General features: G+C 47.7%; 2 long non-coding RNA genes across 2 annotated transcripts; one reads left to right on the forward strand and one right to left on the reverse strand.

Annotated features, from left to right (window-relative positions):
* The first annotated feature begins 30,239 nt into the window (after positions 1-30,239).
* LOC135918721 (uncharacterized) lies at positions 30,240-39,286 on the forward strand. Its single transcript, XR_010569739.1, has 2 exons — positions 30,240-30,784; positions 38,525-39,286. It is a non-coding gene; the product is annotated as an uncharacterized lncRNA (long non-coding RNA).
* A 16,400-nt stretch (positions 39,287-55,686) lies between these two features.
* Positions 55,687-59,912, reverse strand: LOC135918714 (uncharacterized). Its single transcript, XR_010569737.2, has 3 exons — positions 59,591-59,912; positions 58,613-58,751; positions 55,687-57,619 (listed from the first exon to the last, which is right to left on the reverse strand). It is a non-coding gene; the product is annotated as an uncharacterized lncRNA (long non-coding RNA).
* Positions 59,913-72,089: the final 12,177 nt, after the last annotated feature.

Raw genomic sequence — 72,089 nt, forward strand, 5'->3', positions numbered from 1 at the left:
GAAGGGCCGATCCAGTTACATATTTGGGTTGGCTCGATACTCGTCGAAGTGCGAATCTACAGTTATGTTTCTCTCAGTACCGAGGAACTTCTCCTTCACTTCTCTGATAATGTCTTCCTCTTCCCCCGGGTAGTTGTGTATGAGTCGCTGCATTTTCTGTTTTGTGGCGTTCTTGTTCTCCTTCTTTGATAGGAGAGTCTGGAGCACCGCCCAAGTGCGCTTGCTGCTTAAGGTACCTTGAAGCTTGTTGCATGTTTCACGCCAGTTCTTTCTTTCAAGTTGTTCAGAGTACTCTTGCGTTTCCTTGATCAGCTTAGAGATTCGAATTTTGAGTTTCCGGGTGCACTTGTTACGCTGCCAGCGTTTGGCGAGATCCCTCCGCGCCTCCCACAGGTGGAGTAAGTGCGGGTCGACCACGGGGGTGATTTGCGACAGCTGGATTGTCCTCGTATGCTTCTCGGCTCTTTCCACGACTCCTCTGATCCATATTGTTATGTCGTCTATCGTCGCAATAATGGCACTCTCATCTTTGCGAAAGGCCTGCCAGTCCGTGATCTTGGATTTTCCTATCTTCATCGTTGCTTTGTGGTGCGGAATGATCGTTTGCACTATAAAATGGTCGCTACCAAGATTCTCGTCCATGCAGCTCCACTCATACTGTTTGAGTCCGTGTACGAATGTGAGGTCGGGGCTGGTTTTTCTAGATACACTGTTGCCGATGCGCGTGGGTGTCTGTGGGTCGTTGAGTAGCGTGAGGAGGTGTTGTTGGGCTACGTTGTGCACGTCTTCTCCTTTTTTCTTTGAGGCCGCATAGCCCCAGGCCACATGGGGAGCATTAAAATCTCCAACGACTATCAGCCCGTTACCCTTGCTCAGCTTCTTCACCTCTCTCATAAGCTTGTCTAGATCCTTTAGGTGGTCCTTTGGTGGGCTGTACACGTTTAACACAAAGAGGTATTTGCTGCTGTTTTTTCTCGGGTACGATTTCGACGAGGGTGTGTTCGATGCGGTGTTGGATGTCGTGTCGTTGAGCGTTGATGGCTTTCTTGGTCAGGATTGCTGTCCTCGTTTTACCGTCAGTGACGTGAGTGAGGTAACCACTGACCTTGAAGTCTTCTGCTTCGGTTTCTTGTAAGGCTATAATGTCTGGGTCAAACTGCTTGCAGAATTGTACAAGGTTGCTTCTCTTACTTCGAATAGAATGACAGTCCCATTGCCAAATTTTGAGCCGTGGGTGTTGCTTGTAGTCATCTTCCTCTTTAGATTGCCTCGCCATCTTGTTCGCTTAGGGTCTGCATTATCTTGGCTTCTCGCGCAGGGTACTTAGGTTTCTTGCGAGCATTATCTCTTTCTTCTAGCATGTGAATGCGTTCACTGAAACTTTCTCCGGATTGTGTCATTTTGGTCTCTAGAGCCTGAATCTGGTTCTCTATTTCGTTCTTGAGAGATTGGAAGCCAGCCTGTATCATCTGTGTTACCGTGTTTTGCATAACCTGCGTTACTGTGGACAGTGTGGTTTCCATCATGATGGTCACGTTGGCGTTGATGCGGTCTTCAAGTGTCTTGAGGTCGTTCTGGGTTATCACCGCTTGGTTCGACAGTGTTGATGGCTCTGGTCTGTTGACTTGTTGACTTGTTGTTGATGACTCTGTTGGTGATGGTGGTGGGGGTGGGGATGAAGGCCGCGGTAGGGGTGTTTGCGATTGCTGGGTCTGTTCTCTCCGTAGTTGTTCTATTTCTCGCATCAGGTACTCGAGCTGTTTTTCTGTGCTGGCTTCCTTCTCTTGTGTCTTCTCCTTTTGCTGTTCTAGCTCTCGCTTCAATTCATCGTTCTGTTTTCGGAGAATCATTATCGTGTCTTCGTACCTCGAGTGTCTTGTGGTTTGAACGCCATTATTTTCTTTCGACGTATGAATGTTCCCTCTGACGACGTTGGCCCAGCTTACCTTGCGCTGTGTGTTGTCGCGTTCCACGCCCGTTGCCGTTGTCCGGGGAACGCTCTGTTGTCTTTCCCTTGATCGCGATCCCGACTTGGATCTGGATCTTTTTGTCTGCTCGGCCTCATTCGGTGACTGTGGCGATGGTGACATGGTCATCACGTGCTCGTTGTCGTTGTTAGGTACCACGCTGGCCTGGTACCAGAAGCGTCTCTGTCTCGATCTTGACCGCTCCCTGACTCGCAACGGTGGCGGGGCTGGTTTCAGCTTCCTTCGACAGTCTCTACGCGCCGTTTCATGGGGCATTCCGCAGAGCTTACATTTCGGTTCGCATTGGTGGTTATTTGGATCAGCGTTGTTTTCTCCGCAGTTGTCACATAGTTCATCGTTTGGATTAGGGCAGACGTCTTGTCTGTGTCCTATCTCCCCGCAAGATCTGCAGTACTGCACTGACTTTCGGTAGGGTCTGCAGCGGGTAAGCGTACATCCAACTTTAACGTAGAACGGAACGTGCGGGCCCTCGAAGGTGATCACTGCCGACGTCGATCTTCCCAGCATTCTAGCGTATAGGATTTTGCACTTGTTGGTTGTTGCTAGTAGATCTACTAGCTGCTCGTCGGTGGTGCCATCCTCTATTCCGTGAACAACGCCACGTACAGTGCCCGGAATTGGCTTGAGGTAACGTGTGACTTCGTATGTTGCGTGTCCTATTTCGATGCTTGTTATTTCTGCTAGTTTAAGTGCGCAGTCCTCTTCTTCGGTATTTGCCAGAATTAAGTTTTGTTGCCACTGTGTCTGTATGATCACCTTGGCGTAGAGCTCCTAGGGTGTGACTCCGCATGCTTGGGCTAATCCTCTTGCTATCACTCCGTCTTTCCAGTTTGACACTTTCACACCGGCTTTAGGTCTGTAAACAATCTTGTAATGGTTTTCTGGTAGCGGTGGGGTCGTTGGCAAGCGAGGCCGTGGCTTGCTTGCGTTGTTGTGGCCCCATGGCTTTTGAGGGACTTGCCGTTTTCCATCATTCGTGTTCTGTCCCGTGCTGAGTTCGCATGAGAACTCCTTCTGCGTCTTCGAAGTTGCGATGGATTCTTTCTTCTTCTGTTGTCGCGCTAGTAGCATCACCCATGGTCCTGTCTGGCGTAGTGTTTTTCCGCTGTTGCTGTCGAACGTCGGCTCCGTGTCGTTCATCTCTGCTTCATTATTTGTTATTCCTGTTATGGAGTTCGTTTGGTCAACTTCCATAATGCTAGGTTGCCGCTGCGTTTGAAGAGGGAAAAAACATTTAAAAAAGCCGTTCTCGGGCGGCCCGGCGTGCACGTGGATCTCGAGGCACGAGGCGCGAGGAGCGGAGCCTCAGGCAGCAGGGCTCGGCGATCGCGAGTAGGCTTAGCTGGGCACGGCCGTCACCTTGCAAGTTTCAGGATTAGTACTTGCGTGAAGAAGAAACTCTCGTCGGTGTGCGTAGTCTCTCTGAATGGCGCTTCTTGAGCTGACTCGAGTCCCTTGTTGATATGAACTTTCCCCTCGCTCCTCATCCCTTCCCATTCAAAGCAAACCGTATTTTCTAGGTAAATCTCTCTCAAAAGCGTTAGATAATCCTCACCTAAGCCTTCCCCTTCCATATTAACCCACATAATGTTGCGGTCAGCGTTGTCATAGGCTCCTGTAATTTCTAAAAAGGCCACATATAACGGTCTGCTTTCTACTTTTTATGTTTCAATACACTGAGTAAGAACAAATGAGTTGTCATCTAAACGCCTACCTATTCTGAAGCCATTCTGAAGTTCTCCCAAAATGCCATTATTCTCTGCCCATTCTTGAAGCTTTAATTTGATTGCCTGCATTGCTAGCCTGGATATTAGCGACGTAATGGTCGACGGTTTATACGAGTAAATTCTACCTTTCTCCCCCTTATCTTTATAAATTAAATTCATTCTACTTTTTCGCCAACTGTCTGGTATTCGTCTATCTTTTAATGTTTTTCCCATTGCTTTCTTTAAAGCGTCCTTACCTTTTGGTCCTAGTTCATTAATCAGTCGACCCGCCGTGGTTGCTCAGTGGCAATGTTGTTGGGCTGCTGAGCACGAGGTCGCGGGGTCGAATCCCGGCCACGGCGGCCGCATTTCGATGGGAAAGGAATGCGAAAACACCCGTGTACTTAGATTTAAGGACACGTGATAGAACCCTAGGTGTCGAAATTTCCGGTGTCCTCCACTACAGCGTGCTCATAATCAGAAACTAGTTTTTGCACGTAAAACTCCGTAATTCATTTTAATTAATCAGCCTAACGGGAACCTCGTCTAGCCCTGTGGCTGTGCGCTTAGGAATTTTCTCTTCGGCTTTCTTCCAGTTGAAATTTGTGAGCTGCTTTTCCACCTAGGTTTCTTTCATGCTCTTTTTTCCTTCAGATACAAGCTCGGCATTGCCTTGGAAATATACGGCTCCCATTTTCCGGATGTAATTTATTGCCGCTTCTCCTTCCAGTCTGTTTTCATCTTCGTCTTGGATATGTAGTTGAATTGTTGTTGACTTCCTGCCTAACAATTTTATGTGCGTAATAATTTTACAAGCACGTCCGCTTGTAGCACCGTCTATTGGCGGTCGGAATAACCAGACACGAGTGATAGGCAAGCGGCTGTGGACTGCCGCCCACGCCAGGTGGATGCGCAACAGGCGGGGCCTGCAATGCTGCTATCAGACCGCACTCGGTGCGCTAGTACATTGGAAACGCCGAAGGATGAACATATCCCTCCTATAGGCACTCCCAGCGTATTTTAATGCGTATGCATTCTTTGGCGAGTACCGCAGCGAGATCTGTCCGCCACGTGACGAAAAGTGTAATCCTTGTATCTGGCCAAAAATGCGCAATGTGCGACGTAACATTTAATCATTATAATAGTGTAAATGTAGATGCTTGGTAGCTTTATAAGCGATGAGGAACAATTGAAAACAAATTTATTAGAGAGAATAACAATAGAGATACATAGGGTCCACAGCAAATGCATGGGGGAAGCCTGTAGTAGGGGTGGGCCAACTTGAAATTTGTGTGTAGGCCAACTTAAATTTGGAAGTAGGCCAATTTAAATTTAGGAATGCGCCTTGGGCCGACTTTAACTTTGAGGGTGGGCCAACTTAAATTTGGTAGTGGGCTAAGTTGAAATTTGGGTGTAGGCCACGATCATTTTTGGGTGGACCAGCTAAAAATTTGGGGGTAGTACTACGTAAAATTTTGGGGGTGGGCCAACTTGGAATTTGGAGAAATTGAGAGGTATGCCAACCTGAAGTTCGAGCATGGGCCAACTCAAATTGGGTAGTGGGTCAAGTTGAAATTTGTGGGTGGGCGAACCTAAATGTAGGGTTAGGCTTTGCACCTTTTGACCACTCAAGTAGACTTTTAAGTGTGCTTTTTTTTCAGTCCGGAGCCCTGGCTCTCCACTCCCCCCATAGCAGAAATAAACCTCGCCTAACTAGGAGTGGTTTAGGAGAGAAGTGCACTCAAGGTAAATAAACGTAATTATTTTCTTACTTATTATTCAGGTTTAGTTATTTCTATAATGACGACGTTTGTTTATCACTTAATTAACCTTAGTTAAGGTTATGACGCAGACGCTTAAATTTGTATTAATTAAGATTACTTAATGACGGCGAACTAGTATCAAGGTACCTTTAATTCTTGATTACGCTCCGTTGACTGAACCTTAGTAACTTTTGAGTAGTCTAATATTTTAACATAAATTGATTTTAATTAGTCTCAGCACTCCTAGTTATCCTCAATTATTCGCCGTTACACCTAACTAACTTTATCGTAACTAATCCTATTAGTCGTTATTAACCTTGCTTATACCTGCCAATACGCACTATGTATAGTCAAGATCATAAATATCATTAGTGATGAGTAGTCTTAAGGCATTCTCATATACACCTCCGAAGGACCTCGTGTATACCTATGCATGCAGTGCATCGTGTCACGCGTTGTAGACAGAAAAACGGACAGACGAACGGACAAAGTTCCGAGGGAAGAAGCCCTAGAATGCTTACACATTGATATAGGCACGCCAGGAGTACCTAATAACTACCGGGCGTATGTTGGCGCTTCCACGTTTCTAGTGCGCTTGCGTATCCACCGCGGTTTTCTAGCAGCAACAGGCGTTGCACTGCAGGCCCCGCTCCTTGCCCAACAGTCATACGAGGAGTGGGGAGGGGAATTCCACCTTATTGTACCAGGCGCTTGCCTGTCGGGCATGCCTGGTTATTCTGACTGCTAACAGGTGACGCCACAAGCAGGCGTGCTTCTCCATGCTGCCACTTGCTGGCGCTTTAAGCAGCCTCCGCATGAGATTTGCTTTCTGACATTTTGAGGATTTGGATCCTGTGCGTATCGGTTCTTGCTAAAAGGCGCGTGCTCTGCATTGATATGGTGGTATAGTATTGTAGCATTTGCATCAGTAGTAGCATTATTATAGTATTTGCAAAAAGCCGTGCAGTAAATGGCGAGAGCCGGGAAAGCAGGCAGTGCGCGGGGGGTCCCTCAAGGCAGATGAGGATACGGATGAGAATGGAGAGGCCATCGAACCAATGGCTCACAATGTGGTGTCGATACTAGGCTGCAGAAAATGGAGGCTGTCCAGGAAGAGCTTGTCAAACAGATGCAAGAGCTCAAAAATGAGATAAACAGGAAGCGTGATGCACGGAAGGTAGATGAAAAGAGACTCGAAGCAGCCGAGGAAAAGCTGAACAGAGCCGCCATTGTGAAAGAGAATGTGCGTTACAATGGAACGCAGACCTCCGACGCGACAGGCGAGAAAGGGTCCCCAAGGCACGTGGAATTCATGCAGCCTGATGAAGGGTCAGCTGGAAATAGCGGCAACTGCCTCGATGCCTCTGCGCGGAAAAACCAGGAATCCAGGGTACTATGCCCCTTGTCGAGTTCGAACCACGCGGAAAAGGACAAAGGGAAGCAGGGAGAGGTAGGAGAGAGTGGAAGGGTGATTATCGCTGGCGACTCAAACATGGCTAGTTGCTCAAAATCAATTGCGGAGAGGGTGAAATGCGATAAAAGAGTGGCGGTAGGGACATTTCCAGGGCGGACACTGGGTTCTGTCATGGAACGAGCAAAAGCAAAGCTCACGGAAAATGTCCACGTGCGCAACCTTGTCATTGTAGCAGGTGGGCTAAACGACGTCCTGGACAGGAAAGGGACAGGACTAGCCCAGCACTTCGCGAAGGGGGTGGACGACCAGCGCGAGCTATCCCCTCAGGTGGAGATCGTGGTATGCGAGGTGATGGAGGTGACTGTACCTGACAGTCACGCACAAAGAGCCGTAATGGCTGCCAATGAGGCAATATGGAAAATGAGCCGAGAGAAAGGCATCGAGGTTGTCGAAGTAAACAGGGAAGTGATAAGTTGTGGTGGTTTTAAACGAGACGGGATCTACTTCAATTACAGGCTGGCACAAGAAGTGGGCTGGCGAATTGGTGGTCGCGCTGTTGCTTTTCTAGAGTAGATAGTAATAAAGAAGGTCCGGGCCCTAGGGGAACCTCACAAGAGCATCACCGTCGATAGCAAGGAAAGGAGGAAAGCAAGAAAGAGAGCTCGCCATGCAATAGGCTACATAAACATGCAGGGCGGCAGAAGTAAGGAAAAGTGGGCAGAGATTGAGGAGCCGTTAAATAGAGAACAAATGGGGTGTATGCGGTTACAGAAACGCACCTTAGAGACTCAGAAGAGCCGCCAGTTATTGAGAATTATGTTTGGGAAGGGTGCAACAGAACTAAGTCGGAGAGAAAGGGAGGGATAGTCGATATGCTCAACCACCAGGGAGCCAAATGGAAAAGAGTAAATTCACAATGTCAAAAGCATCTTTGGTTATCAGGTACAATGAGTGGGAAAGAAACTTGGCTGGGCGTTACGTATTTGTGGACCGGAAATAATTGTACAGCGAAGAATAAAGAGTTAGTGGAATGCGCATAAGCACTGATACTTAGGGTTTCGGGAATGGTGCTGAAATTGTGCTATTAGGTGAAATGAATGCCCACATACAGGATTTAGATGGCTATACCAACAATAACGGGAAGTCAATGCTGGAACTTTGTGTGCAACACAACCTTGTTATCTTGAATACAAGGCCTAAGTGGGAAGGGCAGATCACGTGGGAAGTGGGAAACCAGCAATCGACCATTGATTACTGTCTGATGACAGAAAGAATTCATGATAAGTTGAGAAAAATTGATGAGGAAGGGTATACCAGCATAGGGAGTGACCAAAACGCATCATTTTAAAAATAGGATATGCAGTTGGGAAAGAGAGCAAGGAGCACAAAATGGCCAGTCCAAATTTGAAGGCTGAAAAAATAGCAATTATAGTCACTAGAGTCGAGGAAGAAATTCGCGAATGGCCAAGTAAAGAGTGGGACTATGGTGAGCTTTTAAGTGTAATAACGACAGAAATACGGAAAGAGAAACAACATGTTCATTGGAAAAGAACAAAGAAACGGAAAAGCTGGTGGAACAGGGAGATACGAGAAGCGATCGCAGAACAACAGAAAGCATCTCGAGAGCGCAGGCTGGCAAAGAAGGCGCAGTTGCCGCAGGATGAAGTAACCAGTAAATTGGAAATATACCGGGAGAAAAAGTCTATAGTTCAAATACTGGTGCAAGCAAAATTAAAAGGTGAAAGTGAAAGTGAACGTTGGTTGTCAGAAATACGTGTGAAAAAGAAGGCCGCACCTAGAATATTTTGGAAGCACATAAAATTATTATGCAGGAAGTCAACAACCAATACAACAACATATCCTAGACGACGATGAAAACGGACTGGAAGGAGAAGCGGCAATAAATTACATCCAAAACATAACAGCCGAATCTTTCCAAGGCAATGACGAGGTTGTATTTGAAGAAAAATAGAGCATGAAAGAGACCCAAGTGGAAAAGGAGCTCCTGTTGACAAATTTCAACTGGAAGGAAGGGTAAGAGAAAATTCCTAAGCTCACAGCCACAGGGCTAGACGAGGTTCCCGTTAGGCTGATTCATGAACTAGGACCAAAAAGTAAGGAAGCTCTGGTGAAAGCAGTGGAACAAACTTTAAAAGATAGACGAATACGAGACAGTTGGCGACAAAGTAGAATGAATTTAATTTATAAAGGCAAGGGGGAGAAAGATAGAATTCACTCGTATAGACCGTTGACCATTCCGTCGGTATTATAGAGGCTAGCAATGCAGGCAATGAAATTAAAGCTTCTAGCTTGAGCAGAGAATAATGGCATTTTGGGAGAATTTCAGAATGGCTTCAGAATAGGTAGGCGTTTAGATGATAGCTTATTTATTCTTACTCAGTGTATCGAAATATCAAAAGCAGAAAACAGACCGTTATATGTGGCCTTTTCAGACATTACAGGCGCTTATCACAACGTAGACCGCAACATTTTGTGGGATATTCTGAAAGGGGAAAGCTTATAGGTGACGATTGTCTACGGCTTTTGAGAGAGATTTACCTAGAAAATACCATTTGCGTTGAATGGGAAGGGATTAGAATCGAGGAGAAACTTCATATCAACAAGGGACTGAGACAGGGGTCCCCTTTATCCCCACTGCTGTTTATGATGTACATGGTGAGGATGGAGAGGGCGCTAGAAGGAAGTAATATCGGGTTTAATCTCTCATACAAACAGGCAGGTACAGTAATAGAGCAGCAATTCCCAGGTTTATTTTATGCGGACGACATTGTGTTGCCAGCTAATAAGCAAAGTGATTTGCAACATCTGGCTAATATCTGTGGACAGGAAGGCAACGATTTAGGTTTTAAATTTACTGTTAGAAAATCAGGTGCTATGGTAATCTATGAAAACAGCGAACAGACAATGGAGATACAGGGCCAGGAAATACCTCGGGTAACAGAATATAGATACCTTGGTATATGAATAAGCGAGGGAAATATATGTATGAAAACACAGGAAAAAAACCATAACTGTAAAAAGGAAGAGAAATGCAGCCATTATGAAGCACAGAGCGCTATGTTGATACAATAGGTACGAGGTCCTCCGAGGTACGTCGGAAGGTGTAATGGTTCCATGACTTACTTTTGGAAATGCGGTTGTTTGCTTTAAATCAGGGGTACAATCAGGACTCGAAGGGAACCAAAGGTCAGTGGATCGCCTCGCATTGGGCGCTCACGGGAAGACTACAAATGAAGCTGTGCAGGGTGATATGGGCTGGACTAGTTTTGAAGTGAGGGAAGCTCGCAGTAAAATTGAGTATGAAGAACGGCTGAGGAATATGGAAGAAAGTAAATGGGCTGGGAGAGTGTTCAGGTATCTGTACAGGGAAAATATTGATTCACCGTGGAGGAAAAGAACTAGAAAGCTTACCAGGAAGTATGCGGCCTGTTGGGTGTGCAACACAGCAACAAAGAAGGTCAAGCGGAAACTGAGAGAGGCTGAAATAATCTCATGGGTGGCGGCAATGAAAAAGAAACCTGCCATGGGTAACTGCTTAAGAGGAAAAAACGAAATCAGGAAAGAAACAATTGATGATAACTCAAAGGGAAGCTCATTGCTTTTCGAAGCGAGATCGGGATGCCTTAGAACACGCACCTATAAAGCGAGATATAAGAAGGATCAAGAAGCATGTGCTTGCTGCGGTAAAGCTAGGGAAACTATGGAGCATGTTTTATTAGAATGTAAAGACGTCTGCCCGGTGGTCGATTTAGGCACTACAGGCTTCCTTGAAGCCCTTGCGTTCAGCGGGAGCAGTGGAAAAGTAAAACTATCCGCAATAGGCATTAGTAAGAGGCGATTGGAGGATTGGTGGACGAAAAGTAGGGCAACGACAAAAAACGGAGACGTACAAAAGCACAGTTAGGAATAGGGGATAAGAAAATTTGGATGTGGGAGTTCATAATGCTTATTTTTCTATTTTTGATTGTTTAACTTAGGTAGGACATTAGGCAGTATAATAGCAAGAGCTTGGTGGCGCAACCCACCGCCCCGTTCCAAAGGGGACGCTTATAACATCTATCCATCCATCCAGCATATAGGGAGCCTCCATGTACCGCGTTTTTAGGCAGGTGACATCTCTGACGAAATCGCCGTACGCCACAGCCAAATCTGGCGGAAGAACTGCCGTGAGGTAAAAGCGTCCGCAAAATTTTGCGGGCAGCCACTTTGATTCTCTGCGAAGGTTCAGGAGCGCTTAAACCGCTCCTGCATTCTTTTGCCACGCAGAGCTCCAGCTAATTTGCCCACTCGGAAGCGATCTGAGCTCGTACTGCTGTTACCGGAGTCCGATTTTCAGGGCGTGGCTCCAATTTAACTTCAAAACCGCAACGATGTAAGGTGCACACTAAACATTTTAACACCGGCGACTGAACCATCGGCCGCTGAAGGGTGGTGAATGCATTGATGCATACATCTGGGTAACGTGTACAAGTCTGCGCATTGAGCAATGTGTTTATGCATTGCATTTTAAATGCGAAAGCATTTTATGTCCTTTCAGGTAGAAAAGCTGGCGTTCTTCGCAACAACAATGCATATGGGACCCTGCTCATGCCAATCTTGTCATTTCCCTTGAAAGCATTCAGAAAGCATTGAGAACCGCCCCGCCCATTTTATTCTCCCAAAATATTCACGTCTTTCTAGCGTCACGTCCATGAAAACAACAACAGGTCTACCTGACCTTTGGTTGCGTCGCACGTACTTTCGTCTCTGTCTTTTTCATAGAATATGCTACTTTAACCCTTCTCGTAAAGAAAATCTTTTCACGGCACGAAGTTCTCGTCTCGCATCGACCATTAACACAAAATTGATGTGCCATTCTACCTTTTTGCCAAGAACAGCTGCTGAATGGAACCGCCTTCCCGCCTCCACAGTCTCAATTTGTGACACCACTAATTCAAGATCGCCGTTCAAATTGTATTACAGTTTGATTTTCTATTCTTGCCTTGCACTGCAAATATTCTATATTTTCACGACTTCTTTCTGTGCCTCCTAGGCCTTGAAAGTATATGCATAATAAATAAATAAAGTGTGTCGTCATCACCGTCTTGTATGACGTCAGTAGCGATACAGAAGGTAGTAAATACAAAAACGTCAATCAGGAGCAATTATGGGTAATTAATGGGAAATAATTTGAATTTGAGGAAGATTACCAAACGGGTTCTCGGGTTACCCGTATACACTTGTACAGAGCGCTTAATGCAGCTTGGCATTCATAACACTCTTGAAGAGATTGCAGAGGCCCAGGAGCGCGCACAGCTAACTCGCCTCACAACAACGAAGGCAGGGAGATCCATATTGCTGGAACTCGGATATCACCCCGATAGAGTAGCAGAGGAGTTCTCTGACGTTCCTCCGTCGATTCGTGAGAACATTACGGTCGCGCCAATACCTAGGAACATGCACCCCGATCATAATCGCGGTAGAAGGAGGGCAAGGGCGGCCAACCTTCTTAGGAAAATACACAGTGATCAGCGACAGGTCAGCTTTGGAGATGCCGCTTCTTGTAAGGGACGTCGGGCGTTCACCATCGTCACTGTTGATGGTCGGCAAGGAATCACCAATGCTGCCTCGGTTAGGACGAGGGACTCCAAAATAGCTGAACAAATGGCTATTGCACTAGCCCTGCTGGATAGCTCACGGGATGCCATCTATAGTGATTCAAGATCTGCAGTCAGAGCATTTGAAAAAGACGCCGTTTCCAAACAGGCCCTCAGACTTATTGGGGGCAAGGCAATCGCACGTCACTTCAATTATTGGTTTCCGGCACATCAGGGTCAGATAAAGGGTGCTCCTCCAAACCTCAACGAGTCGGCTCACGGGGCTGCGCGTGAACTTGCCCACCGCGCTACCCTCGATTATCGGAAGCCGACTCCCCAGAGAACAGGGACACGCCCTCCACCTACAACGAGATTACTAAACACTACTATCTCAGCCTTAGAACCTACTTTGTTCCTCATCCGCGCCTCAATAGAGCTCAAGCATTAACGCTCCGTCTACTACAAACGAATACCTATCCGAATCCATCGCTCTTAAATAAAATCTAGCCGGACACTTACACCAACGCTACCTGCCACGATTGTGAAGATATAGCGACGTTAGACCATATGCTCTGGCGGTGTGCTCGGTCACGCTCTATCATCGCTAACAGCTCGGCCAGATGGGAGGCGGTTCTCCGCAGTCCTCTTCTGGCTGACCAACTCTAGTCTGTCCAGCAGGCCCACGATGCGGCCGAGAGGCTCGGCCTTCCGGTTCCCACGTGGGAGCGGCCCGCTTCGTGAAGACTCACGATCTGCAGGACTTTAATTATTAAAGCTTTACCATACCATACCATGCCTCTACCATAAGACGCGTATCTCCATTCTTATGCCTGTACAATATGGCGCATTCATCTAACTCTGGCGTGCAGTTACAATCTTGGCAATGTAGCGAAAGATTAGAAGGCAATCCGCCGGTTAATGACCTTTTATGTTCCATTAGCCTCTGATTGATACAACGTCCCGTTTGCCCTACGTAAAACTGGCCACATATATAGGGAATTTTATAATCTACACCCATACGACAGTCAGTGAAACTTGTTCTTATTGTGCTTCACTGCACAAATATCTGTTCTTTTTTTTGCCTTGTATCATCATCAGCCTGGTTACGCCCACTGCAGGGCAAAGGCCTCTCCCATATTTCTCCAACAACCCCGGTCATGTACTAATTGTGGCCATGCCGTCCCTGCAAACTTCTTAATCTCATCCGCCCACCTAACTTTCTGCCGTCCCCTGCTACGCTTCCCTTCCCTTGGAATCCAGTCCGTAACCCTTAATGACCACCGGTTATCTTCCCTCCTCATTACATGTCCTGCCCATGCCCATTTCTTTTTCTTGATTTCAACTAAGATGTCATTAACTCGCGTTTGTTCCCTCACCCAATCTGCTCTTTTCTTATCCCTTAACGTTACACCTATCATTCTTCTTTCCATAGCTCGTTGCGTCGTCCTCAATTTGAGTAGAACCCTTTTCGTAAGCCTCCAGGTTTCTGCCCCGTAGGTGAGTACTGGTAAGACACAGCTATTATACACTTTTCTCTTGAGGGATAATGGCATCCTGCTGTTCATGATCTGAGAATGCCTGCCAAACGCACCCCAGCCCATTCTTATTCTTCTGATTATTTCTGTCTCATGATCCGGATCCGCAGTCACTACCTGCCCTAAGTAGATGTATTCCCTTACGACTTCCAGTGCCTCGCTGCCTATTGTAAACTGCTGTTCTCTTCCGAGACTGTTAAACATTACTTTAGTTTTCTGCAGATTAATTTTTAGACCCACTCTTCTACTTTGCCTCTCCAGGTCAGTGAGCATGCATTGCAGTTGGTCCCCTGAGTTACTAAGCAAGGCAATATCATCAGCGAATCGCAAGTTACTAAGGTATTCTCCATTAACTTTTATCCCCATTTCTTCCCAATCCAGGTCTCTGAATACCTCCTGTAAAGACGCTGTGAATAGCATTGGAGAGATCGTATCTCGCTGCCTGACGCCTTTCTTTATTGGGATTTTGTTGCTTTCTTTATGGAGGACTACGGTGGCTGTGGAGCCGCTATAGATATTTTTCAGTATTTTTACATATGGCTCGTCTACACCCTGATTCCGTAATGCCTCCATGACTGCTGAGGTTTCGACAGAATCAAATGCTTTCTCGTAATCAATGAAAGCTATATATAAGGGTTGGTTATATTCCGCACATTTTTCTATCACCTGATTGATATGCCTTGTATACCTGCTCCTTTTTCCTCCGTACGGCAGTGCACATCTTACCAAGCTTATTGGGAGCAGTGAAAGCAACATTAACATCCTATCTACTTGCAACTTTTTTAAGCCTGTGCGACACTGAAGGAATGTGCGGAATAGCCACTGCTCTTTTTTTGCTATTACTACTTTCTGTAATCTCCTCCGTCCCCCTCGAAACCGACTTCTTTAGGCGTTTAGCCACAGTGGCCACTGCTACATTAGGATAACCTGCTTCTAATAGGCGCCGGACCTGCGCATTAAAGGAGTACTGACACAAAAAAAATCCATGTGGTTTTTTCTGCTTTAATAAGTAGTTAATGACCCAGTAATCACGGCACGAGACCTCATTTACTTCAGAGCGCGACAGGTAATTATCTGCAATCTTTTTTGTAGCGACAGTCCCAGTTTCGGTTTCAGAGAGCAACGAAACGGTTCACCGGGTGTGTAAACAAAGTGGTCACGTGTTCGCAAAAAGCCATGACGTATGCTCTGCCGCGCAGCCAGCGTGCGGCGCGCCGGCACGCGAGCTTCGTGTTGCTAGTCGTCTGCTACGCCTGCACGTGGTTTGCCATGTCCTCGATATCATCGTCGTCGTCGTCCTCGTTTTCGTCGTCCAGCGGCGACGATTTCCTGCATGTGGGAGTCGCCGCCGTATTAGACGTGGCCAATCACTTTCAATTTGACCCACTGGAGAGCAGCGACTCGGATTTGCGGCCGGCGACGGCGAGCACTGCAGGAGACACACGGTACGATTCGGCGTCCGATCCGACGTGCGGCGCCGCATGCTCCGGCATCCGGCATGCGATGAAGCGGGAGACACACGGTCCGATTTGGTGTCCGATCCGGGAACGGCAGCCGGAATCGATGTGTTTTGCCGTGCCGAAGCGCCGGATCGGACGTCCGGCGTGCGACAAACCGGGCAGATTTTCATCGTCCGACGCGTCCGACAACCGCACCGTCGTCTGGCCGCAGCCAATGACAGCGCGGCTGGCATGTGACGTTCCCTCCACGGAGGCGGCGCTGGCTGGCCGGTTTCTCGCAGTGTTTTTTTTTTTTCCTTGCCTGCTGCAGTTTGTTTCCGACACGAAATAGTTACCAGTTCAGTAAAATTATCTCGACGTGTGCCTGTTATTCAAAGCAACGCCTAGCACACTAGGACTAAGCTACTGGCGAGATCAGGAGACACGACGCGAGGGCATTTCGCGGGCAGACAGCACACACCGACCGTCTGAGCGAGGCTGCTCGCTTTGCTTGCACGTTTGCCCTTCGCAACGACTGCGTCGAGTAAACCAATTGTATTTAATTACGGGCGATCTAAGTGTACAGTGTTAATTGTTTTGGCAAACATAAGCGCTCTTCGACGAGCTCGGGTTGGATCGTAAGCGCCGTCGGCCGCGGCGTCTGCCTAGCTAGGCCTACCGGCCCTATCGCTGGCTGTTAGCGGAGTCGTCAGTGGACGACGCGCCGTCGTGAAGTGTTCTGTCACTCGCAGGGGCATAACGTTATTGGCAGTGTTCACGTAAAGCGACGAAGTGTTGTGGAGAGTTGTTTATATCGCGTTTCTCGACGTGGCTCTGAAGTCAAGCTGGAGGGCTGGATCTGGGCGGAGCTTACGCGCCGCTCCATCTTTCGGATGCACGCACCGTGTGTCCCGAATAAGCCGCATGGTAGCCAACGAAAATTCGTGACGTAGCCACATGACGTAGCGTTTTCTTGGCTGTTTACACACCCGGGTGATGTCAATGTCGCGAGGTGCTCTGTTTTACGATTGGCTGCGCGCACGTACTTTAAAATTGATTTTAAATATGTTCTAAGCGATATTCGCCGCTGATATTTTACACACGATGTGTGTGTGACCCACTAAATCGATCTCGCAAGTTATCTCGACTTCAAATTTTTGTGTCAGTACTCCTTTAAAACTGGCGCTCATTTTGTGCATGCAGGATCTGGTGAGAGAAGACTTAAGGCATGGCATGGCAATTCCGCTTTTTACTACTTTGGAATGCTTGGATTTAAAGTTTAGCAACGGCTTCGAAGGTCTTGGGGAATACTGCCAACAAACGTGATTTTGTTCGAAGAACAAGGAAATGTCAAGAAACTGAATTACGCGTCGCTGAGGAAATTCCTTGGTAAAGTTTAATCCTCCTCCATAAAGCTTAAATTCCTCACTTACTGAGGTAGCAGCGGAATCGAATTCTTCCCTATTGCAGAAAAACAGGTAATCATCAACGTAACGAAATATCTTGATAACGCTATCACCTAAGCCTTTCTCTACGCAGCTTTCTTTACGCCAGAGTTAGATTAATGCGCCATATTGTACAGGCATAAGAATGAAGATACGCGTCTTATGGTAGAGGCATGGCATATCCATAATGGTGGAAGTGCGTGCGTGAGTCACCCTTCTATTACTTTAAATAAGGAAGAGATTAAGTGCCTTAACAGTTATCTCTCACGTAGACCGGCACATGCACCCGAATGACACGTGGGGATACCAATCCTGAGCTTGCGCAGATGAGTTTTGTGTCTTCTTTCTTTTTTCGCCTCAGTGCTCCCTTCAGTTGATAGTCGGCGTTCGTGTTGTCCACTTCTCTACTCTTGTGTCCTGTCTACACGCCTCACCTCCCTTTTGCGTAACAGTGGCCACCAGCACAGACTTTTTCCTACTTGTTGTTTCGCTTATAATTAATTATACCACTCACAATACTCCTTGGTCACTTTGCTGCGTATTTCAACATGTAGGCTTCTTAGTAGGAATGGCGGCCGCAAGCGAGCATCTTTCGTCCTAGGAGTATTGCGCTGACAAGAACGGACAAGACTGCAAGTACTCAGGTGGTGTTGAACTCAGTCGATGTGCTAGCTATGCATATAAAGAAAGGGTAAAAGAAAATGTTCAATGAAGAAAACGGCGTGAACGGCACACTTTGCGCCGCTAGACCTAGCCCGACGCGTTTTTTGGGCTGCAGAGACGGACGTAGACAAGAAGCACGATATCGATGCCACCGCAATAGTGACCCCGTCATTTGGTCCATCTCCGGTCAATAATTAAATTTTTTTAAGCGGGCACCTACCTAACTAATGGGTGATTCTCTTCCAAAACGATTTTAATCGTAATAGAGCTTATATGGATGGTCTCACTAGTCACAAACGCTGATGAGCATTGAAGAGGCAGCTCTTGTGCTTATTGAGGCTGAGTTGGGTATTCCACTCGGAGCACATGACAACCATCTGTTCGTTACAGTTGGTGTGGTGTGCGTAACAGTCGGTCCTGGAAGCCAGCAACAGAGAGCCACATTACATTATTCACCGGTAAGGGCTCCCCAGTACCGCGGGTAGACACTATCAGGGTCCTAGGAATGTTTATCGAGTCGAACGGGGCCAATGGAGCCGCCCTCAAATGCATTTGTTCCAAGACCGAAAGCGCCCTCGGCCTGATCCGAAGAATCGCCAACAGGTACCCGCGGAATCAAGGAAGACAATCTGATCCGGATTATCCACGCCTTCGTGCTATGCCATCTCGCTTATTCAGGGGCTATGCACAACTGGCTCGTATCGGAGCGCAACAAGATCAATGCCCTAATCAGAAGAGTCTTCAAGCTAGCCCTCGGCCTTCCCATCCGAACGCACACAAAAGACCTCCTCAATTTGGGAATTCACAACACGTTCGAAGAAATCGTTGAAGCCCAAGAATTTTCCCAGTTTGTCAGACTCTCCGGTATCCCAGCGGGCCGAGCCATACTTGGCAAGCTGGGGCGTAACCCCATGGTCATCAGTCTCGACGCTGTGAAGCTGCCCAGCGACGTAAGGTTCAAGATTTACATACACCGGATGCCACGAAATATGCATCCCACCTACAACGAAGGATGAAGACGAGCCAGGGGTAAAGCTCTGCTCGCCAGTGCCCGCTTGAACAAGGACCGAACATGCTTCGTAGACGCTGCTTCGTACGTTCAAGAAGAGGACTTCTCCTCAGTGGTCATCGACTGTGATTCTAAAATCCTTAGCTGAGCTACCGTCCGCACTTCTAGGGTGCGATCTTGTACGCGTTCCAAAATAGAACGGAGGCGGTTCGTTCCACCGAGCCAAATACGATTCGTCAATTTGAACCGTGCCGAATGCCATGACGTCAATTGTGACATGATATCTGCTGTCAATCATTCCGTGTCGTCTGCTATCGGACGAACGGAACGGAACATACCGCCTATTTCGTGACGTAAAGAACGAACCGCCTCCGTTCTATTTTGGAACGCGTACAAGATCGCACCCCTAATTCCAGCGTTGCAGAGCAAGTTGCTATTGCTCTTGCATTGACGGACAGTATACATGACACGATTTATTCGGATTCCAAGGCCGCTATCAGGGCCTTTCAGATGGGAATGGTGGTTCCCCAGGTCCTACGTATCATCCAAATTGCCAAAGACATGAAACATCACTCTTTGGCCTGGTTCCCTGCGCACCTTGGAACCATTGAGGGTGCCTCGATAAACCCAACGAGGAGGCGCACTCGGCTGCACGAGGTTTGACTGACCGTGCGCTGGGCAACGCGTCCTCTCCTGGGCGACCCGAGCCTCTCTGCTCGTACCTCGAAATCTGCAAATACAATTATCTGTCAAGAAGAGTCCTACCTTCGCCGCACTCCTCGCTGTGCAGAGCCCAGGCAGTCACTCTCAGACTTCTGCAAACAAGCACATACCCGAGACCAGCGGCGCTGGACACAATGTACCCCGAACGGTTCCCAAGCCCGGACTGCCCTCTGTGTGGTGATTATGCGGACTTCGAGCATGTCCTGTGGGGCTGCGCCTCTTCCGGTCCCCCTTTCACTCAAGAGGAAATGATGAAGCTAATTAGGGCCCAGGATCAGACCTCTCAAATCCTGGCAGTCCAGAGGGCTCGCGACAGGGCCATCAGGTTCCACCTGATGGTCCCCGAGTGGGCCTAGCCAGGTGGCGTGGAGTCTGCTTACGTCTACAGTGGACAAAATAAAGTTGTTTCACTCACTCGCTCACAGTTGGTGTGCACCTCTGCCGCGTGCCTTTGCGCGCGTGCCCTGCGCCCCGCGTGCTCATGCTGCCGAAGCTGGCGCTGTAGGGGTTGAAGGACGGACTTCGGGATGAAAACCCAAACTTGGGAGTATTTATTCTACATTATATACAGAGAGGTGAGCGTCAATTAACATTCGTACTGTCATTACGGGCCGGCAGCAACTCGGACGCTGCGGCCCGCGGCAAGAAGTTCGAGAGAGGTGAATCAGGGAATCAGGGAATGTCCCAGAATCTCTGGAAGGCTTCTTATAAGCCCTTCGAGCACTGTAAGTCACGTCATGTTTGACCAATGGGAGAGTCCGCTCCGATGACGCCACTTTCAGCCAATGGTAGGCGCCCGTGTCGCGGTGTCACACCTGGCGGCTCTCTGCGGTCTTGCCTCGCAGTGGTGCAATGCGTTTCTTCAAGGAGGAGAAGGAGGAGGGCGCTCATGCTCCATTGTACGAGGCCCCCTTCTAATCCCGGCGGCGCACGACCTAGGGGCGCAAACTTGTTTGCACCTGTCTGGTGCTCCTCTGGAATGTGCTTTCCTGCTTCTGCATTCCTCAGTTAGCTGTGCTGCGTTTCGAAGTGGTTTGGGGAACTCGAAGTAGTCGCAGGAAACAGCTCCATATCTAACAGCGCTCGCTTCATGAGACGCCTCCTCGACGTCCCTGAAAATGTTCTCGAGGCCGATGTTTCCACGAGGGAGCCGTCTGTGGCGACTACACAAAGACCATGACTCGCTCGTAATTTCTGTGCGTTAATGCGTAGTGGAAAATCATTCGGTATGCTACGGATGTGCGACATTGGGTGAATTAGTGAATGGGTCAAGCTGGTTTCTCTTAAGCATTTTTAGGTGAAGCCTATAACAAAAATAAATTTATTCTATACAGTTTAAACTCGATTTAACGAAGTGATGACCACGCTGGAATTATTTTGTTACCTAAGGAAATTAGTAAAATTGAGAGATAAATTTTTCTGCCCTTCGAAATATAAAACTATAAGGTAGCGACACGCAAAAGTTAACGTTGCCGCTGATCCCGCCATCCATTACATCAACCACGATATAACGAAAGCAACCACCGCCAGCCCTACCGAGGCGGTGCTTAGTCCGCAGTTCAGTGCATGGGCGCGGCTCGCAGCTTCGTCAAAATAAAGCTTGGGCCGCGAATAGGGCACCTAGATGTTTTAACGCGTTAGCTTCAGAGCGAATGTTCGAAGAAAAATCCGCATGTATCAAAATTAGAAAGGATTCACCCCTTTCTTTACTAATACATAAAAACTTCGTTAAGTCGAGTTCAGTGAAGTTACTTCGGTTAATTTCGATTGATCACAATATTGAACTCTATGGGTGCCTTCCGAGGAATGGTAATCGCTTCGTTAGACTGGAAACTTCATAAAATCTCGTTTAGTTCGGTCGAGTTTTAACTGTATACTAATGTACCACACGACGACACTACAACTACTCGTTTCCAGTTCTGGCAGACGACGTTTCCTCTTCGCATTGGTCATTAAGTTAGTGAAAGGAAAGAAATCGATAAAACCATGAACACATGGAGCACGCTAATCAGTATTTTATAGGCAAGTGATTCACTATATCAAGAACCGTTTTTACTTGTGGATGAGAGCCCTGCCATGCTTGCAAGTCTCCACCCGCCGTGGTTGCTCAGTGGCTATGGTGTTGGGCTGCTGAGCACGAGGTCGCGGGATCGAATCCCGGCCACGGTGGCCGCATTTCGATGGGGGCGAAAAGCGACAACACCCGTGTACTTAGATTTAGGTGCACGTTAAAGAACCCCAGGTGGTCGAAATTTCCGGAGTCCTCCTCTACGGCGTGCCTCATAATCAGAAAGTGGTTTTGGCACGTTAAGCCCCATAATTTAATTTAATTTTGCTTGCAAGTCTCCAGGTGGTGGCTCAGGGATTCTAATGCCACCTTTGCCGAGCAGCCTGTCTCTCTGCTAGGACAGCGGACAGTGAGGCGTGCGATCATGTTGGTCACGATGGGAACCACAGGTACCACGGGCATGTCTCGGCGACACAAGGGACCGCGGCCGGATCCGGGAATCGTGCCAAGTGCCAGCCAGCCATCGATGCAGATGGAGCAAAAGACGTGGCGGCAGGGGCATCCCACGCACCAGCTCCTGCTTAGGCCTGGGCTCGAATTTCTCCGTGGTGTCGACGGCCGCCTCGCTCGGCATATCGGCACACTGGGTCGTGCTCTGGCTAGAACACGGCGCGGCCGACGGTTGAGGAGCTATATTGCCGAACCAGTCTCGTTCAGGTGAACCCGTTGCCCAGGTGCTGCGACATGAATGGGAGCTGCTAAAAGCCGAGTTGTGGAAAGATCCCCGTCTCCAATGCTGCAATGCAGAGAGCAGCTTCCGCGGCTCTTCGTCTCCGACGTCTTGTGGTGAGGACGTGGTCCGGCGTTTGAGAGGCGCGCCCGGTCTTCGGTCGGCTTGGCCAGTGGCGGGTCCTGGAGTGCACCGCCCGCTGGACGCGCCTGGTCCAACCGAGCATTCCATGAGAGAGCTCAGAAACGTCCCGACCTGAAGCAGCTCTTCGTCGTCTAACCTCGCAGCTCGCCGCACGAGGCACGAGAGATGCGCGCTGGGGCGCGCCATGTATAAAATGTGGCCGATGAAGACGACGCTGTCTGCAGAAGAGTGCTTTCGAAATATACCCGCATGGTGCCCAATTAAGTGCCCCATCCCCAGGAGTACATAGGGTCCCATTAAGAGCCAGGGGAACACGAGAAGAATGCAGAGCTGCAGAAGGGTGACCTCGCGAATCCTGTGGTGATAACCACCAACGGATTATTGTTGGCACATGACGGTTAAAAATATCTGCATTGAATACAAGAAGCGGGGAATGTCGACTGCTATCACAACTGTTTGTTTTGCTCACGAGGTGAAACTGAGAAACCCGCCTGGCTATCGACACCGACCGTCTGGGAGCCGTGGGCAGCACTTTTTTTCTTCCGAAATATGTACACCTACATAACCTTCGAGTCTAGCGCACCTGTTTTATTTCACTTATCAACGTTCTACGGTGGAGCGAATGAATCCTTTATTGATTACGCATTATTCAAGCTTCGAAAGGCATATGCCCTTTTGTCCTATCGTTTGTTAACTTGTGTAAAACCAAAGAAATCAACCGGCAGCCGCCGCGTACTCTATTAGATCTAAAGTTTACATTTTATAAAAAACGTACTTTGCCACGCGTTTAAGAGAAAGAATAAACTTTTATACTGAGCCCTTAGCAACGGTTGGTGCGCGCTGGCACCAGATGGGGTGGAACCTTCTTCTCAGGTCCCATATGCGTCCAGCAGTACCTGGCCCCTAGCCGCCAGCGCGAGCTGGGTCGGTAGATCGGGGCTGGACAACAAGGTCTCCCATCGCTCGGGGGGTTGGGGCTGTGGAGGGTGGGGGGTAGGGTTGGTGGGGAGTTCTTAAGCTTAGTGCACTCTGCAAGGATGTGTGCTAGAGGGCCTTTTGATCGTCTGCAAAACAGGCATGAAGTGTCATGCTCTGTTGGGAACATCTTGTGCAAGAGAACGGGATGCGCTAGCGACCCCGCTTGCGAACGTCGCACGATGGCTTGCTGCGCTCGGCTGAGTTGCGGATGCGGACGGGGAAGCCTACATCTGCCGCCCACGCGTTTAACTGCGACATCTGTAAGTTACATGCTCATAATTACCGATATACACCGCAGTATAACTTTCTACGGCACGTTTCTAAGGCAACACCGCATTCATCAGAGGCGCTTTTGTCCCGCTTTGAAGCATCGAACTCATGGCTGAGTGGTAGCGTCTCCGTCTCACACTCCGGAGACCCTGGTTCGATTCGCAGTCAGCCCATCTTAGAAGTTATTTTTATTTATGACTTTATGAACGCCGCCGACGCCGACTTTTCTGCGACACGAGCTCCTTAACACTGTCGCATTAAAACGATGCCTATTCCCTACATTTCGGCTGGTGTCCGGCGCTGAGGAAGGCTGGACCTTGGCCGAACCATAGGAAAATAAAGTGAAGTTTTTCTCGTACGTGCATCCTCAACCTACAAGCGCTTATGTATACATAATATACACACACACTAACTCTTATGCAGCTAGAGGACCGTTTTTTCCTTATGTCGAATTGAGAGCGGGCTCCCTTAACGTGGTAATCAAAACCAAATGAGCAGCATAATAATCCGTGACGTGTTCCAAGGATTTTTCTTCTGTGGTTTCGTTCAGCCTTTGACAGCGGCAGACGCTGTGCTTCTAGCACAGACACCTACACACTTGCCGGCTTGCCCACTTCGAAAAATATTTGGAGTGCTTAAAGGTTATGTAAACATGGCTGAAAACTGAAAAGGGGAGAACGTCACCTGGTGCACGTGTGCCTTGTGCCTAAAGGCTCAGGCGGCAACCTTCCGCTACCTTGTGAGCAGTATAGGGATGCACTTCCATCTTCAGCAACACGTCAGTCAGAGGCAAGGCCAGGACGCAGCAGGAAAAAGAGTTGACAGAAGCCTATCGCGTTCCTAAATGTGGGCCAGAAAAGTGTGTAAGCGCGACATTCGTGGTTCTAACAAAGATAGAGCGCCAATATCTTGAGTAGTGTTGCCGTGTATTGCTAATGTGATTGCCATTACGCTGTGCCTTGCGCATGTTCAGTGCTTCTTGGGAGAAGTTGTTTTGAAGAATGAAGATCAGTTATTTGTCCAGGCACGTTCTACTAGCCCCGTCTATGTGTACCTCTCGATTTTCTCCTTTTTCAAGTTTACTGACATTTTGCGGCTATAACCTTGTACCAAGTAGCCCATCAATACTTCTTGGGCGAGTTGGTTCATCTAGAAATATATGGGTAGCAGCGCAAACAGACGACCACAAGAAGGGAGACACGTACGCACAAGCGCTGACTAACAACTGGTATGACTGGCAAGAAAAACACACCTTATATACGCCAGAGCGAAGCCAGGGAAAGGAAGGGTAAACACATGTCCAGGGTGATAGCGTGCCAACAACAGTCAGCGCTTGTGTGTACGTGTCTTCCTTCTTGTGGTCGTCTGCTTGCGCTGCTACCCATATGTTTCAACTAGCCCAACAACCCAATTTCACAGTTAACTAATCACCCAAGTCTACCAAGCAACCGTACGTTAATTGTATAGCACGGACAAGCGCTGTTGACCTTGTTGTTGTCCAAAGTATAGTGACAGTGGAATCACTCCACACCTCTCGACTTTTATTCGGACTCTTGTTCTTAGAGTTAAACTAGAATTACACTGCCTGCCACCAGCGATATAAAAAAAGGTCCTTAAAAATTATTACTCCGTATTTAAATATCTAATCCAGCTTAAGCTTAAGGAGGAGATATGGGTAGTTCCAACGCCGCAAGAACGTTGTGTGTCTCAGATGCGCCCGGTGCTATGATTTTTTTTTTGCAAGTTTAGACATTTTTCACAATCTTATAGGAAAACTTGGTCTGTGGCAGCTTGTCGACGTGAGTATATATGTGCCATGTTTTAAGGACTGAGCATCGACTGTGGTGGCGTACGCTATAATGAACCGCAATCTTCAATTCAATTGCGAGAACCGCACGCTAACACCGGTGCCGTTTTACGTACATCTTATCGTTTTGAATGTCGTACATTGCGGGCAATGTACGACCACCCTGAGTTGTTGTTTTTTTTTTTGACGCCACCAGACTCGATGGCGACCTGCCTATTTCCTACAAGAAACTGACTTGGTTTTCCCGTCTCTAAAGACCTTTTTTTTTCGGAGGGAAGACATCTTACTATTCTTGTTTTCGTGTGATATTACATTTTACTGTAACCGGTGAGATTTGCCAGGATTTTTTCTACTTGTTTTAGTTTTTCTTCTTCTCGTGCATGGCTGTTTGTTTCGTACTGGAACATTCTACACATTGGCGTTTATTTATTTATTTATTTATTATACAGTCCCACATTCGCTCAGAGAGCATTACAGTGGGGGGGGAAGTAATACATATGGTAAACAGATGTAATTATGGTTACATAACAAAACAAAAAAAAACACGGTGACGAATAATGCAGTGCAGGCAGCATAACTATCCCAAAACAAAAAGGAGAAGAAAGAATAAATGGACTATATGTACATACACACACACATACATGGGCATACAATAACATCTGAACACATCTACACTCAGAAATACATATAGTAGGCAATCAACCGCGAAAAATAAAAAGAAAAAAAAGAGAGGAAAAAAAAACCATCGAAACACGCGAAATGATCACATGTCAAGCAGTTCATTGAAAAAGGCTGAATTTGATGTTTTAGAAACTGTATCCTGAGGCAGGGCACTCCATTCATTGATGGTTTTGGGAAAAAAAGAATACTTTAACAAGTTCGTTTTTGACTTCATTGGCCTTCACGGTGATGGGATGTGTAATGCGGGTTAAGCATGTATTTTGATTTATTAATGCCAGTATTGTTGTAAAAGATCTTATGAAAAAATTTGAGACGCAAGCAGCGCCGGCGTTCGGCTAACGTCGTAAGCGCTAGGCGTATTTTCATTTGTGTGACGCTACTCAATCTGCTATAGTTCCCAGTGATAAAGCGTGCTGCTCGGTTTTGCACGCGCTCTAAGATGTACTTAAGGTTGTCCTGATAAGGGTCCCATATCGTGCACGCGTATTCAAGAATAGGCCTTACGTATGTCGTGTATAATAACTTTTTGGTTGCCAGAGGACAGCGATGAAAATTTTGAGCCAAGAACATTAGTGTGTTATTCGCTTTCGCGGCAATCTCTGCAATGTGTTCCTGCCAAGTAAGATCGCTTGAAAAGTGTACGCCGAGGTACTTGGTCCCTGTTACGTTCGAAATGGTCGAATTATTTAGCCTGTAAGAATGGGAAACGTCATTTTTTTTACCTAGAAAAGCACACGTAGTTGCATTTTGATTCATTTAGTGCCATGCACCAAGTGGTACACCAGTTCGAAATTTTATTAAGGTCCTCTTGAAGGATTTTGCTGTCATTTGGATATTTTATCGAGCGGTAAACAACGCAGTCATCTGCGTATAATCGTAGGTTCGACTGGATATTCTTAGCTATATCGTTAATAAAAATAAGAAATAATAATGGCCCCAGAACAGACCCCTGCGGTACTCCGGACGTGACTGGAACCGCTGATGAGCAACATCCATTTACCACTGTTACCTGTCTGCGATTTACGAAGTAGTTAATTAACCAGTTCATTAGGTCAGCAGGAATTTTTAAATGCTGAAGCTTGTGAATTATACAATCATGCCGTACCCGATCGAATGCTTTCTTGAAATCTAAAAACAAACAGTCAACGCTAGTACCTTGATCTAAAGCAGTTGTTATGTCAAAAGAAAATTCCGTTAACTGTGTGTCACAAGAAAATCCGGCGCGAAAGCCATGTTGTTCTGTGTAAAAAAAATTTTGCGAATTCAAGTGCCTTATTAGGTTGCTGTATACGATGTGTTCTATAATTTTCGAAGCGCCGCATAGGAGAGAAATTGGGCGATATTGTTCTAAATTATTTTTCGGTCCTTTCTTATGGACAGGAACCACATGAGCAAACTTCCATTCGTCCGGCACGATTCCTTCGGATAATGCCGTCATATACATTGTATGAAGAAGATTGCAAAGAGAACTAGCACATTCTTTCAGCATGCGATTGGGTATGCCATCAGGACCTGTCGCTTTATTTGTGTATAGGCTGGTAAGGATTTGAAAAATACCATGAATTTATAAAGTGATATCGGGCATTTCCTGAAGAACTGAGGTGCAAGACGGTAAAGGGATATTGCTCACCGCTGAATTAGCGGAAAAGGCGGACCTGAAATAATCGTTGAAAGCAGTGGCTTTCAATTCATCATTTCTTATCGTGCCATTGTCAGACGTGATACATTGTATACCAATTTTCTCTTTCCTGGTTTTTTGGCAAGCTTCCATATAATGTTGTTATTGTTTCGAATCTTTGCGTCTAAAGTACTGAAGAAATGATGCTTCGCTTCACTAATTTTCGATTTACAAATTTGCTGGACAGAAAATAATTTTTCAGAAGTAACTGGCATTTTGCTTGTTTTGAGGTTCTGAAAAAGACGGCGTGTTCTTCTAAGGAGTTGACGGATTTCGGGGGTGATCCATGATTTATCTTTCCGACGTTTGGGAGTTAGAAATTTTGATGGTATGTGCTCCGAAATTAGTGCAACTATTTTATCTTTCAGTACGCTCCAAGCAATGTTAACATCTTTTTCTGAGCAAACCTGTGAAAAAGCTGGAAGAAAATTAGTTAATTCACTGTTCATTGCCTGGTAGTTTCCCTGATCATAAAAGTATATAAGTTTTGGAGTAAGCCGAGCTCTATTTTGGTGTGGATAAGAAACGCTGGTTAAAACGACAGCGTGGTCGCTGATACCGGGAACGCAGATAGGTGGAGACACCAGATCAGTTTCATTTGTGAAGAGGAGATCGAGGGTGTTGGATGACAGAGCAGTAACTCTGGTTGGGGACTCGACGCACTGAGTCAAGTTGAAGCTACTTGTGAGGTCAAGCAATGCAGAATGCAACGATGAGTTTGATAAATTTGTCGGCAGACCACCGCCCCAGGACATGTCTGGTAGGTTGAAGTCACCCCCCAGTAGAACAACGTCACAGGAAACTGACGCCAGTGCTTCAGACAGGCTAGATATAGCTCTACTGTCATTTCCAGGTGGCCTGTAGAACGAAGCTATTGTAATTGTCCTACCAGTTTGTGAAGCAACTTTACACAGGACAAGCTCACAGTCTATGTTGCAAAGATCGATCGGCCAGCTTTGCAAGTTATCTGAAACAAGTATAAATACGCCCCCTCCGTGTCTGTTCCTGTCCGAGCGATAAACTGTGTAGCCTGTTGGGAACACTTCAGCATTTAAAACTGTGTCATCCAGCCAAGATTCAGTGCCAATGACAATGTCCGAACAATGCAGTGAAATTACGAGCGCGAACTCGGCAGTTTTATTTTTTATGCTGCGACAGTTAATAATTATAAGCTGCAAAGTTTGTTTGTCATGCGCAGAACGGTGAACTTCGTGGGTTTGCTATGTATTGCACTGTACTACCTCTTTTGCCTCGTTATCGAAGATGTAGGTGCTGTTTCAAATATTCAAACGGTTAAACCGAAGCTTAAAGGGGTGACTTTGCTTTTTGGCGAATGAAATTAGATGCCTTCTTTCTAAGCGAACCTGCGCGGAGTAGTCCTCACTCATAGCGTAGGTTGTTTCTTTAAGCTTCCGACCTTGAAGCAAGACCTTCTGTTCAGTTTTGTAGGACGAAAAAGCAACTAAAGTTGGTCGTGGCTTTTGCGTGCTGTATCGCCCTATCCTGTGAGCGCGTTCAATATCACTGTGACTGATGCTCACGCCAAGCAGATCCTTACACAAACAGATGACATTTTTTATGCGAAGCATATTACGAGGGCTCAACCCAGCTCCTCAGGCGCGGCGGTGACCATGAAATCACGTGACACCGTGACGTCACGACAGAGGAGAAGTGGCTTTGGCTCAACTCTTGCAAGACGGGCTGGGTGGGAATCGAACCAGGGTCTCCGGAGTGTGGGACGGAGACGCTACCACTGAGCCACGAGTACAACGCTTCAAAGCGGTACAAAAGCGCCTCTAGTGAATGCGGTGTTGCCTTAGAAACGCGCTGTTTCTAAGGCGTGCGTCTCTTGCTCAGGCGCACATTTCGTTGCCGCGCCGAACGCTGCTTTGCTCGACGCTCACCGCGTCCAATGCGGGGCGCGTAGTCGCTGCCCTGTAGCCCATTGTCTTACACCCCTTGGCGGGTCGACGGGAACGCTGTCGCGTTCCACTCTTGAAGGCGAAGAAGTAATGCATGAGTTGTTTCTTCGTCTAGCCGAACCAAATATAGCCAAGCAACAGCAGTTCACCAGGCTAAACAGTGGTTCAACAACTAAAATAAAGGCTAGTATGCTTCGCATCCTGGGCTTAACCTTACCTAAGCCACAGCCATTTTTTTCTGCCTCTTCCCAAGTTTCTCTTTCGGTATCCGTAATGCCATAGAAAACAAGGTTGCATCGCCTAGATCGGTTTTCTAAGTCGTCGTTTTTTCCTGACAAAGCTTGAACTTGTTTTGTCAGAGATTCTACAGTCGACTGAAGGTTTGTGACAGCTTTCTGTGTGCCTCTGAAGGACTCAATCTCTTCTTCTACTTTGGATAGCTTCGTTGCCAAACAATCTAGTTTCTCCGTGAATTCGCATTGATTTGACTGGATAACTGAGACCTCCTTCAAAAGTTTTTGCTGGTTTTCTTGAATTACAGGAATGACATCAACAGCTTTCATGAGCTTTGCAACCTGAGCCTCTGTCAGAGGTCCAGGATTCAGCTCAACGTCTCCGGACAAAAGTACAAGCAGGTGCATCACAAAGCTCGTAATACAAAACCACGTGAAAGGCACACTTCCAATAAAGCGATAAACAAGGAACAAGGGCCACGGTGTCGACAGAAAACGGCGCTTCTTTGGGTTTAGGAGTAGCATAATATGCGACACCAACCAGCACAAAGACGGCACGTAAGCGCATGGTAGTGCTCTCGTCGACACCGGGCCCCGTTGTGATGACGTGAGGCTGCCGCTTTAGCACTTGACTGTCTGTTGGCGACGCCCACTGTCCGCTGACGTTTTCTGTGACGGTTGACATGGTCGAAAGATCCAGCGATGTACCCGCCATTTCCACCGGGAATCGGTAGGCGTGACCAGGTGGCGGTGATAGCGCCGACATCAGTAGCCCAGCTGCCGCGATCTGCACAAAGACGGCACGTAAGCGCATGGTAGTGCTCTCGTCGACACCGAGCCCACCAGTTTTACTTTTGTGAGCATGGCCCACCTTTCTTTTATTTCTCTCGTTTCGTTTCGTTTTCCTACACTTAGGCGCATACCCCCTTCGAGGGATCGACCAAGATCCGGATGGCGTTTTTTATTTATTTATACAATACTGCGGACAGGAAGTCCCAGCACGGTGACCAAGAAACGAAGACGATATACACAGAAGAACAAGATGAAAGAAGTGAGTAACACATTTTTCACACAAATTGTTTGGTCGTAAGGTAGACGATAAAAAAAATTTAACTTGATTACAATACAACTATAGTAATACACGAAATAACAAGATTTACACAAATTATATACAGCTCACGGGCGTTGGGGGTATGCTTCAGTTAGTTTATTCCAGTCATCTATTGTTTGTGGAAAAAAAGAGTACCGAAAAGTGTCAGTCCTTGCGAAATAAGTGTTAGAGAATGAGGGTAGTGGTGCCGAGTGGGTCTGCTTGTCAAGGGGGATACGTATTTTGCGGTGCCTAAGGCAATCTTATGATTCATTAAGTTTGAAAGAAACTCTAGCCGACTTTCCCTTCTTCGAATTTGTAGTAGTTCAATGCCGTTATCGATTAGTAATGCAGTGGGGGAGTCAGTAGCCTTAAACTTACTGTAAATAAATCGTACTGCTTTTCTTTGAATTCTTTCTAGGTTCTTAATGTTAATTTTTGTGTGAGGGTCCCAAACTATGGAGGCATACTCAAGTTTTGGCCTAATTAAGGAAAAGTGAGAGAGTAGTTTAACACTAGATGGAGCAGACTTGAGTTTGTGGCGCAGAAGGCATAGTTTCCGGAAAGCGGCAGGAAATTGGAGTTACTCCTATGGGAAATGGGAAATTGCAGTTACTCCTAAATCTAGTAAAAATTCGAATAAAGAAATGAATGAAAATAACCTACGCAGAGCTTGAAATCTCCACGAAACAAGTATAATTTTCCCTTCAATATTTTTCCCAATTTCAAGTTCTGCTTATATTCCCTCCTTCTTAAAGAGCAGGCAGGCGTTCTACGCCTCTCGGTGGCTGTGGCCAACCTGCTCTCGCCACATTTCCATCTCGGTGCAATATATATGTGTTCCCACATCGAATAATAATAATAATAATAATAATAATAATAATAATAATAATCTCGAGTCTTCAGAAAATGCTTCCTCGAATGCGGCCGCCGGCTGCCGGCCGGCGAAGCGCCGAAGCCGAAGCGAACGGTTGTGCGATGACGAGCTCCGTAGGGGCGGCTACAGCGGCTATTGCCAGCCGCGGCAACAGGAACTACGAGTTGAGGCAACAGGCTACGAGTTGATTTTGCCGAATTTGCCAACAGGTCGTTTTGTTGTTAATACAGTTTTTCTTCACGGAGATGTTCAAGCGCGGCCTTACCGAGTCGAAGATTTTCGCGACGCGTTGTCTGGTTTGTCGCTGCTTCCTGAAGTGATCGCCTTAGGGGCGTATCGGATGAGCCACGTGTGGGCCGTAACTTTCAGTAATGCCGAAGCCGTGAAGAAGTTACTCGCCGCGAGTGAATTGAAGGTCAAGGGCCGGCGCTGCGTCGTCATTGATCCTGGAAACCAAGATGTAAGGATGAAAGTGCACTGGCTGTTGCACAACGTTCCAGATGATGACGTGCGGGTGGCCTTCCTTCCTTATGGAAAAGTGACAGACATTAGCAGAGAGCGGTGGCGAGTACACGGAATCACTGAAAAGGGGTCCACAACCAGGTTGGTGTCCATGCGTCTCAAGGCAGGCGCTAAGCTGGAAGATCTACCACACCAGCTGAACGTCGCAGATGAACAAGCTTTGGTGGTCGTATCAGGCCGTCCGCCGATGTGCCTGCGCTGTCATGCAACGGGGCACATTCGCCGCGACTGCCGGGTTCCAAAATACAGTGCCTGCCGTAGATTCGGACATGAAGAAGGTCAATGCCCTAAGACGTACGCCAGCGTCGCTGGGCCTACGAGTGGCGAGGATTCATCCGAACTTGTCATGGATGAAAACGACGCTGAAGAAGCTTCGAAGCCGTCAAAGGACACCACAGTCCGCAAAATGGTAACGCTGGCAGCCAACAAACCCTTTTTGGAGGAAAGGCGTCAACCATCAGAGCGCGAACGGGATACCAAAGACCAGGCCGGGGAAAAAGCCACCACATCGAAGGACACCTGTCAACCTATCAGCGAAGATACAAAAGTAGAAGGAACCCAAGAGACCTGCATGGACGTCGTCGAAAGCCTCAGTGGACAGCCCACCAAGCGGCCATTGGAGGAGAGCGTCGAGGAAGCAGACAAAGGAGTTGAAGAGATAGAACCACCGCCGAAGGGACTCGGCATAAGACGGTCTTTATTGAAGCAGAGGCCGAATTTTTCCGCTGAGTGGCGGCCGGCGGAAAAACCCCCGTCTTGACGCCGACTCTCCGCTCAGCGCAATCTTTGCGGTCTTCGGGAGGACGTGGGGACTCTGGGCGAACTCATTCGCAAGTGTCGTGAAGCCTTCCTGTTAGAAGATGCCTATAGCGCACATTGTGCTGCATACGTGATGTGTCTACAAGGTTCATCTTCGCTGTAAGTGTTATGCTATGCTAACTGATTTTTCAGATTGTAAAGGGGTACTGTAATGCGATCATTTTGCAGAATATATAAAAAGAAATGGCGTTAAAATCAGGTAGAGCACTACGCATAGCGACGATAAATGTCAGAGGTCTGGCGTCTAGGAGACGTCAGTACCAGCTTAGTCGCCTGCTGTTAGAAAATGAGCTGGATATCGTAGCAGTTCAAGAGACAAAGGTAGAAACGCAGGAACAAAGTGATCGCATGGTATCACCTTTTAGAAATCGGTACAATGTTGTCATAAGTCATGCAGTAGGTTTGTCAGCAGGTTGTGCTCTATTTCTTCGAAATTCTATTGAGATTGTTGAGGAATCTTTGAGTGTCAGTCAATGTGGTCGTTATAGTGTTTGTGATTTCACCTTCGCAATGAAAAATTGGAGGGTGATTAACGTGTACGCACCAAACAAGGAACATGACCGGCGAGTGTTCTTTGAGGAAATGGAAAAACACCTGCTATGCGATAAGCTGGTCATATTACTAGGTGATTTCAACTGTGTTTGTAAACCAGAAGATAGAGTGAACAAACGACCTATTCCAGAAAGAAGTGCAATATTCTTAAGCGCAATAGTGGATGAACACAATTTAGATGACGTGAGGTCTTTGTTTTCATGTAACTTCCTCCAGTTCACTCATTTTCAAGGAAATAGCCACGCTAGACTAGATAGAGCTTATATATCGACAGCTCTTGTACCTTTGTACAGTAATTACACAGTCAATCATGTTTCTTTCAGTGACCACAGCTTAGTGTCTTTCTCGCTTGGAGCAGAAAAAAGAAAAAGTACATTTAATTGGCAACACTGGAAACTTAATGACAATCTATTGGATGACAAACCTTTCGTAGATTACGCAATGGAAAATCTTAATGATTTACTTGAAGATCACCAGAACATAATTGGCACATGGGAGCGTTTCAAAGAAAAAATAAAGATTAAGGCGATAGAACGGGCTTCTGCACTTAAGCACAGTAAAATAAAACACGAAAAAGAACTGCAAGCCCAGTTAGACTTCTTGATCAGCCAAGAAAGTGTTACCTCCGGCCTGCGCAGTAAAGAAATTCGAGACGTCAAGCTACAACTTCAGCTTATCGATGTCGAAAATTATAGAGCAGTGATACGGGCTCGTGCAGAGCATTTGTGGATGGGTGAAACGCCCACCAAACGCGCCCTTAGTGACGAAAAAAGATACGCGACCAAAAAAGAAATCAAAGAAATAAGGTACCGAGGTGCAGTCACAGATAAAAAAAGTGATATAGAAGATGCTTTCGTAGAGCACTTTCGGAAATTGTTTGGTGAAAGGAAAGAAGTAAACAAGGGATTTGTAAACGCTTTTCTTCCACTTATGCCGCAACTAGATGAAAATGCAACATCAGTCCTAGAAGCCTCAATTACATTAAAGGAAATTGAAAAATCAATCGATGATTTGAACCCAGGAAAGTCGCCCGGTCCCGATGGACTGAGTTCAGCGTTTTATAAGAAATTTAAAACTCCTATAGCTAAGGCATTGCATGCGGTAATACAACAGGCATATGACGTAGAAGAGCTTCTCCTTTCCTTCCGTCAATCACATATCATTCTCATTCCTAAAACGGACGACCGACTTAAGCAATTATTGGTAGGTGCTTACCGGCCAATTACCCTCTCTAACGTAGATTACAAGATATTCATGAAGGTCTTGGCAAGAAGATTACAAGGTTTTATTAAAGATATAGTCGGACCACACCAGACGTGCGGAATTAAAGGTAGGAGCATAACGACGAACATTCATATAGCAAGAAATATTTTAGAGTGTTGTGATGTTTTTTCCAACCACGTGGCAATGCTCCAAACAGATCTGGAAAAAGCTTTTGACCTTGTTACGCACGAAATATTCTTTGCCATTATGGAATATGTAAATGTAGGGAAAATAATACTGGAAGGTGTAAAAACGTCGTACACTGGATGCTCTGCCTCAATTATAATTAACAAACAAGTCAGCAAAAGCATCCATGTCGTCTCTTCGGTGAAACAAGGGTGTCCTCTGTCGTCACTAATTTTTAGCATTTATTTATAGCCATTTTGTTTAAAGATTATTCAAAATGAAGAAATAAGAGGCTTTCGTATTATGGCTTGTGAAGTCAAAATATTATCTTACGCCGACGACATAGCTGTTTTCTGTACCGATAGAGAAAGTGTAACAAATGCGATAAAAGATGCCACAGCTTTCTGTCAATACACAGGGAGCAGAATAAATTGGAATAAATGTCAGGGTTTCTGGCATGGTGAATGGGATAGTGTGCCAGTCAGGTACGCCAACATTCAGTGGACGACTACTCCAAGTAAATACCTAGGCGTACGACTACAACATTACAAGGATACACAAGAATACTGGAAAGAACAGACAGACAAGGCTCGAGAGAAAACACAAAAATGGGGAGGACGAGACCTATCAATTTTTTCCCGTGCCACAGAGTGTAACATTTTTATTATTGCTCGAGTATGGTATGTTTTGCAAGCGTTGCACATGTCGCGCATGAGTATTCAACGACTGCCTAGAGTGTTGGCTATTTTTGTATGGAACTCATCATGGGAAAGGGTGAGCCGCGCAAATTTGTTCCTTCCAGTGCGATCGGGAGGACCAGGTTTGATTCATTTGTTCGTGAGACAAATTGTCTCTAGGGTCGTATATTATCGCAATCAAAGAAATCCTTTTTTAAGAAGTGTTATGCAAGTGAGATTGGCGAACGCATTGCTAGACGTCATTGTGTCATCATGCGCCCATATGCAACGCAATGTCCGCGGATACATGCATGAAATTGTTGCGGCTGTCCAGTTTCTGAAAGTAAGATTTTCAATTGAATATCTCAGCGAGGTCAAGAGAAAACGCCTCTACAAAGACCTAATTGATGTGATGATGCCTGTTCCCTTGTATCGAAGGATGTACAATCCTGGGCCAGGCAGCAATGTGTTAAAAAGGGTTAAAAGTGTGAATATCCGATCGTCAGTCAAAACTTTCTTTTTTATGCTCCATAGTGGCACACTTTCTACAATACCGTGGCTAAAGGAAAAAGGGTTGTTGGTACCATGGTCGGTAGACTGTGTAATATGCAAAAGGCCTGAAACAATCGAGCACGTTTCTCGATTGTTGCGATGTCGTATTCTTATGGGACATCTTGCAAAGAACCCTGAAAAAAGGAACTGCCGCTTACACCCTACGGCATTCGATTTCTTCCCGTCGAAAGCGAAGGTGTGCCGTACGATATGCTAATGATTCTAGTAATGCACAGTGTTTGGAAAACCAGAATGTCAGTGCGTAATGCGGACGTCAACGCGAGGTCAGCCCGGGACAACTGCAACGAAAGCATCGCATATTTACGAGATGTGTACAGACAGAAGGAAGAAAAGCCAGATTGATGTGTTTATCTGGACGAAGCGTTTTATGCGAAGCATATTACGAGGGCTCAACCCAGCTCCTCAGGCGCGGCGGTGACCATGAAATCACGTGACACCGTGACGTCACGACAGAGGAGAAGTGGCTTTGGCTCAACTCTTGCAAGACGGGCTGGGTGGGAATCGAACCAGGGTCTCCGGAGTGTGGGACGGAGACGCTACCACTGAGCCACGAGTACAACGCTTCAAAGCGGTACAAAAGCGCCTCTAGTGAATGCGGTGTTGCCTTAGAAACGCGCTGTTTCTAAGGCGTGCGTCTCTTGCTCAGGCGCACATTTCGTTGCCGCGCCGAACGCTGCTTTGCTCGACGCTCACCGCGTCCAATGCGGGGCGCGTAGTCGCTGCCCTGTAGCCCATTGTCTTACACCCCTTGGCGGGTCGACGGGAACGCTGTCGCGTTCCACTCTTGAAGGCGAAGAAGTAATGCATGAGTTGTTTCTTCGTCTAGCCGAACCAAATATAGCCAAGCAACAGCAGTTCACCAGGCTAAACAGTGGTTCAACAACTAAAATAAAGGCTAGTATGCTTCGCATCCTGGGCTTAACCTTACCTAAGCCACAGCCATTTTTTTACCCACTTATGCTAGCCAGACACAAGCTAGCATTTTTAATGTGATGTTATGATGTTGTTTTTCACTGTATTGTGCCAAGTTGGCAATAAAGAAGAAAAATGCGTTCTTTACGCCTGAGTAGAAGAAAAAGAAGAAAGCAGCCTGTCTCGTGCAATGCTCTCCCGCCTCCATTCTGTGGGAGCAGCTAGGCGCTTTCGACCCGCAGTGCTTCATCTCATTAATCCGGCGAGGTTTCTATCGGACGCGACCAGCGGGAACTCCTCCTATTCCGTCGAGGTATACGCTTGCGACGCCTGCTGCCTATCACGATGCAAGGGCCTCGATCCGATGCCACGACTTCGCACCTGTATGCAAAGACAACTGGCCACGGATTTCGCCGCGCTGCTGAACAAGACGACGGCTGCGGCCGCATTCAGAGATCAGACAGGGTGTCCACACACGGCGACCCCCGGTCCCAATGTTCTCGTGGGTGCCCGAAACGCGGTATGCATCCCGGGCTCTTTCCTTCTGGAGGCTGTGGCGTGTCGCCGCTCCATTGTTTCGGAGACGCTTGCACGCAAGCCGTTGTCAACGGAACAGCGGACAGTTGAATATTCGTATGCGTTTTATCACCGAAACCGTAGCATCTATGAGAGAGATAGCTGAAAAGTGGCCTTCACTCAGTGCTCTAACGAGGGGTCGCCCTCGTCTCGGTGGCACCGTACACCAGGGCCCACGGGAATAATCGCGCCAATCAATTTTAGGGGTATTTCGAATACTCCTTCCTCCGTAGCGCTAATCCCAATAGAAACGTGCATGTCATTTGTACATTGGTTGAGCCGGCTCCTGGAAGCTAAGCATGGCATGTTGACACGTTTGCTTGAATGTTCCTCGTGCCCGCCAGAAGGCCAAACAGAAAGAGAGCCCATGCGACACTGCGCTCACCTCGTGTGCACGTGTCCTTATTGTTGGAGCTATGTTTTGTTGACTGTAATCAGCAGCGGGAGGAAGGAGAGACCTTTTGTTTGTCACTGTGTGTATGGCACTGGCAGGTTGTTTTCGATTCGTAAAGCGTCCAAAGTCGCTTTTGGCTGACATTTGCTCTTGTGGACACTTGTAGCATAATGACAATTTTTTGTGCAAGCGTCCACGAGCTAAACGCATGTTATTCGATAAGGCCTTTAGTAAGGAATGAATTAAATAAAGAACAATAATTTGGCATTTTGTTACTTGCTATTTGAGAGTTCAGTATATAAATTAATTATGCAAAAGAAAAATACTATACTGCACAACACACAAGTGGTGAATTTGTCAGACAAAGTGATGCAAATACTCCGATTTAGTGCAAAATCCCAATGTTGCAGTGGAAATCGCCACAGAAGAGGCCTCGCAAAGTCATGTTGGTCGTGGATCGGCCAACCCATCAAAGGTGTCCCTTCTCACGCCAGCTTCAGCAACCAAGGCGGTGGTTGGCAGCAATCGGAGCGAGCACGCAGCTGGCACAGCGTGTCATCGCAGATCTCTGCACCAGCCGCGGGTTCTCGAAGCCTGCGCCCAGCTCCTGACCATCGCAGCAGTACTGAGCAGTCCTAGCCGCTGTTCCTGCAGTGGGACTTGGCGAGAGGGCGGCGTGCCTCGCTTCGAGTGCACCCACAGCTTTTGCCCCGCGGGTGGCGTCGACAAGTCCGCCGTCGTCGCCTTCGACGCGCTGCCCTCCTGCCCCGTGACCAGCCCCACCAGGGCTTCAACGCGCGGGGACTTCCATTTTTGTGAGGCCAAGGATTCCGTCGTTATTCTGACTGGGGCGGATTAATGGTCACACAAATGTTCATAGTTTTCAAGCAGTACAAGGACGTCCCGGATGTTCCAGGGGGTGCTATAGGCTTCCATAAAATTGGTTCTGCATACTGTGACCCTGAAGCCTTACTGTGCCCTCGCACTTTTGGCGATGCCGTGCTGCTCGAGGGACCGGCGAATGACGCAACTTGTCTGCAACTTGCGCCTTTTTTGCGTAGTTTTTTTTTTTCTGGTATGCTCCTGCGGCAACTCCTACGAAGTTTGGCCCATATTGACGCGAGATCTTGTGTTTTCCTGCTTTGCGCAAATATATTGTTACTTACGCCATGTTTGGTGACTGACTATAATTTTTCTTGCTAGGCGTTGTTTTTCCATTCTCGTATTTTACGCCTAGCTGTTACAATAGACGGTATGAGGTGATACAGCTTCACTTTATATACGTAGACGTCAATAAATTAAGGTAAAAAAGAAAGAGAAAGAAAGAAAGACAGAAAGGAAAAAGAAGAAAGAAAGAAAACGCAAAAGGGGAAACACATAGGCCAGCGAGCTTTGTCTCCGCCTCACTTTCTCAGTTGGCGTTTACTGATCGAGCGCTGCGTACTTAAATAAAGTCACAATGTATCAAGTCGCTCAAATCGCTACACTTGTGAATACTCTTTGCCTCGCTGTGGTATAGAAGGTACATAAAGAGGAATAAATTGCCCCAGAACGGCTGCTCGAAGTTTCAACGCTGGTCAGCGCTGGTCAACGATGGACCTATCTTTGTTGAATGCCGCCTTGTCGTCCTCGGTGGATTATTTTTAACGGATTATTAAGGTGACCTCGCCTGCTTTCGTCTGCGTCGGCTGGCTGTACAGGAAGCGTCGGTAAAGAATAAAACGAGTACTGTCAATTGGCGCTTCTAGCCGTTGTGGCACGAAAGACGAGTGGGAGAGAATGGGAAAGGGAATGGAGGAAGGACAAAAGGAAAGAGAGCAGGGGGAGTTCTTGGGAGACGAAACCGTAGGCGTCGCAGCGGCGTTCGTTTCCGGAATTAGAGGAAGGTCCGGTCAGCCGGTGAGCGCTGGAGCGACCCAAGAGACAGGAGTTGAAACAATGGCCTCAGTGGCGTAGCAGAGGTGCGCCGAGAAAGTTTCGAATGAATGAAGATAGCGAGTCTCTGGGAAAGAATGAGGGCTGGTGGGTGAAATAAGCGTTGGAAGGCAGCGTGTTGGTCGCTAAAGGAATGTTGGCCTCAGTAGATGGGCATAGGCGTCATTGAGACGATTTACAGAAGTGGCATGATCATGTGGCATATAGGCACCGAAAAAGCGTTACTCAAGTTTCTTACTTTGTGACGTATTGGGGCCTGTTTTTCAAATTAACGAAGATAAGAAAGATAAACGGCAAAAGAAGCGTGAGGAGAGAGGTGAATATTTGAGGGTGTCTCGTTTAATTTTGTCATTTTTTTATTTTCAAGAGTCACATATGGTTACACGCGTGGAAATATGCGAAAATATTAAATTTAGTGGTATGGAAGAGGCAGGGAAGAGCTGGAAAAGGAGCCATAAGCAGCCTTAAAAATCTAGGTTGGCTAGTGGCGCAACATATTTTTGCGTCTTTGTTAATGATATGAAAATTTGAGAGGCAAGTAATAGCATTTACTTATTCTATGTTGCCACGTGCCAACTTGTTTCCCTTGGGTCAAAGGTATCTGAACATGTGTATGAGTTATAATTCTGCATAATTCCCTCTCACTTGGGGAACGCAAATTTGGTTGTACTATATAAAGCCTTGCTTCGTCGAATATATGGCCGTGTTCATTTAAGTGGCATACTGCAGTGCTTTAAGTAAACTGTGCGTTCTAATTGAGCAATCACTGTTCACGCTGCTATGAATTTGTTGTCGAGTCTCACCTATGTGTCGTCTGCTACAAGTGGCACACTGTACCCAGAAGACTACGTTGCTGTACGTGCAGGGGGAACTTGAACTTACGTTGCGAAAGTAATCTGACACTGCACATTTTACTGCAGTAGCCGAGTGTACATGTTTGCGACTAGAGGACCTGGTAAAAAATAACGTACAGTCGAAGGACAAGGACCGCGAGAGACGACATACACAGCGCTGGGGCTGTGTTGCTGCGGCTACATGAACCGGGGCGCCTACACCTGGGGCGGCTACAGGGACCGGATGTTGGTTTCGTCTTTGTGCTTAGTTTGGCATGTACAATATTGTCCTTGTAATTAATGTTGTATCTAGAGGCTACACTGGGCGGCGCGGCAAATATCTTGTTGCTGGTGAGAATTGACTCGTATATATTGAGGATGTTGTTCACGTTTGTCTAGTAGTAAGAATCCTAAAGCGGTGTTTGACATCCTCGGCTCGCTCAAGTTTCGTTGCTTTGGTGTGGACTTTTTGAAAGGCATTGTTCGTGTGGTTCCTGTTTGACGAGGTTGCCTTAGGGTGATCGAGTCTTTTTAGGCAAATGCGACGTACTCGTGTGGCTTGACCTTTAAAGGTACCTTGTTGCAATGTCTGGGATGGTGGCTTGTATATGCTAGGTTGTCGTCGTTGTCGTCGTCAGCAGCGGCGGCGGCGGCGGCCTGTTTATGTCCACTGCAGGACGGAGGTCCCTTCCTTAGATCTCGAATTACCCCTGTCCTGCGTCAACCGATTCCAACTAGCGCCCGCGAATTCCCTTATCTCATGGCTCCACCAAATCTTCTGCCGTCCTCTACTGCTTTTCACTTCCCTTGGTACCCATTCTGTAACCCTAGTGCTCCAGAAGTTATCTAACCGACGTATTACATGTCCTGCCCAGCTGAATTTTATTCTGTTGATGTCAATTAGAATATCATCTATACCCGTTTCCTCTCTGATCGAAACCACTCTATTTCGGTCTCTTAAAGTTATGCCTAGAATTTTTCGTTCTATCGCTTTTGCGCGGTCCTTAACTTATTCTCAACCTTCTTCGTGAGTCTCGAAGTCTCTGCGCCATATGTCAGCACTTGTAAAATGCACTGATTGTACACATTCCTTTTCAGCGATAATGGTAAGCTTCCAAGCAGGAGCTGCAATGTCTGCCGTATGCGATCCAACCCATTTTTATTCTTCTATGAATTTCGTTCTCACGATCAGGGTTCCCTGTGATTAATTGAGCTAGGTAAACGTACTCTTTCACAGGCTCTAGAGGCTGACTGGCGATCTTGAACTCTTGTTCCCTTGCCCGGCTATTCATCATTATTTTTGTCTTCTGCATATTAATCTTCAAGCCCACTCTTACACTCTCTCGGTTAACGTCCTCAATCATTTGTTGTTACTCGTCTGCATTGTTGCTGAATAGAACAATGTCATCGGCAAACCGAAGGTTGCTGAGATATTCGCCATCGATCCTTACTCTTATGCCTTCTCAGTTTAATAGCTTGAATACTTCTTCCAAGCCCGCAGTCAATAGCATTGAAGAGATTGTGTCTCCCTTTCTGACCGCTTTCTTTATAGGTATGTTCCTGATTTTGTTGTGTAGAATTAAGGTAGCTTTGGAATCTCTGTAAACATATCCGAGGATATTTACGCAAGCAGCCTGCACTCCTCGATTACGCAATTTCTCTATGACTGCCGGTATCTCTACTGAATCAAATGCCTTTTCGTAATCTATGAAAGCCATACAAAGAAGCTGATTGTACTGTGCGGATTTTCCGATTACTTGATTGAGGACATGGATGTGATCCATTGCGTATCTCTTTCTGAAACCTGCCTGTTCCCTTGTTTTACTAAAGTCCAGTGTTGCCCTTATTCTATTAGTGATTTTGTTGGTAAATATTTTATATGATACTGGAAGTAAGCTAATGGGCCTATAATTTTTGAATTCTTATCATTCAGAAATTAACCTGCTGCAGCTTCTAGCTTGACATTTTCGTTTGCTCATTTTCAGCCTTTTTTCTTCGTGCGTTTTTGACATTCTGTTGTAAGGCATCGACGACTGCAAGAACTAAACAGGGAACACAGCTGAAAACAGCCTTCTGCCTGATTATCAAAACTTACCTACACGTTAGGAGGGCCCGACTTAGTACTGTGCTGGTAATGTTTCCTTCTACGAGTAATGCAGCTCAAAGACTGGAATTATGGTGTCTGCCACATGTGATCTTTAGAAACTCCGCAACACTTCAAATGATCACTCTGCATATGCTGTCGCTTATATAACCCTTGTAAAATGGTTTATGCAGGTGGGCACGTAATTGTTAATTGAAGGAAGATACACGGTGGAGGAGGAGGAGGAGAAAAAACTTCGTTCTGGTCCTGTACAAGGTGTTGCCACCTGCCTGGCTAGTCCCATGTTGGGAGCGGGAGGTCAAGCCTCCTAGCCCTATCACGGGCGTACTGTACAGCCAAGACTTTGGGGATATGATCTGGAGTTCTGATCATTCCTAAAAACCGATCCACGGTGGCAGTCGCAGGGAGGGCATCATGAGGAGTGAAGTCACGGCTCATGCTTATGTAGACGCTTCAGCGCACCTGCATAATAGAAGTCGGCGAAGATGAGGAACATTGAGAATTGCAGTAGCGGGGGCAGCGAGAAAGAGATACACAGAGTCGCAGCAATAACGACCGTGTTCATTTATAAACTCTCAAAGACCAACTGCTTTAGTCTATCTGTAGAAAATATACCATGACATTGGTTTAGAAGCGGAGTCATTCAATGATAGCTGATGGATGACCAGAGGCTGCCATTTATAGATTATTATTCACATGTACGCATTTAGACTCGGCCACCTTTGTTGATTTTGTAGTTATTTGAGACTGCGATTAAGTGACTCGCCATACGGTTATGTGATTACCTCGTTGAGCAAATTGCATTGCCTAACAAAATAGTACTGGAGCACCCGAGCCATCATTTGCACAAACTTAGCAGCACTTGTACACTGCGCCTGCTGTAGCTGTAAGCAGCATGCATGACTTAGTAGCCGAGTTTCTGCGTCGAAGATGAATGCTTAGTTAATTCATTGGTGGTGTTTACCATTCCAAAATAGGGTTATCAGAGGCTGCCGCAGGGTAAGGCATCGGAACCCGGGACGTTGCGCTCCGCAGAACGGCGTAACCACCGGGCGACGACGGCCTATGACCAACTTGGTAATAGTGCAACGGATGAGCTGACTGGTTAGAAGAAGCAGATAAACGATAGTAGACCAAATTTATTTACTTGGTAACTCAGGCGCGGTAGGAATTTCTTTGTGTGATAGCTACGCAAACCCTCTCAAACAGTGTCTTTGCTTATGGGCAGAAAGGTTATCATCCGAACCGCGAACAGCTTCCTATTAGTGGACTCTACCGTTTAGCTGGGCAAGTCTATTGTTTTGGCTTAGATAAGTGAGCCGGGAGGCCTCGATGAATCCTCGGAACGGCGTCTGCTCCGAGGAAGGTCGCTCGCATTGAAGATACAGAAGATTTCCTTTTATAGGGAGCACGTCTGCACGAATAATGCCTCCGCAAGATTTAACACACCTGGACGTGTTTTGAATCAAATTTGAAGCCGAGAGAAGTGAAGGGTTTCTCACTGCAAAAATGGCTTGCTTGCACTTGTCTCGTAGGCCCCCATCGCCGAAACTATACGTTTTTCGTCGACGACCTTGTAACCGGACCGGCACGCGCAGGCCCACAATTGTTAGATGTAGAGAGAGATAAACGGAGCGGTAAATTACCCGTTGCACCGAGAATGTTTACAGGTGGGTAATAGCACTCGGCCATAATGTAGCAGTCAATATGCCCTGTACAGCTCTATGTGCGCCAGCGCCTGGACGTGCCTGCTGCGGACGTTATTTAAAATTTTCCCCATAGCTTTACGCATGAGTTTCGTGAGCAGAAAAAAAAAATATTCAAGGACCTTGTGGTTAAGCTGTAATGCTATCGCGCGTGCAGCGACATTTTCATTGCTACAGAAGCTGTAGGCAAACTATGGAACATCGTACTTGAAGTTTGCACATGTATATGGGCACTGTAGCGAAAAGCTTTTCCAATCTTCACCTTAAGCCACGTCGAGTGCACAAAGGCATGGGCGGCTAAGAGAAGAAAAACAAGGCGCTATTTCTGACTAATTTTATTTGCAAGACCCCTCCCCACCCCCTATAAATACATTCACCATTCAAGTCACGGCGCATGCATCACAACCAATGGTACCTGTAGTATATCGCTAACTGCGTCAGATGATGCCCCACCGCACACGGTCATACCTACACGTGTCTGCAGAACGCTATAATTACACTATGAGAACATGAATCGATCAAAGGTGTTGACCAAAAAATCGTCAAAGGATAAAATGATGACTGCAAAAAGCTAACCCGCCGCGGTTGCTCAGTGGCTATGGTGTTAGGCTGCTGAGCACGAGGTCGCGGGATCGAATCCCGGCCACGGCGGCCGCATTTCGATGGGGGCGAAATGCGAAAACACCCGTGTACTTAGATTTAGGTGCACGTTAAACAACCCCAGGTGGTCGAAATTTCCGGAGTCCTCCACTACGGCGTGCCTCATAATCAGAAAGTGGTTTTGGCACGTAAAACCCCATAATTTAAAAAAAAAAAAAAGCTAAGAAGCGCTATAATGGGGGTATGCACAAAATGCAACGGGACGCTAAAACAGCTGTAAATCTAAGGCACCAAAGGTTAGTCAGTCAGGAAAAAGGAAAGAAAGAAAGGCGGGGGAACAACGCAGAGTCATCAGAGACTGCGGCGCTCTCCAGCAATTAGTGTGGTAGCTAATCAAGTTCTTACTCGGGCCAAGCCGATCGATGCACGATGCTTCGAAAATTTCTCGGGCGAGCTGTTTTCTATATCTTGCGATTATGACAGTTTGGTCTATATGTCGGGAACCCCAATGTGTACATATGGCGTAGTGCAATGCTGTATTGCTGCCTGATGTATGCTTTTAGTTGCGTCCGCGCAGGTGGTTTCTTTTCGGGCAGTCTTTTAAGAAATTGCATACAATACGCTTGTGGTATGCGCTATTAGTAATCAAAAGCAGTTATAAAGATACTTGATTATTTGTAGCACTTTGAGTTCAAGCCAGAGGTGTATCTGGGATAGAATAAGGAGTCCCTTATCAGAAGAAGTGGACATAGGGTTCAGACGAGGGGAGGGGCTATGCGCACTGCAAGTTCAATTATATTGGCAGAAGTACCGGCATCTCTCGGGGGTGGGGGGGAAGCTAGAAGGGGGCATTCGCCTCCCCCTTCTGTGTAACATAATGTTATGGCGCAAATTTATACGGGTCAAAGCAAGGTCACGGAGCAAGAAATATTTAGGAGTGGAAACTCCGCTGTTTGCGGCGACCAGAAATGGTCACAAGCCCGCGGAGCCGTTATCGTGCTGACGGCCTGGAAAAAAATTACCGCCGTTGAGAGCGCACCGGAGTGGCCGGAGCCGCCTGCCTGGGCGCTGCATTTTTTTTTTTTTCGCTGCGGCTTCTACGACGCGCCGCATGGCGCCGCCACTGTATATGGCCCCGTCGGCGCATACAACAATTGTGACTTTATCTGGTCGCCCGCGCTCGCTCGCGCTGACGGGAGTTTCACCTATTAGCGGTGAGAATTAGGAGTGGCGCCCTCTCGCGAGTGACGTCACGGCCAGGACGCCGCTCGCTCCGGCTCGCTCGGCTACCGCGCGCGCTCGTTCCCTTCGTGTATGCTTGGGGTACAGGTGGCTCGAGCCGTACGTATTGAAGAATACATCGTCTTCTTTCGGCTGTCATACCTTAACCACAGTTTCTTCTTCAAAAGCGTGTGAGTCGAGAAACTTTGCGGCTTGGATATCGCAAGCTAAGTAGCGTTCAAGGGGTCTACTAGGTTTTGCAATGCATATATGCGCCGTGTCTAACCGTAAATTTTGACTAAAAAATGAATATCTGCAAATTCAACGCGCGAAGTTGTGTATGATGCTTCGCTAAACACTTGACATTTCTTTAGTATTTAGCTATGAGAGGCATTGCATTTTACGTGGAAGAAAAATTTGGTAATTGGCGTCAACATGTTATCCGATGTTAGAAAGACAGTGCCCAGCGAAGCTGTCATCATGATTCCTATTACTCCGGTGTGTTCTATTCAAATATGGCCATTCATTAATGCGTAAAAAAATAGTTAGGGGCGCATTTCTTATGAAAAAAGTTTGCTGCTACTTTCATCCCCCTCTGAAACAGGCCTCCAAAAGACGAATTGCTCATGGCTGTTAACACGACGGCGCGTCATGTGGAGTATTTACATAGTTAATTCACAAACACCATAGTAGCAATCACCTGAGAAAAAAGTTTCATTGTTAAGATCGAGAGCCACTCAATTGAAAGTGATGAAACGTTTCATAGTGGCCCTCAGTAGCCTTTATCGACAATATGGCACACCCCTGATCACGTAACGGTAGCAATCGACTGTCCGTATGGCGAGGCACGCTATGTTCGCGAAACCCATCAGTTCATTACAGCTTCGAATTAAAACCATAAAGCATTTATTTACAGCGCCAACTGGAATAGCTAAAGTATTCTCGAGCTACTACACCGCAGCTTAGATTGCCTACAAAAGGAAAATTCAAGCACCTTCTGTCTCACCATGTCTCGATCCAGCGTTATTTCATTACACAAACGGATAACTATTCGCTTCGTCGGTACATAAAAGAGAACCTTGCAGGCTAAATTAAGTTTGTTCCAATCCAATCGCAAACATTCATAAAGAAAGCACCACAAGCCTTGCATATACTTTCACTTTATTTCTGACCCTCCACCGGGGGAATTTCGATATCTTCAATATGTCCCATACTACTAGTCATTGACGCTTCGACTTCTTTCTGGCTGCAGCTATGCGGTCCAGCAGGCATACTTCACTAAAAAAATTGGGCCGAGCAGCCTGTGTCAGTTCGACAAACAGATTCGTCATGTATACTCCTCAAGCAACAAGCACCAGTAAATTTCCCAAGTGAGTTTGATTTGATTAGCTTTATTAATTTCCATTCACACACACACATGTACAGAGGAGTGGTAAATGGAGGTGGATGAGGGAAAAAAGCCGCACAGACGCAGCTTGAGGTAACCTCACCCCGTTAGGTACAATATGGCTGCATGGGGTAACACATCAAGCGCCATATAAATTACATTTATATAGTGGCCATAAAGCATTGCAGTTATATAATATATGAAAGGACAGTGAAATATTTCCACAATAACAATGCAAAACACACTGCGGCATTGAAATAAATAAATGATATACACTTGGTAACATAGACAAAAAAGAGGAACATAACATACATTATTAATCATTAACAAACGCGCTCTAAAGAGGTGAGTTGAACGTGTAGCACGGAAAAGGGAATATATATTGGTACATTCCTATTTGTACCCTGTAAATAGCTGTAAGCCTTCATTACCTTTACTTCAAATTTCCGCCGCTTAAAAAAAATAAACACGTGAAGAACCGCCTAATGTTGACAAGCAGTTAAAGAAGCAAGTGAGGCGTGTAGAATCTAAGCTCCAGTATTAGTTAAGTCCCCGTGCTACTGCCGAGCGTTTCTGTGAGGAAATGCTAAAATTCGATATTATACCATGAACTATTCGTCGTGAGCAAACCTGTTTTAGCGGAATAATATCAACGTAACTGCTGTAGAAGTCATATATAGCCAGCTTTCTGACATACTTGTTTCACCGCGGCAGGTATGGTATCATAACTGGATTCCTATAGGCTATGCTTTTGCGATTGTCTATCCACGTATGAAAAACCCGCAATGGGCTGGTCTGCGTCGCTTCGGCTGGCACTGTAGCGTTGCCTTCGAGAGCTGCATTGTTGTCTAAGAAATTAGCTCTTTGAATAAATGTTCGCAAAGGAAGACGTCGTAAAAATATATGTGAGACGACCACCATAACTATACCAGCAGTGAGAACGAGGGCGAACAAGCGAAAACACCGCAGAAAGCGCCCGGACAACGCCCGAACTGTAGCAGACGACAAACGCGAGTCCGTGCCCTGACGTCACGCGAGCGGCGCTCGCAGCGCCGCTCGCGTTCGTTCTCGGGGCTAATATGTCTTAACTCCGTGAGAAAGGTACATTGGACAAACGCCGAACTTAAAATCTTTAGTCACGAAAGCCGTGCCAATGCGCGCTTGAATGCGTTTGTCACACTGTGCTAGGCACATATCACTTGACAATGCTGCGATGCATGATCCACTGCAGAACCCATCTCTTTAATTTAAAGGCTTGTCTTTGAAGGACCGATGTAGATGAAAGGTAAAATGTTGGTAGTTGAAAAAAAAACTGTCGATGGGGGATAAACCAGAGAAACGATGAATGCCAGAGGTTCACTCTCTTCGAAACATTTTACCTTTTACATTTGTTGAGAAAGACAAATAAAGCCAACCGATCGTTTAGTTACGCCAAGGAACTCTATATCATCAATGCAAATACAACGTCACCGCGGGAGGGTTTAGTTGTGTCCTTTCCTCTATCGACAGCGCCATTTGCCTGACTATATGTGTCGAAAGAGAATGAACTTTCAAGCGAATATCAGTTGTGCGTTCTTTCTCGACGTGAAAGGCACATATGACCGTATTCCCTGTGAACTCTCTGGTGGTATCCTGAACTCCCTGAGGAGTGTTGGAATTACTTGTAATCAATTAGATTTTTTTGTAAATGTGTTATTTAACAATTACCTTATTTACTCGGTAAAGCTCGTTGTAATTCACTTATTTTTTTCATTAAACAATTACATTACAGTGGGCACGGGAACATTGCAAGAAGCATGGCTCCTGATTTTCGCTTTGCTCCGATGCAGGTTACGCTGACGCTCTTCTTCACTTGGCTGATACCGGAATCGCTATCTCCCTCATGCCCATCAGCTCAGATGCTACCACCGCCACTGCCCGACTGTGGCCACTTCAACAAACATTTCATCCCTGCGCACCCGATGGAATCGCTCGCCTTCGGCCGTTCAACCCCATCGACGACTGCATCATCGCCCGCAAGGAATTTAAGCTGTGGCCACTCCGTCCTCGGATTCAGTGGGCACGGGAACATTGCAAGAAGCATGGCTCCTGATTTTCGCTTTGCTCCGATGCAGGTGTGTACGTTTTCCTTGTACGCTAAAAAAAGTGATGACATCTGCTTATTGCTGTTCCCGTGCCCAGGGGTGCTGTGTGAAACTGTGCATGATTGCTTTTCTATGGCTTTCCTACTCTTGTGCTCCGGCGACATAGAAACGAACCCTGGCCCCACCACTCGATCCGAATCCCTATTAGAAATTGTATCACTCCCTGAAGACCCTGCAGAACTGATGACCGTAATTTTTCAACTGCTCAAAGATGTTCACTCCCGCTCATTACAAAGTTCGAAGGCACAACATGAGCTGACCACAGACATTAAATCCATTAAGGCTGGGCAGAAAAGCATCGAAACAAAAATAACTAACGTTCAGACGCGTCTGGATGAACTAGAAGAGAAAGGGAAAGTTCTTGATACCTTGAGCCATAAGTTTGCAGGCATGCAAGAATGCATTGAAAACCTAACTGTACAAAATAAATCTTTACGAAAGCGTCTAGATGATATGGAGGACAGGTCACGCCACGATAATTTGATTTTCCATGGACTAACAGATTCATCTGAAACTTGGCAACAAACTGAAAGCACACTGACCAATGCACTAACAAAGGTTCTTAACTCGCTACCAAACGACCCATTTCAGCGTGTTCATCGTTTAGGGATATTTTCCGCTAATAAATGCAGACCCATCATTGCGAAGTTTACCAACTACAAAATAAAAGAACTAATGCTATCACATCGCAATGATTTCAAGGAACACAAAATTTCAATAAGCGAAGATTTTTCACCCACCACTCGAACTGCGAGACGGAAACTTACGGAATTTGGAATTGGCCATCCGGGATCACCCAAATTTCGCCTTCGCTACAATAAGCTATACATACGCGGCAAATGCTTCATGTACAATCCTTCTAACGACACAATCGATGAAATCGAGCAGCCATCCGAACACGCGCCCCAAGGATCAAGCGCTTCGTCACATGGGGCGTCCTAGGGGCGCGAGGGGGGAGTGGTAATTCATCATCGCCATCTGATGTTACGATTCTGTATACTAACATCAGAAGTATCTTGAATAAGAAAACTTCTCTTTCTCTTTCATCGGCAATCGACACCTGTTCTGCGCATATCATCGCACTTACTGAAACTTGGCTATCATCTCAAATTCACGATAATGAACTCTTTCACAACGCACACCGCTTCGCAGTATATCGTGTGGGGATTTGGGGAATTTGACGCGCCATTGTGCGGGCGCATTTCACCCATGTCTGTAATCCCAGCCACGTCGCCCTTGCTCCGAACCGGTGTTTAGCGGTGGCGTTCCACTCGCCATGGTTCGCGGGTGAGGGCGGAGCTAGTGACGTCACGCAGCGGCCCCTGGTGGCTACTGCCGTGACGGTACGGGCTCTCTCTTCTCCTTGGGACAGCACCCGGGGGCCGTATTCTGTAACGGTTCCTTTGGGAACCGGTTCCTTTTGGCTGTTACGTCGGGATTACGTAACTCGGAGAAAGAGTGGAACGGGGCGGCGTGAGGGGAACCAATCAACGAGCGGCGGTCTGCCGGAAGATCACGTCATCATTTTTGTTTGTACTTGGGGGACGGTATAGCAATTAAAGGATGTTGCTGGTTTGATAAAAAACATTGGTTTCTACAGAACACTTGCAAATATATTTTCAGTAATAAATGTGAGCTTGCGGCGCAGACCGCTACTGGGAGTTGTAAGTTTATTTGTGTTGTTTTCTTATTTAGTCGCTAGGTGGTGTGCCATACGCTATGCAAACAAGTTGCCTCGCTTTGTTTACGTTTTGGACTTGCCAGTTTGCGCGCCGCGGATCCAAAACGATGTCCTCGCAGAAGGTTAGGCTGCTGGGTCCTCATGTTTTAGCGAGGCAACGCGATATACTCGTGTCATTTGTTGAAGAGCACCCCTACCTTGCGAAGGCGTCGTGTGTGCTGGGTCAACAGCTGACGGCGGCGCGCAAGGAGGAGCTCTCGCAGCAAGTGATTGCCTTGCTGAACGCTGAGGGCCCGGCAGTGAAAACTGCAGCCCAATGGCGCGGCGTGTGGAAGAAAGACGTGTATAACGCCCGCCGTGATGCAGCCAGGTAAGCACACTCGTTGACGGAGCTTTTGCGCACCATATTCTAACAAACGTGTTAATCACAGAGGAACCGGAGGAGGCAGCCTGCCCGGACCGCGAGGGCGGGCGAGCGCCATCGGAGTCTGCCCGCCGTTCTTTGAGCCCGACGAAGAGGTGAACATCAGGCGCATGGGTTTCAATAGGTCAACGCCAAGTCGACGTGCTGTCGCGATTCGCTCAGTCACCGCCGTTATGGCTGATGTGTGGTCGCGCGCTAGTGTTGCCGCTCAGAAGATGGCCCGAGCTTGAGCGGAAATCGTCAAGCTATTTACTATCGCTTGCGTCAAGTAAGGTCGACATTTTTGTTTAATACCTTTCATCAGTATTTCAGTCTACTCATTCAAACATTAGGGGGGTTAATAGAGTTGATTTTCCGGTCGGAGCCGGCGAAATGTCTGAGGTTGTATTTAGTGTGACGAGCATCGAGTGATTATTACAGAGTTTGAAACGAACAAAAGTGTGTGGTCCGGATGATATCCCTACATCATTCCTTATAAATTGCTCGGGCATCTTTGTACTTCTGTCGCTTATTTCAAAATTTCTTAAATAACAGCGTTGTTCCTGGTGATTGGAAACTAGCGCGAGTGGTGCCAATTCATAAGAGTGGACAGAGGAACAGAGTTGAGAATTACGGACCAGTATCCTTAACTAGCATTTTATGTATGTAAGGCTATGGCACATGCACATGTGTATACCTGCATCATGTCTCATCTTGATAACAATAACCTTCTTCATCCTAGTCAGCATGGGTTTCGGCAGGGTTTTTCGTGTACGACACAATTGGTTGCATTCACTCATGAGCTAGTCTCCGCAGTCGACAAGAAACAAATTGTTGATTGTATATTTCTGTATTTCAAAAAAGCTTTTGACGTTGTTACGCATAGTCTACTGATCGCTAAACTTTTACTTTACAAATTGGATGAGAAGGTTATCGCATGTATTGCCGAGTATCTTCGCTCAAGACAGATGTCTGTGGCTCTCAACGGATGTTCCTCTGAATACGTACCTGTGACTTCTGGGGTTCCCCAGAAGTCACATTCATGGCACCACTTCAGGCATTACATCATCATTTACAGCATGGTTTCCAAAAAGGATTTTCTTGCGAAACCGAACTACAAGAATTCACGTCAGACTTACACTTTCATATGAACAGTAATAAACAAATTGACTGCATCTTTTTGGATTTCTCGAAAGCATTCGATCGTGTAGCCCATAGTCACCCGATATCAAAGCTCTCATCAATTAAACTCAACTCACTAACCCTATCATGGATTCGTAATTTTCTTACTAATCGCGAACAGTTCACTGTTGTTGCTAACTTTTCCTCTGGCCTCTTTGACGTCACCTCTGGTGTACCTCAAGGCAGTTTACTTGGGCCTCTTCTCTTTTTAATTTACATTAACGACTTGCCGAACAATATATCATCTTCTGTACGATTATTATTTCACAGATTTGTTCACACAGTTGGCCTAACCTTATCAAACCTGAAAGAAGCATCCTCGACGTCACAACGACTGAACTACACCCGAATTTATGGCAACACACAACGCTTTTAATTTTTCAACTTTGCCCCGTGCGGTCCGTTTATGGAACGCACTACCAGATACCATTGCATGCCAATCTAAACACACTGCATTTCGCAATCTGCTAAGCAATCAATATGCCGTTTCAACCGTCTAAACACGTCATGTCTTTTGTAATTTACTTGCATTTTTTTCTACAAGTTAAAGAATTTCAGCGCTCCCATTTTTTTTACAATACTTAGTACTGTATAACATGTAAAAACGTTTACAATGTTATTATGCTATTATGTTGTTGTTTACCATTTATTGTTATTGCTCTACATATTGTATTTGCTAATGTATTAATTTTCCATGTTCTGTGTGCACTCCTTTCATCATGCTGATGTTTATTTCTTTCCCGATTCCATACTAATATGTTACCGTATTTCCCCCTTACACTATGCCTTCTCGAAGGCCTGTAAGGTACACGTTAATAAATAAATAAATATTTAGAATGTTTGCAGATGACTGTATAGTATATAAGGTCATCAACAGCGAATCTGACCAACAAGCACTACAATATGATTTGGATTTGATTGCCACATGGTGTGAAAAATGGAAAATGTCACTGAATGAGCAAAAGAGTGTCCACGTCACCTTTACCGGGAAGCGCTCATATGACAGCAATCGTAACACTATAAATAATGCTACTCTTGAACAAGTGTGAGAATATAAATACTTAGGTGTATTTTTTTCTGCTGATCTAAGGTGGAACAGACACGTTACTCATGTTAGGAACAAGGCTGTCGGAGCATTAGGTTTCTTGAAACGTATCTTTAGTAGCTTGCCACAGAAACTTAGGGAGCAACTGTATTTCACACATGTGCGCAGTACACTAGAGTATGCGTGTGTTTGCTGGGATCCATATACTACAGAACTTGTAGATAAACGAGAAAAAGTGCAGAACAGGGCAGTTCGGTTTGTCCTTGGCAATTATGACAGGATGCTTAGCATGACAGAAAGCAAAAAGGCATTAAATTGGCATCTTCTCGAACACCATCGCCGAAACCTCAGATTAAAATTTGTTCATAACATATACCACTCTAATGCGGGGATAGCCAGGTAATTGTATTTTCAGCCGCCCACATGTTTCTCAAAGGCGAGATCACAAATTAAAAATGTGAAATTCCTTTTGACGCTCTATTGCATGAATTATGAAAAGTCATTTTTTCAGCTTTCATTATTGATTGAATGAGCAAACACGACTGTAATAATAAAGATAAAGCTTTGTGCCAAATATGGCACACCATGAAGATGGCTGAGCGCTCTTGCTGCCATGGGCGGAAAACAAACCTTCACGGACGGTGGTCTTTTTAGTGCGATGTGGGGAATGAAATTAAACAGTTGTTTGCTGCGTTCAGGCACAGATGAATGTTGCACTTCCTCTATCTTACCAACGACTTGTTTGTGCAAGGTGGCCGCTTACATTGTTTCTTCTCGTCAAATTCTGGCCAGTGGCCGACTTCGTCAGATCGGTCGTCTTTGGGTGGCATTGCGGCCGCTGGTCCCTGTGCTTTTTTTACTTGAATCTGGAATTCGATGTCCCAACTAGAAGTCCTTCCTGGTCGCTAGTTGGGTAGGCACTTGTTATGCGAGGTAAGGCATTCTGCAATTTCTGCTTTTAAATGAGCCAGCGGTAGTACTTGTCTCCTCCTAAGCTGCTCCTGCACCCTCCTGTACAAGACCCATGCTGTTACTACCAATAAGTCTAGCATAGGCGTAAAAATTCGAAAGTGCCATTTCTTCGACCTCTGATATGTATGCAGTAAAGTCCAAACAGTGAGTGCAGCAGGTCAACACCACCCATGTGCCTGTTATGGACCTTTACTACACTGGGGCAATCAATTTCGCGAAACACCTTGGCGGAGGTAAACCAGCGCTTAGTCTTTTGGACTGGATCTCTCCCAACAAAGCTTGGCAGAAATGTCACTGCGCAGTTATCGTATCAACGCACACACGATAACTCCACGTCATGTATCGCGTTTGTGAGTGCCTCTGAAGCACCACGTCCTTTACATTTCAGTTCCTTTTCGCTTTTCAGGCGGCTGTTTGGTAGACAATTCGCCCTTACCGTACCGATCGTCAAAATTCCATCTTGTGATAGAGTGACCTGCAACTTCGGGCTATTGAACAGATGGCAGCACGTTACCATATTTTGTATTTCAGTTTCATACTGTGCCAAATATGGCACACACCGATTTCGGTTTCTCTGCTGTAGTTGCAGGCAAAATTGAGAAAACTAGTAACTGCCTTGAATTGACGAGACCAAAAAATATACCAAAATAATTTTTCTATGCTTCTGCGGTCGAAATTTTCAGAGAAAAAAAAACAATTGCTCGTGTTTGCCCCCTCCAAGTTTCACGTTGCATCCCAAAATCTACTTCACCTCTGTTTTGCGTATCGCTCAAGAGATGGCAGCACTTGCCCGTAATAAGTGCGCATAACTATGAGATTTACTCTGATGGTATCACATTCTCAACTGGGAATCTCACACACGCGAAAAAGAATGGTAACTGGTATGTGCCAAATATGGGACGCCATGCAATAGAAGGTTAAAAGCGACGCTTTCCGCTACTCTTTCTATGTTCGTACTATAAGAGATTGAAATACTCTGCCACCTGACACTGTCTGTATTTGTTCAAATGATGATTTCTTCCATGCTTTACGAATGTAATTTTGAGTGTTCATTTATATGAGTTGTACCCTCCCTGCTGTAATGCCTGAATGGCGAAGCAGGTACCCAGTGAATAAAATAAAGAAATGTTTCATTGTCATGATTTTGTTTATATTGTGTTATAGCGTAGTTGCACCTTGTTAAGCAGCAATTACGAGCATTATGTGAAATCATGCGTGCAAGAAATGCAATGTTGAAACAACTCTTGAGTTTAAACAAAGCAGTAGTAAGCATGAGTGTCTGCTATGTAAAGAAATCCTGCTCCAAAAAGTGCTTGGCATGTCTCGTTTGTTGCTGTACGTTTCAATATGTGCTATACAGATTGCTTTGAACGACATTTCAGTTGCTGTGCAACTTGTGCTGTGCTTGTGTGTCACACATGAACAGACACCTTCAGCTTTGGAACAATGCATACTGCACAGTAAAATAGGCATCGCAAAGCAATATTCAACTATGCAAGATTGGTTGCCATTCACCTTGGAAATAACCTTTATTTAAAGAAAATTCCCTGGCAAGACAGTATTCAAAAGCACAGTGAACAAAGCAAAGGAGTAACATAATGGCACATGGCTATTTGTCACTGCATGTGTATCTGTCATGCTCAACATAGACAAATCATGTGCTTTTCACTACCGCAGTATGCAGCATACTACGATTAGCCACATGTGAGCACACGAAATGTGTTATGTTGAAGTGCACGGCCTATTTACTTCATGAAAAGAAAAATAAAACATGTTCCACCAGCACATGTCTCCGCCTCATTTGCCAGCGAATGCGCCGGCGCACACTTTGCACGTAGGCAATGCGCAAATTTCTGGGCAGCTGAAACACACCAACTATGGATTCGCGCACCGCACGACCTCATTGAAACAAAGCTCGAGAAGGCTGTACAGGGTGCGCCTGCGGTGGCACCTGTACTTGAAGCGGCACTTGTGCCTGGGCTGGCCGCTGTGCGCTGTCGTCATGTGCACCGTCATCATCTGGGTCGCCTGGCAGAGGCACGCCTGCTGCAAGGTAGAGGTTATGCAGCGCTGCACAAGCTGCAACAATAGTGGCTGCTTTCTGAGGCGAGTAGTGGAGCACCCGATACATCTGCAGGCATCGGAAGCGGCTCTTGACGACTCCTATGCACCGCTCAACGGCATTTCGCATTGATGCGTGTGCCTCATTATAGCGCCCCTCTGCCGTGAGGCGATTTGGGTGACCAGGCACAGGAGTCATGATCCATGGCGCTAGCCGGTACCCAGAGTCCCCTGTAAAGTGTTGCATGTTAGTGAACGAAATGGATACATTAAGGCGCAATGCAAGAACACAGTCTACGCCAGGGCCCTTTTACAACAGGAGCGGGTCTTGGATTTATTGTTGCAATATCTATCAAACATTGACCTTCCCGGAAAGTTGTAAAGAAAGTTCAACTCATTTTAAAGAAAAGCCCTATTTCACCTGTTGTCTTGGCTGCAAATCTCTATCTCAGGTTAAGTTGGACATGTAATATTTATTTCATACTCGTGGTTTTCTGCTCCGTTCATCCCATTTGCCCCTCCCTAAATGTACATCTTCCACTAAAACTTATTAGCTCTTCTCTCTTCAGAAGTGTTATTTTATAAAACACTTCTAAGGTCTACTCTCGAATATGCTGCCAGTATCTGGGATCCTTGCTCTACCTTTCGTACCTCTTCTCATGAAGGTACCCAAAATCGAGCTACCCGTTTGATCCTTTCTAATCACTCCAGCACCACATGTCGCTGCAACAAAAAAAAAATCACACACATTGCGACACAAAGCAAAATAGCGCAACTTGCACCATTCTACAATATATACTACACCGATCACTAACGTCGATGCCGAAAGTTTCACGCACACGCTTATTCCTTTGTTCCAAGGACAGGGACCAGGTCCCCGAGTCCATTGTCACCAACCCTTTTCCACCATACTTGAAAACTGCCATTTCGACGTGTTCTGTAGAATTCCACCCCTGCCTGTAGCGCTCCACTTGGCATTCAGTGTATTGAAATTAATAAATAAACAGCATAACATGTCAGCTGTTGTATACATGCTGGTACAAATATCTGCCTTTTAAGAGAGACTTGTTTCTCTCGATAGTCGCTGCAGGTTCATTAGGTACCGCTGCATTCACAACACATTTCTAGCAAATCACGCTTTCTTAAAGTTTGCTAGGATGCAAAACGATTTGACTGTGTATGTTTTACATGTGGAAGAAGCACTGCTACTTCAGGTGCACTTACCAAGCGAGACTTCTCCATGAAGTAACAGGCCACGAGAGAGGCGGCGGCGAAATGTAGAATGCCTCCAGACGAATGAATCATGGCACGATCCCGGAAACCGTGGGTCAATTTCCAGGATATTCAGCTTCGCGTCGCACACCTCATAAGGGAAAGCAAAGAGAAGGTGTCAGTGCCACTGCAACAAATATGTGGCACAACCTTTTGCTTACAACACTACTTGCCAAACAGTTACTGTTCAGTCAGTGAACACAATTACAGAAAAGGAGATATCAACATACGCAGTAGGCAGTTGAACTAATGATCAGCACGATAACAGTGTCATCTTAACCTACAAATGCAATGTTGGCATGTGTTCACATGCTCATGTATGGCGTGCGGTAACAACACAATGCGCAAAATAATTCCTTTGGTTTCTTCCGTCCATATTGTACAAGATTCTGCTAAAGAGTGAACCTATGTTTTTTTTTTTTCAGACAAAGTGCCTATTACAAGCGAAAGAACGCGGAAACAGCATGTGCCGTATTGACAGCTAGAGCAAATGGGTGTCCACACATTCTCATTCTCCCTCACACCATTTTCATTGATGGGATGCTCCTTTTCGCGTTTACAGTCTGTTGGCCACAATGCTTTAGTTTTACGTCGAATAAGAATCACAAGGGCTCGTCTTCTGTTAGGATCGCTCGCAGACGAAGACTCCCTTCACTGCTACGGCGTCTATTCCGGTTTAAGTCGCGCGTAATGTGTTTACATTGTAGCATCGAAAAGGCTATTCAACTGTGATTGGAGAGCACTGAAAAAGTGCGGCCGTGTTCTATGCAAAGATCAAAGTCGTCATTACACATACAACACAAACGCTACTTTCTCTAATAGGAACGCAAGTATTGCCGGCAATTGATGAAAAATAACGAAACGAAGTTTTTTACAACGTGCACTCGCGCAAACACATATCGAAAATATTTGTCAATGAACAATACTCACGACCATGCAGTTGAGGGTGTAATACCCTTTACGGCTCCAGTACGATTCCGTTTCGCCGGGGCCGAGCTTCTTAGGGCGAACGATGGCTATCAGACTCCCGTCCACACATCCTAGAACTCCTGGAATTTTTCCACGGCTAAGAAAGCCTTCCTTGACGGCGGCTTTCTGTTGCGCCGTGGATGGGAATCTAACCCATCCTTTTTCCTTGCCCACAACCGTAATGGCCTTGGCGACGGCTGTAATGATCCGGCTGACCGAAGGCTACGACAGTGCAATCGCTTCTTCATTCCCGACGCACTGTTGAAAGCTCGCGGTGGCAAAAAACCGCAGCGCGCACAGCACTTTCATCGTAGTGTCGACACCACGCAATCTTTGAGGTCCGAGATGTCCTTCCAGCTCATCGCAAAGACGTCGCACTATGTCTTTGAAGAGCCTAAAATGCCTTCGAAACTCTTCTTCGGCCATGCCGAACGCGTCGCGTCGTTGCCTCTCGTCGCGTCGTTTTGTTTCGGCACTCGCCAGCAGCCCGACCAAGGGAGCCGCCATTGCCGTCTCTGTCTCGTCTCGTCTAGGTGCCGGCTCGTCAGCTGGCGCGAGATTAGCCGGCAGCCGCGGTTGCCCTAGCAACCCTCGACATCTTGCTCGCCCCAGCGCGCGACTCTCAAACGAACCACTTCTCCGCGGTTCCGCTCCTAGCAGGGAACCGGTTCCTTTCCAGAAGATTGGCAACCTGTGTGACGTCATCAAAATTTGTCGTCCCGCCCACCAAGGATGACGACATCGAAGCGCCGACCAATAGCAACAGCCGAAAGGAACCGGTTCCCAAAGGAACCGCTACAGAATACGGCCCCGGTACGTACGATGCTTCCTCCCGTCCGCCGACACCTTTGTGACTAGGATTGAGCTCACGCACGGCGCCATTGCCCGTGCGGGGAGCGCGTACCTCGTGTTGTTTCCTATCCCGACGCTAAGCCGAAGAACGGGTGCCTAGTGCTCGCGCGAGGTCGTACCACGCCGAGCCGCACTTATCGGAGGCCCAAGCCGAAGGAGATTGCCCGAGCTCTCGCGAGTTGGCCCATTGGTTATCGCCAGAGCAAGTAGCATAGCCGCCGGGACTTTTCCTAGCGGCGCGTCCCAGCTTGAGCCTGTGCTCTCGCAGCGACGTGCTACAGGCGCCCGTAGCTGTATTTTTCGCCCTTGGTGCGGGACCCCTTTGGTTCCCCGCCGTCCCGGGACCGGGCGTTTGTGCAGTGTTGGGTGCCGTTGGAAACAATAAACGGTTTCCTTCATTTTAGGGCAATACTGTGTTTTTGCGTGCGTCGCTCGGTAGCCCCTTGTGGCCTGAGCTCGCGCGCAGCGGCGCTAGAGGCTGACGGCTGACGCGGCCCTGTGGCTCGCTAAGCTCGAACCCGCGGTGGTCGGTACTCCTGTGAGACCCGAAGACCCCACACTGGCGCCCAACGCGGATTCAAAGGCTCATTAAGCCTTTGTCTGTGCTTAGCCGAGTTAGTACGCCTTTGCATATTATACTTGCCGCGTTATGTCTGCTAGGCGGAGTGACCTTTGTCATTTGTTAGGGGACTTTTGCCCTTTGTTCCCGCGAGCAGACGCCGCGTTGCTCGATAGCGGGGCCAGTGCTCCCCTTGAGCAGCGAACTTATGCACCCTCACCTGTCGCAGCCCCCTGTGGGGACGACAACACGAGGCGCTACGTACCAGCTCCCAGTGGAGCAGTAGCGTTGTTTGGGAACGGGGCCAGAGCCCTCCCCGAACAGCGCACACCAGCACATTCGTCTGCCACGGCTCCCTTCGGAATGCAAGGCAGTGGGATGTCGCAGCGCTCTCGATCGGCTCCCTGTGGAGTTTACGGAGCGCGGCACGGAAACGGGGCCTTAGCCCTCTCCGACGTTTGCCCGATGGCTGCTACTCAAATGAGCAGCCAAAACCAGTGGTCTGCCACGGCCCCCTGTGGGGATTACAATGCTGCAGCCACGAATTTCGCTCATTCGTCTCCCTTTGGAGTACATTCGGTTGTGCCCAGTGGCGCAACCTTCGAGCGCGCACCTGTTTTGTCGACGCTGGCTGCAAGCGGCCAAAGCAATTCACGTATAGCTGCCTCAAGTGGCGGCTGTGAACGACAGCAGGCGCACCCCGCTAGGAGCCCGTTTTGCTCTGGGGCTGGCGGCGCAGCGGCCGGTATCCCTGTGGAAACAGCGGCCGGTATCCCTGTGGAAACCGCGCCGCTGATCGAGCTGGAGGACTGTTCACCCTTGCTCGACCACGCCGCTAACGCGCCAACGGTTCCCTTTGGAGCAGGCGCACAGACGCTGTTGCAAAACGCCGCCGAAATGATTCAGTCACTCTCGGGGGCAGTTAAGGCGCTTTCGGCTGTCCCGAAATGCGCGCACCCCGCTGTACGGTTGGCATTCCCGACTTACAGCGGATACGGTGACATGCTCAGTGCCAGGGATTATTGTGACTCCCTGGTACGCTACCAGATGGCAAATCGTTTGGAGGATTAGGAGGTGCTGGAACGCGTCGTTCCCGTAGCACTTACTGACACGGCGGCTAGGTGGTACCGGCTTTCCGGATACCGTGCAACAACCCTCGAGGAGTTCCGCGTGGCATTCCTGCGCGAATTCCTACCCGCTGACTACCAGAGTAGGATGCGGCGAGAGCTTGAGCTACGTACACAAGCTCCTGACGAGTCGCTTCAGGAGTACGTACGCGCGATGCAAGACCTTTTCTTAATCGCCGAGCCCAATGCTTCGAACGAGGAACGCGTCGAACGGGTGATCAGGCAGGCACATCCGACCTTTTCGGCGTACCTGCGCGGCGGCCGCTTCCGAGATTTAGAAGAATTGGCCGCAGAGGCAAAGCGCATTCAAGGCGACATTCTCGCCGCGCGAGCCTATCGCCCACCGCCGCCCGCCAGCGAGGCCCTTGAGCCACGCTGCGCGTGGGGAGGGCCTGTGCCCCTCCCCCAACGGCAACAAGCCGGCCAAGCTGCCTTTGCGGCTACAAGCGGGTGTGTTTGGGAGCTGAGCGCGCGCGCTCTAGATCCCTACACGTACGGGAGGCGGGCAGCCTGTGCTGTACCACCGCCCGAAATGCATGCGCAGGGACGCACTTCGACCCAACGCATCGCAGATGCGGACGCTCGTGACAACAGGCCCTTTGGTCAAGTAGCGAGTCGACCCCGGCAGGGAGCTGAGGCCGCTCCGCCTCGGGAAAGGTACCGCGGCGGAGTGCGCTGTTTTCGCTGCCAACAACGAGGGCACATAGCAAGGGACTGCACCGCGCCCAGGCCTCCTGCGAGGTCGGGAAACGGGAGCGCGGGTCGCTCGTGAAGGCACGAGTGACCGAAACCTTGCTTGTCCCCTCGGCGTACCGAGCAGGTTGTGTTGCTGGGGCGCATGCGCCCTTCATTCCGGTGACCATTGTCGGCCGCGAATTTCCTGCGCTGTTGGACACGGGCGCAAGCGCTTCGTTGTTCGGCGAAGGGTGTTATCCCACTTGCAGAAGCACTCAGTGCGCTTGCGGGATTGCCGAACGACATTCAATCTTGCGAAAGGCGTGGCCCATTCGGCGGGCGCCGCAAGGCTGACTGTCAGGTGGGGAGAGCGAATGAGACGCACGCGTTTCGTTCATCTCCCCGGGCCCAGTGTTCCTGTGATCCTCGGAAGGGACTTTCTCCTTAAAACAGGAATCGTTGTGGACATTGCGAATGGCGGCTATCGCGACGGACTGTTCACGTTGCTAAAGCCGTTCATCAGCCCGCCGGCGTCCGATCTTGCCTGTGCAGATGGGGCGTCGGAAACGTGCCGCGCGCCAAGTTCGGGGGCAAGCCCTCGAGCTGTGCGCTCGCCTGCTACGACTCCCCTTTGGGAACGAGAGGCACGGCACGAACCGCGTCGCGCGCAGAATTCGGGGGCAGGCCCCTGCGCTATGCGCTTGTCGACTCAAAGTCCCCATTGGGATCGAGCGACACGGCACGAAGGGGCACCACATCCTCTGGCCGCCTGTGCGGTTCATTTGGATGATACACAGAAGGCTCGCTTGTCGGCACTGTTATGCCAGCACGACGAGCTCTTCACCGATCAACCTGGCTGTACCGATTTGGCGAGCCACACCATCGAAACTGGAGACGCGCTTCCTTTGAAGTGCAACCCCCGGCCCGTCAGCCTAGCCAAGAGGCAGGTGATCGATGGCTTGCTGGACGAGATGCTATCGGCCGACATTATCCGCCGCTCGTACAGCGCCTGGTCGTCTCCAATTGTGTTGGTGCCTAAGAAAGATGGCAGTCATCGCCTGTGCGTAGACTACCGCCGTCTTAACGGAGTGACTCGTAAGGATGCCTATCCGCTCCCCACGATTAACTCCATCGTAGGAACCCTGGGCAGTGCGAGGTACTTTACTACTCTGGATGCCTCTGAAGGTTATACCTACAGGTCCGGATGGATCAACGTGACCGGTGCAAGACCGCGTTCACGTCCCACAGAGGGTTATTTGAGTTTACTCGTATGCCCTTTGGTCTATGCAACGGTCCTGCGACCTTTCAGAGACTCATGGACCGCGTCCTCGGGGAAGCAAAGTGGTCATACTGCATGTGCTACCTCGACGACATCGTGATTTATTCACGAACCTTCGATGAACACTTGGCCCATGTTGCCGATGTGCTCGAGAGGGTGAGGGCCGCCGGGATGACTTTGAATCCTGCGAAAGCCCAACTAGCGCAAACCCGAGTTCAGTTACTGGGGTTTACGCTGGGCGGAGGCTCCATTGAGCCGGACCGGGAGAAACTTCGGGCAATCCTCGATTTCCCCGCGCCCAAGGACGTACGTGGCCTTCGCCGCTTTTTGGGAATGGCCAACTTTTACCGGTCATTCATTCCGTCCTGTGCCCGAGTGCACGCACCCTTGAGCAAGCTCTTGGGTAAGTCGGCCGCGTGGCAGTGGGGACCTGAGCAGCAGCAGGCCTTTCGCCAACTGTCTAGCGCCATTGCGGAGACAGCGCAGCTCAGACTCCCCGACCTGACCAGACCGTTCGTTGTCCAGACCGACGCGAGCGATCTGGGTTTAGGAGCAGTCCTCCTACAGGAATACGATGGTGTGTTGCAGCCGTTGGCCTTTGCCAGCCGCTCCTTGATTCCGGCAGAGAGGAATTATTCCGTGACCGAGAAGGAGTGCCTCGCTATCGTGTTTGCACTACGTAAGTTCGATGTGTACCTTGATGGGACGAAATTCGTAGTGCAGACAGACCACAGTGCGCTCAGTTGGCTGATGCGGCTCCGTGAGCCTGCGGGACGGCTGGCGCGCTGGGCTCTCCTGATACAGCATTATGACTTTTCAGTGCAGTATCGAAAGGGGAGCACCAACGTGGTAGCTGACGCGCTATCCCGTGCCCCATTGTGCACCAAGAGCATTCCTCCAGGTGTTACAGCCACTGCCGGTGCCTTTGCGCCAGCAAGCGTCGGGGGCGAAACGAGCGGAGAGAGAGGCGAGTCCGCAAGCGGGCAAACCACTCATTCCGCTCTCCAGGCAAGCAGCGCGCCGCAAAACGAGCGAGCGGGGGAGCTTCTCGAAAGCGAACCTACAACGCCGTTGGCTGCAATCCTGGGTGGGGACGAGACCAGACTCCCCTTTGGGAGAACTGGAATCGCATTCAGCAGGCAAGAGTTACTGAAGGCCCAGCAAATTGATTCGTTTTGTCGCGGAGTGAGCGACGGTCTCAGGGAGACGGAGCGCCGAGACGCTGCTGGTAGTGCGGCGGGCGCAGGGGGGTCGGAACCAGCGTGTGTCGCTGGGTCCCCCGCGGATTCATATTTGCTGGATCACGATGGGCTCCTGCTGAAATACATAGCTACCGATGACGAGGCTGTGGACCCGTTTAAGGTGGTTATCCCCAACAGTCTGAGAAGCGCACTGTTGCGATCATCTCATGACGAACTCTTGGCCGGTCATTTGAGTGGCTCCAAAGTTTTTGCGAAACTAAGCCAAACTGTGACCTGGCCTGGCATAAAGCGTGATATTTTTTGCTATTGCCGTTCCTGCCATGTCTGTCAAACGGTGAAATCAAGGGGTGGCAAGCCGCCCGGGTTGATGAAACCAATTGACAGTGAGCGTCCGTGGCAAGTGGCCACCTGCGATCTTATGGGGCCTTTCCCCAGGAGTAAGCAGGGGTTCACACACCTGATGGTAGTCGTCGATCATTTTTCGAAGTGGGTGGAGTTGTTTCCGCTTCGAAAAGTGACCGCGCGAGCGGTGCTGGAGAGGCTACAGGAAGTTCTTTGTCGGTTCGGCTTTCCGAAAAGACTAATTACGGACCACGCGTCCTATTTCACCGCTCGGGTGTTTGGTGCTACGTGCCATTCCCTGGGAATTAATCACTCCACCACGTCACCCTACCATCCCCAGTCCAATTTGACGGAGAGGGTCAATAGAACCCTCAAACCAATGTTGGCGGCCTTTGCCGTGAGTCAAAAGGATTGGGCAGACCACTTGAGTGAGCTCGCGTTCGCAATCCGAACCGCCGAGAATCGCTCGACTGGTTTCTCTCCCGCTTTCCTCAATTTTGGAAGGGAGCTGGCAAATCCGGTGACCAGTGTCATTCAATGTCAGCTCGGGGATGAGGAGGTGCCGGCAGACTGTTCTGCGTACGCTTCAGCACTTCGGGACAGACTTTGTCGGGCTCTCTGTAGAGCAAGGCAGAGTTTGACTTCGGCCAGGGCCCAGCAGAAGGCTCAATACGACCGGAAACATCGCTATCTTTCATTTAAGGTAAGTGATTTAGTCCTGAAGCGCAACCACGCTCTTAGCGACGCGAGCAAGGGGTTCTCAGCCTCGCTCGCTCCTAAGTGGCTTGGTCCGTACCGAGTAGAGAAAGTTTGGTCTCCGCTCGCGTACTTGCTGAAGGATTCCCCTTCGGGAAAACTCAGCCGTGCCCATATCGCCGACCTGAAAGCCTTTGCGTCGCGGTCCGACGAGCTCGCGCCGGTGCCCAGTGGCACCACACGCAAGCAACAGGGCACACCCGGGGCGAAGGACCGCATTCGGACCACGCACCGGTACAACCTGAGGAGACGGTCACCTGTGTGATATCGCGCCTCACGGCGGACCCTTTCCGCCACCGAAGGCCCTCAGTAATATTGCTTATCCTCAGTGGGTTAGCTTCTTTGCGGCCAGTGCACGAAAAGAAGCTGGCCCCAGCCCAGCTTTCTGCTACAGTTGTTAGCAGTGTGTAGTAGCAATGTGCATTTTTTATTTTTACTTTTGGGTACGCATGCTGAGTGTAATTATTGTTTCAATGTTTTAAGTGTACAGTTGTATAGTTCATTTTTTGTTACTTGTACATAGATTTTGACCGTTCTTGTTTTCTTCTGTGTGTGTTTTATTCTTCTCGTTTTCGTTTTTTTTTTTGCCTTGCTTTTTTTTGCCAAGAGGGGGGTCGGTGACTGGCGTGTCCTGCAGCGCAGGGGGTGACAGTGGTCCCCTTGACTCGTTGGTGCGGGAGAGAGGGACGCTTCGCGCCTGGATCGGCGCGGTGCGTTGTGGCCGACGGGCGGCATGGCGGACGGCGAGGAGTGAGGCGCGGTGCCACGAGGAGTGTGCGCGTGCGTTGTGTGTGCGTGCGTGCGTGCGTGGGGGCCGTTGCTCATGGAAGCAAGCCGAGGGAGCCGCACCAACTCCATCGAATCGCCGCGGATACCCTTGGTGGACGGGACCCTATGACATCACGCCAGGAGCTCGGCTCTGCAGTCGCCGACGCCGTGCGAACGCCCTGCAGCCGCCGCTGTGGCTGCCCATCCATCCTGCATACGGCGGCGTGGCCAGCTGACCTGGCAGTGTCCTGCCCCGTCCACCTGGAGTTCGGGACCACCACCACCACGAAAGCGACATTCATCGGTCTCGCCGGCAACTCCGATGGAACGGTGAGCCCGTTCCTGCGTTAACTGGCCTGCAATCAAGCCCACGATCGCAACTCCCGCGACTTCGGCCACCGCCCTAACCACAGCACTATACGCGCCGCGTTCTCTTCGCACCCCCGGACATTGTCCCGCGCTAGCAGCAGACGCTTTTGTTGATATTTCTTTCCCCCTTCGCGGCGTCATTTTCTTGTATTTTAGATTGTATTTTTTTATTATCATTTTTCCATTATCATTGTATGTTTTTTTTTACGCATAATGCTTGCTGGGCTGAGGCAGCAATTAGCTAGTGCATGAAAGGCTCAGTTGTCTTTGGTGCATTAGCCCCTACCAGCTTCTTCGCCAGACTGGTAGGGTGGCAATTACGGAGAGGAGGATGTGGGGATTTGGGGAATTCAACGCGCCATTGTGCGGGCGCATTTCACCCATGTCTGTAATCCCAGCCACGTCGCCCTTGCTCCGAACCGGTGTTTAGCGGTGGCGTTCCACTCGCCATGGTTCGCGGGTGAGGGCGGAGCTAGTGACGTCACGCAGCGGCCCCTGGTGGCTACTGCCGTGACGGTACGGGCTCTCTCTTCTCCTTGGGACAGGACCCGGTACGTACGATGCTTCCTCCCGTCCGCCGACACCTTTGTGACTAGGATTGAGCTCACGCACGGCGCCATTGCCCGTGCGGGGAGCGCGTACCTCGTGTTGTTTCCTATCCCGACGCTAAGCCGAAGAACGGGTGCCTAGTGCTCGCGCGAGGTCGTACCACGCCGAGCCGCACTTATCGGAGGCCCAAGCCGAAGGAGATTGCCCGAGCTCTCGCGAGTTGGCCCATTGGTTATCGCCAGAGCAAGTAGCATAGCCGCCGGGACTTTTCCTAGCGGCGCGTCCCAGCTTGAGCCTGTGCTCTCGCAGCGACGTGCTACAGGCGCCCGTAGCTGTATTTTTCGCCCTTGGTGCGGGAACCCTTTGGTTCCCCGCCGTCCCGGGACCGGGCGTTTGTGCAGTGTTGGGTGCCGTTGGAAACAATAAATGGTTTCCTTCATTTTAGGGCAATACTGTGTTTTTGCGTGCGTCGCTCGGTAGCCCCTTGTGGCCTGAGCTCGCGCGCAGCGGCGCTAGAGGCTGACGGCTGACGCGGCCCTGTGGCTCGCTAAGCTCGAACCCGCGGTGGTCGGTACTCCTGTGAGACCCGAAGACCCCACAATCGCAATGACCGAACTAATCAACGGGGAGGCGGCGTACTCCTTGCTATTTCGAAGGACATACCGTCATCATGCATCTACACTAATAGCGTCTTGGAAACTGTCTGGGCATCAGTTACTCTTGACCATCAGAAAATAATATTCGGCGTATGCTATCGTCCTCCTTCTTCTCCATGCTCGTTTATTAACGACCTTCATGACGAACTTAACATAATACACACCAGATTTCCATCGGCTTCCTTGTTTTTACTAGGTGATTTTAACTATCCGAGTATTTCTTGGTTTACCCAGCCTCCCACCCTATCTCCATTTTCATCCGATGCCAGTGATTTTCTTGATTTATGCTCTGTTTTTTCACTTACCCAATTAGTCACTAACGCTACCAGAATCTCTGTCAAAACAGCCAACACTTTAGATTTGATCCTAACCAATCGAGCCGACTTTGCTTCAGCCATCACCTATTTACCTAACATAAGTGATCACTCTTTGCTCATTTTCAACATTAACACTGCCTGTCCTAAACCTGCAAGAAAGAAAAGGACCATACTAGATTATATTAGAGCAGACTTCGATGCCATTAACAATGAATTATCAGTTTTCACTCAAAACTTCTTCAGAAACTTTAACGAACGCTCTGTGCAAACTAACTGGGATATGTTCACGGCCAAAGTTCACGAACTAACTCAAAAATATGTTCCAAGACGCACCATCACTTCTAATCCTCAAGCCCCATGGTATACCGCCCATATAAGACGCCTATCTAACAGAAAAAAGCACCGTTATCGTACAGCCAGGCTATCACAATGTAATGCACACTGGGACGCATACAAGACTGCCGCTGATGCGTATGTAACTGCGCTTAAGCAAGCAAAAGATAACTTCCTTTCTAACACTTTACCATCGATGCTATCTACCAACATTAAAAAATTTTGGCGCGTCATCAACCCGCATACCGAAGAATCTATTAACTTAACTGACGCGTCGGGTGACCCTATTCCGGCTCATTTATGCGCATCAGAACTTAACGAAACCTTTGTTCTCAACTTCTCGCGCACATCAAACACCAAACATCCCGTTCCACTCCGGTATAATTTCCCAACTATGCCTCAAATTTTCATCGATTCATCTGGTGTTGCTAAACTTATTGATGCCCTTAAATTTCATTCATCGCCCGGTTTTGACTGCATACATGCTAAATTTAAAAAAATACAATTGTCTACAGTTCCTTAATACTAACAAAGTTATTTCAGCAGACTCTCGATAGTTCCACTCTGCCAACACAATGGAAAGTCGGGAAGGTGGTTCCATTATTCAAGTCAGGAAGTAGAACATCGCCTATAAATTATCGCCCCATCTCGCTCACTAGTACTTGTTGCAAACTATTAGAACATGTAATCTTCACTAACCTTGTGAACTTTCCCGAGTCTAATTCATTTTTTACACCCGCACAGCATGGTTTCCGTAAGTCATTTTCTTGCGAAACAGAACTTGCCAGTTTCACTGTCAAACTTCACCATATTTTAGATCGCGCATCAGAAGCTGACTGCATTTTCCTAGATTACTCGAAAGCATTAGACAAGGTATGTCACCGCTTATTATTTTTAAAGCTAACCCAACTGAATATCGACTACAATGTTCTGAAATGGATTGAATACTTTCTTCTTAACCGATCGCAGTTCGTTTACGCTAATAATTTTAACTCCACTTTCAGCGAAGTTTACTCGGGCGTGCCACAAGGGTCAGTGCTTGGACCCCCTTTATTTCTTATTTATATCAGTGATCTCCCTTCCATTGTATCATCTAACATTCTTTTGTTTGCTGATGACTGTGTTGTTTTCCGCGAAATAAAATCCCCCGACGATGCTAACATTCTTCAGCGTGACCTAACATTTCTCGTTGGAGTAATGAATGGCTTATGGAACTTAATACTAATAAGTGCAAAATTATGCGAATATCAAGAAGTGCCGACTCTCCGCCTGTATACTACCTAAATAACGTTGCGTTAGAAGCGGTTACTTCATATAAATACCTGGGTGTTCATATTTCTACTGACCTTAACTGGACGCGCCATATTGAATACATTACTAACAAAGCTAACCGCATGTTGGGCTACGTGCGCCGTAACTTTTCCAAAACTCCATCTTCTTTGAAATTACTGCTTTATAAAACACTAATACGTTCTAATTTGGAATATGCCGCCGCGATATAGGATCCACACCATGAAAAACTGATAACTTTACTTGAGCTGGTTCAAAATAACGCTGCTCGTTTTATCCTGTCCAACTTTAACCGTACCGCAAGTGTAACAAGCATGAAAGCTAATCTTTCTTTACCTCTTCTAGCATCCCGCCGGCAGAAAATTCGTTTGAGCCTTTTTCATAAACTATATACCATCACCCCATGCTACGCGATTCCCTCATTTCATTCCCCAGATACGTGTCAAATCGCATTGCCCATCGTCACAAAGTTGGCATTGAAACATGTAACACTAAAACTGCATTTCAGTCTTTCTTGCCTCGCACATCACGCGAATGGAACCGCCTTCCCGCAGATATAGTCGACATAACTGATAACCAGCATTTTCGTTCTGCACTAGCTAACATTGTATAACAGGAAGATGATAATACTTGTTCTGTAATATGCATTGTATTTATTTATGTATTTCTGTTTTGTAACCACTCCCCTCTTTAATGCCTTTGGCCTTGAGGGTTCAATAAATGAAATGAAATAAATGAAACATGTGATCAGTTCCATTTTTGACCAAAATAAGCTACAAAAGGCGACGCAGCTCTCAGCATTTAAATTAGGCGGAAACTGCAATGTCAAATGGATGAAAGCGCATACATGGGTTACCGCCTTCCCACGATGAGCGTTCTGCAGCTATGACTCCATCTCCTGAACATGGCGGTGTTGCGGATTGGTCGCACTTCGGACGTTGATGACTGACAGGAACCACTCATGGGGAGCGCTTCCCCGACCCCCGGGAAAATAAAACACTTCCGCTTTGTATACGACCCAGATCTGAGCACCGTGGCACTGAGTAACCTAAATTGTGCCCAAACTGGTGAGCAAGGTACGTTACAACGCAGCCGATCCCTTCTCCAGCGCGCACATTGAACGAATTTTCAGTATTGCTGCCACCTGTTTTCAGAAGAAAAACGAGGGGAGATGATCGAGGAAATATTGAAGCGCAATTCCTAGGCACGATAAAGAACGTGGGAAGGGCTTATAGAGGACGCATTGAAGGAGCCAGACCAGCTCGTTCCATGTACAGTCGGTGTCGCCCTTGTGTATATAGCGCACGAACTGCGGCGCTCCAGAGGCAGCCAGCGACGTCTAAAGGCCCAACCACACGCGGTGAATCGTGCGCGCCTGGCTACGCG

This window comes from Dermacentor albipictus, unplaced genomic scaffold (assembly GCF_038994185.2).
Source record: "Dermacentor albipictus isolate Rhodes 1998 colony unplaced genomic scaffold, USDA_Dalb.pri_finalv2 scaffold_21, whole genome shotgun sequence".
NCBI classification, from domain to species: domain Eukaryota; kingdom Metazoa; phylum Arthropoda; class Arachnida; order Ixodida; family Ixodidae; genus Dermacentor; species Dermacentor albipictus.